Source organism: Papaver somniferum, chromosome 10 (assembly GCF_003573695.1).
Source record: "Papaver somniferum cultivar HN1 chromosome 10, ASM357369v1, whole genome shotgun sequence".
Taxonomy (NCBI): Eukaryota; Viridiplantae; Streptophyta; class Magnoliopsida; order Ranunculales; family Papaveraceae; genus Papaver; species Papaver somniferum.
The window spans coordinates 57715636-57787208 of record NC_039367.1 but is presented as its reverse complement, the minus strand read 5'-3'; the positions used below and the strand labels follow the sequence as shown (position 1 = coordinate 57787208).

Sequence of the window (71573 nt, the reverse complement as noted above, 5' to 3'; positions counted from 1 at the left end):
TCAATTAAGAACTCTCCCCCATAAAATGTCATTCCTGAAAGAACAACAAGAGCGGCCTTACTTTTACGAGAAAATAAGGATTTCTTTGGACATTAACAAATCACATGAACACATGAATTTTTATCCAGAAAACTCAAATAAATTAACCACAAGAGTACCTTAATGATTAATTTAATTGAAAATGCTCAACATAAGAAGACTTACGGATCCATACAGTACTTTCACATAGAAGTGGATCAGGGAAAGATCAATACTGCGGAATATTCAAAAGTTCATTATATATTTTATCAATATTTGCATAAAGACATAATAGACGTAACTTTTGACACAAATGAGATAATCATAGTTCACGGACGTAAACACACATATCCCATAATTTTTTTGCAATATTTAAAACCATAAAGATTAATACTGCAAAATCATCTTCCAAATAACTTAGAATTTTAAATAAATAAATCTGAAACATTAAAAGATGAAAATCGTTGGCAATAGCTATGTGTAATCACAATATTTGATATTCCAAACCCTAGTTATCTTTCTTAAAAACACAAGAATAAATTCTCATAAGAAGTTTCCTAGACAAAAATTAAACTAGAAGTATACTAAAATCAAAGTACACTTCCTGAACCCTAACGGGTTTTGAGACCTTTGAGCTTGTGATTGACAACATCAACTGCTTTTTCGGATAAGATATCCTCATTGAGAAGATCCTTAACATGTGTCTTCATGAGAACTAGGTCAGAGTTAACCTTTTTAAACTCAGTAGGCAACACATCGAGACCTTTCATAGTATCAACGAGCTGCAGTTTTGGTTCCTCAAAGTATTTAAGAAAATCATGAACCACTTCATCAGAAACCATTTCATCATGCTCTACATCTTGATGAGTATATGCATAATAGCATGAGACATCAGAATAATCATCAGGATTTTGAGCTTTGACATTGTCAGCATCTACTAGGCTCTTTTCTTCTTCCCTTTGGAACCGTAACCCTTTATCAAGAAACCCTTTCGTAAAATCACAAGTGCGAGAAGGAGATTACATTCTTGATATGAGAAAAATAACCTAGAGTGAGATAACTCAACATCATAGGATAGGTATATAAAGGGTTTCAGAGGGAGTAACTTTAGGGTTTCTAAAAAATTGGTTCGCAACACGGCAATGTGGGTACCCGTACGAATACCAATATGGTCCTATAGAAAACCTAAAAAACTGTAAAGTTCCTCTTTTCAATGTAAAAAGAACACATCAAAATTTTGCTATGTGAAAATTTTCTTTCACACATCTTAGCTCAATAAATTTTATATTCTCACGAGGAAAATTTAGAGCACAAGTGTAGCTCACAAACCAACAACAAACAAACTTTTTTAAGAATAAAAAGTAGACACTTGAAGTGATTTATGAAATAAAAAAAATACTTAGGCAAAGCTGTCCGTAGGAAATAGTCTAGCTAAGAACGTTAAGAAAATAGCTCAACTAATCAGACAATACTTGACTAATAAGTATACCTGATTATTAGCATATCTTACTCTACAAGATTTTTCATGAGTAAGATTTCAATCCTTGTGATTAATTAACCCAAGTATGAGCTTTATGCTCATCAAATAAAAAATATTCATGGTTAATCCTCTTTTTCCTTCTAATTTTTGGAGGAAACTCTTTTTGATGTGAAAAAGTATCATAAAACTTACTATCATCAAAGTATGAGACTAAGTTTGAATCCTTACCAGAAGAAGTTTGTTTGGAGGATTTTGACAGCATGTTAATAATATCCATGTATCTTTCAATTATCAGATTAAGATTGTCCTTCATATCTCCATTGTTGTCTTCACCTACTGGTACCTTTCTCACATATTGAATATCTTCCTTCACCTCAGGTTGAGAGGAACTTTTCTGAAATATCCTCAGGTTGAGAAGAACTTTTCAGATTGGACCGACCTTCCTGGAGGGATTCACAGGGTGAGTACTAAAACCAATTGGTTTAGACATCCGAATGTCAGTTAAACCTTTGAGTATTAAATCTAAGGTGTGTTGAAGTCGACCATAATAGTTTTTATTCAACCTCAATTTGCATTTTCGTTGAACACGTCCTTTTGAATCACAAAAGAGACATACTTTCCGATCACCAGAGTGATTAGAGTGAGTAGGATTAACAAAATCGTTAGAAGATTTCTTCCTTCCGTGAGATGTGGTGATTCCTTGTCTAGTAGAATTTACAAGCACATCTTTAGAAATATGAAGCGTATGCAATTTAGCTTCTTGAACTGGTTTTATCACATAAACATATTTACACGCAGTCACGTTTTCTAACATCATAGTTGAGTCAAAAGAAATTGGTATAGTGGCTCCTCAATATCCTTTGCCTTAAATAGATAGTTTATTCAACATGCATTCGATTTCCAAGGAATCCTCCTTGAGTTTAGCCTCGTGTAAAGTTCGAGATGAACAAACTGCGACGTTTTCCTCACGAAGAATCCTTAATTAGGAATCACGATCCTTGACCATACCAATGATCATATTGACCTTGTGTTTCAGCCTATTGATTTCAACATCCTGGATTCTAAATTACGACTTAGAATTGCTGCACTCTCTTGGGATGCTTCTATTTCTACTTCAGAGTCAGACTCTCTAGTAAGATAATCAAGGTAACACATATCAATACTTATCTGTTTCGTAGGAACAAAATGTTCATCTATATAAGAGATCGAGAAGTCATTCTCTTTAATAGATTTCACAGAAACAAAACTTTTATTTCTGGTGATGCGTTGGTCAGAGATAACACTTCTGTCCATAGAGTCATATTGCTATAAACACAGATTTATGAGGTCTTAAACGTGTTTGCCTGCTCTGATACCGATTGAAAAAGCGGGGGTTTAACAACCACACCCAATATTTCGTTCGACAATCTGTATGGACTAACTCCAATATAATTCCAAGAGAATCAACTAGACAGTCAGACTCAATCAAGAAAATATATCCAAGAGTTATATCTCAATTTCTCAATACAATCTTCAATCGAACAGATAGAAATCCGTGAGCCTGATTGATATGAGAAATAACTTGAATGGTATCAAAAACCAATGTTCAAGTGTCAATCAATTTCTATCAACAACCAAAGGTTGGATTCATCAATTGATTGAACTACGTACAACCTGTGATATTTCAATTATATAGAAAATATAATACGGAAAAGAAATAACACAGACACCAGAAGTTTTGTTAACGAGAAAATCGCAAATGCAGAAAAACCCCGGGACTTAGTCCAGTTTTGAACGCCACATTGTATTAAGCCGCTATAGAGACTAGCCTACTACAAGTTAACTTCAGACTGGAATGTAGTTGATACCTAACCAAGTTTCACACCGATTAAGGTATACTCGTGTTCCTTACGTCTCTGAATCCCAGCAGGACTCTACGCACTTGATTCCCTTAGCTGATCTCACCACAACTAAGAGTTGCTACGACCCAAAGTTGAAGACTTGATAAATAAATCTATCTCCCATAGACAAAGTATATTCTGATAGATAAATCTGTCTCCCACAGAAATACCTACGAAGTTTTTGTTTCGTCTTTTGATAAATCAAGGTGAACAGGAACCAATTGATAATCTAGTCTTATATTCCCGAAGAACAGCCTATAAATATCAATCACCTCACAATAACTTAACTATACGGTAGTAGAACAAGTTATTGTGGAATCACAATCATACTATAACAGTTTGCATACTGGTATGCATACTGTGCTATATCCAGACAATGGTTAATTGTTCTAAACTCCCATTTCAATCATTGAAACATCCTTAGAAGACGACTACAGCTGTCTCATACAAACTATTAGCTTATAAGTAATTTTCAAGCGATCAAATGATCAATACGAAACATTCTGAGTCTACATCAAATGATTGTCTCACACAAATCATGTAAGATGTTTCAAGGAAGTTTTCACATGATAATCTTTTGAATCATTATTTAGTTTCCAGCAAATAAATTTTTTCCAACTAAACTCGTCAAGAATAATGATGAACGTAGCTAAAGAAAACATCTTCCAACACATATTTCGAGAAAGATATAAGCGAGTTAAACTCAACTCGAAATATCAAATGTGTATAATCTAAAGTCTATATAGCTATACGACTTAGTCTCAATATGAGATAGAATAGAATAGACTTATGAGTGATAGATAAGTTTTAGTCTCCACATACCTTTTGTTGATGAAGTTCCTCCAAGCTCTCCTTAGTAGATCTTCGTCTTCAATCGATGAACGCCGTGAAGTCTAAATCTCAACTACACATTTTATCCTAGTCCGAGACATAGCTATAAGAAGACTAGAAATCAAGACTTATAGTTTTGATCACCTAAACTTGACAAACAAGCTTGATATAGCAACACTTGCGAGTTCGACCGAGCAGTGCTCTAACAGAAATCGCAAAGTTTCTTCGTCTCATATTTTGTGATTCCACAGGTATATTCCTCTATAACGATTCTTTGTTGAAATCGGAGTAGGAATTACACGTGAGGTGAATAATAATCTAGGCTTCTCTTCGGGAGTCGTAAGTACCGGATTTTGAGGTTTGCTAGACTTTGTCTACTGCAAACGATTTCCTATCTCACATTGATATTTGATCAAAATAGAAATCACATATAGGCTTATCCGTGGGAGGAAGATTGGTTTAAAGTCTTCAATTGAGTTGAAGCAACTCTTAGGCTGTAAAGGACGTCAGCTAAGGGAATCAATTGCACAAGGTCTTGAGAGATTCAGGAGACATAAGTAGTGCGATCATAACTGAATTACTATGACGGTGGATTCGGTCTCAACTGCATTCCAGTCCGAAGTATTGATAGTAGGATAGAGTCTGTAGCGGCTTAATACAATTTGGTGTTTAAATCTGGACAAGGTCCCGGGGTTTTTCTGCAATTGCGGTTTCCTCGTTAACAAAATTTCGAGTGTCTGTGTTATTTATTTTTCTGCATTATATTGTTTATCTTTATAACCGAAATATCACAGGTTGTACGTATATCAATCAAAGTAGATACGTCCATCGTAATTGTTGGATACGACTTGATTGATCTTGGATATTGATTTTTGGAATCGTCCAAGTACTCTCACGGTATAATCCGGTTCACGGATTGTGAAAGAAAGAGATACAAAATCTTCATATAATTCTTGGTTGAAATTCATTAAGTTGTAACTCTCGAAAGTGTATCTGAGTTTAGTCCGTACATGTTGCCTAAGAAAAAGTTGGTGGTGTATTTTGGTACCACGCATTTTCACTTCTTAGTCGGCACTCCTTCCATTTCCCGCTACCCCTATCGCTATCCCTCCTTTTCTTGGTGCTTCTCCCGGCTCTCTTTTGACGATCCTTCTTTTTCCTAATCCTCCATCTCAATCTAGGGTATCTATAACACGTAGAAAAATGAGAAAATTGGTTTGTTGCAAGAGAGGTGTGAGTTTAGAATAGAAAATATGAAAACTATAAAAAAGAAATATAAACATCAGGAATATACTCGTTAATGACATACACATTTTTGCGCAACATTGCTCTTATCGCTCGGATTCTCCCTTGCTGCTCTGAAAATGGTCAATTATTTTTAATATTTGACCACAGTGGCAAAACGTGTTTGCTCATCCACCTGGACAAATTTTGATTTTGTCAATTCCCATAAGAATTGCCCTATGGTGTTTTATATTCCTCTCTCTCTTTGAGTTTCTATTATTTGTTAGCTAATGTTAAACAATTCAATTGATTGATACTTGAATCGATTAGAATGTAGAAAAGTCTCCACTTGATCAGGGATCGGCCTACAAAGAGGCTAACCCGGGCTATAGCCCATTCTTATTTTGCAAAATAATTTTTTGTGCAGCAAATTTTAAAAGAATTTGTATCTAGTTCACCAGTACTTATGATAACTCAATGTAGTTTCAACCCAAAAATTTCCAGCCATGATCTTGTCTAAGATGTAGTAAAACTTTCTTCTATCTATCCATTTATTTTTTCGTTTTTCTTCCATAAACTATAAATTTCTTTCTCCAATAAGGTTTTGGTATTATTTCTGTGGATTTTAATCTTTTCCTTGTCGATTTATCTAGTACTTTATATGAAAATCAAAGTTAACCACTATGCAATTCGTTGTAAAAACATTTGCGGCGGTCTTCGACCACATAGATAACCGGTAATATTCTAGCCCTACTCCAGAAGATTTCTTGGTCCGTTTAATAGGGGTTATTATCAAACTCTTCATTTTGTTCTTGTTGATTCCCGGTCTGTATTGTTCGTTGGGAGCGTCTCATTCAATTAGCGGAGATGAATAGAGATTTATAAACAAATAAATAGTCTTTTATATATTTTCACTATGTTGAATGTACATAGCCAATGATCAACAGTAAAACAAAATATGCATAGCCAACAAACAGACTAGTAATAGATAATTACTCAAACTTTATTTTTCAATCTCTCACAAATAAATTGAAGAAAACAAACAATCCACCCTTTTCAAACCTCAGCCGAATCCTACAAAGTGATCAAATTTGAGGAAAGCAAAAACAATGTGGATAAAAGAAACTCAAATTCCAACTCCTCATGCAAACCCTTATTTATACGTAATAATGATATAGATTCAAGTCCTTTAGATGAGTTAAAGAACTAAGAGAAGTGATGAACCCATAACAAAAGCTCCGATAGAACTTGTCAAGCTCACAAATGACGAAGAAGCTCCATTTCGTGGTGGTGGTGGTGGAGGAGATTGATCAGATGGAAATAACTCACCAGCAGGAGCTGGAGATGGGGTAGTTGCAGCGGGAGGAGGAGGAGGAGGAGAAGAAGGTGGAGGAGGTGGTGGTGTTTTGCTTCTATCCGATAAGACTATGGCAGTCAGCTTCTCATTGTTGTGACAGTTGAGCTCTATTCCACTAATAAAGTAAAAAGGACCGGACTGAGTAAGATTAAATGATGTGTTACCATCTTCGAACTTCGCAATGGGAGATCCTGTGTTGCAATTATCATAGTCTTGCTTGTTTACTTGAAGTACCGAGTCTTGGCTCGGTTTATAGACGAACACTGCATTCATTTCAAAATGTGCATGATTAGTACTGCAAAGGTAATGAAACTGTTGAGATTATTAGTCCCACTGGACAATCTAAGATCCTGCGGCTTATAATCCCTTAGGGCCTCTCCACTCATTGCCCTGCAGCCTGCAGTATGCAAAACTATAGAGAGCAAGCAAGGTTCAAGGTGAACGCAAGACACTGTGCAACATTTGAGTAGGCAATATCTGAAAAATGGTTTGATAAACTTAATTATACCAATTCAAAGCATTACTTACATAAAATATCTCCTTTCTGAAATCTTCTTGTTTGAGCCCATTGATTATGTTCGTCAGGATTACTTGTAACCGTCCACCCATTCACACCTCCAACTTTGAATTCATACGCACCAGCATTTCGCATCATGGCCGCAAGACTAAGTAACCCGAGAGCAAGAAAAATTCTTTGGTTGTGACCATCAATTGATCTTAGTATGGAGTTTGCCATTTGAAAAGAAGAAAGCTGAAATTCTTGCACTAAAGACTGGTTTAGTTCAAGAAAGTCAGATATGAATTACTAAGCTGTGAGGGTTTGATATGTAAGGTCTTCTGGACCGGGGTATTTGTAGGCTTCTTTGAATGAGCTTTCCAGGAGGTACTAGTGAAGCTTTTTTCTACTTTTTGTTATTCTTTTCTTCTCTTAGTGACTTATCTTCTGATGCAAAGCATATTGTTCACCAGCTTATATGAAAAGCTACAGGTTTTGTTACTGTTGTTTGCATCAATTCTTTCCTTTATGAATGACTCCATATAAGTTTATATGCTTTGCTTGATCATATTTTCTACCCCGTTGCCGACATATAGAGATCTGAGAAGTATTTAATTTTATTTCTTGAATGTAGTCCTGGTTATATCTCTTGACAGGACAGAAAAATCAAATGACTCCCATTCATGAAAAGTGTATTGATTTTTGACAAAGTTAATAATCCGTTTTCCTGACTAATACAAGGCTCAGCCTTACTCCGAACCATAAATGTTTATGTAAGTACTATTCAAGATTAAAGAATCAAACATCTTTGACACTTTTCTTGGTAAATAATTAGCTGCATCTCAATATTTGCCTTGGGCCCTTAGCCTACTAGAGCTTAACTTTTTTCTTTTGATAGACTGAACTCAAATTATAATCTATATTTCCTTGTCTTAGTACCAGAATTTCTTATACGTTAGTTTCCAAAGACAGGAAAGGTCGGAATACAAATCAAGAATTAAGCTTATTTGACCTTTTTTTTTTCTTTTAGTAGCCCCATCAAGATGTTTGCTTTAGCTTCTTTGAAGTCTGTCTGATTCTTTTGAACTTAACTGATGATTAGTATTCCGAAAACCAACGATAATGCCTTGCGCCCACCAAAAAACGCAAGCAACGGAAAAATAAGAACGCCTTGGGGCCAGATTATGATTTCCTTTTCCTTTTCTCATATAAATGTAAACATAAATTTGTATGTGCCCATCAAAATTGAATTCCACAATGATTTACTCTTCCTCAAATATATCAATTTAACTGAAACCATTAAAACATGTCAAAATTTTGTTGTTGCACTGCAAACAGACTCTACAATCTTAGATTTAACAAACACTGCTATGTCACACGAGCTTCTCGTAGTTGCTTTCAACTTCAATATGTTAAATACATTTACTTTGCCTTGCAATGTAGTTACTGTGGTAAAATTCAACGATCCCCCGGCAAGATCAATGTAAAATGAAGGATTTGTAACCAACCTAGGCTATTACTTCTATGGAAGTGCTAATGTTATGTTTATCACGAGCACGAATATTATCACCCTGGATTGGACCAATGCAAATTTGATACGTAAGCGGGGTATAGTTTTGGTGTAAAATTTTGGTGTATAAGTAGCATTTTCGTTAGAAATCAGCCGTTGCACTATCATCTCCTGAATTCGTCAGACGAATTTAGTTGTTTATCTTTTTCTTTTTGCTTTATTCTTGTTTTGTTAGATTCTATTATAGTTTATAATTTAGCTTTTGAGAATCTTATTTCAGGTACTTGATTTCTGTTACCTAAACATTGGGATTAGCCAAGGTGTGGAATTGAAACTCACAAGGGAACAATACTACAAGAAGCTTAGAAACCGCAACAAAAATATTGTACAAAGAGATGGTGAACGAGAACCATCCACCTATACCTCCACCTTCAGAGAGGAAGTTGGGAGAGTTAACTTCTCCATGTTTATATTCACAATCAATGTGTATCATATAACTAACCCAGTGGAGCTGAAGTCGAGTCTAATTCATGACTTACCAAAGTTTAAGGGATATGTCGGTGAAAATACAGATAGGCATCTTCAGATGTTCCAAACCACTATGGCTTGTTTGAGACATGCCACTAAAGATAGGAATATGGATGTGATACAAGCCTTCTCATTCTCCTTACAACACTTAACCGAAGAATGTTTTGTTTTATCTACCACAAGGAGAATTACAACATGGAATGAGATAAAAAAACTATTTCTAGTGAAGTATTTTCCAGTTTCCTAGACGGCTGGTGTTCGTAAAGAGATTAGTGGTATTCTACAAATTTCAGGGGAATCACTCCATGAGTTTTGAGAGCGGTACAAGAAGTTGTTGGAAAGTTTTCCACACCACAACATAGAATTTCAATTGAATGATGCAATAAAACTACCTTTAACTAGAGAAGAAACCCTTTTACAGGCACAAAAAATTGCAATTAAAACACTTTCAAGATCAGAAAGGGAGAACGATATGAAGAAGGAGAATATAGCACGGAATGAAGTAAAATCGTGCCACTTTCTGTATAAATTTCACCCCCAATGGAAAATTTAAGTACCCAACCAAGTCAAGGTGAAACATCTACCGCGCCAAAAACTCAGTTCTCACCAACTACTATTTGTCGGATACTCAAACATATCTAAGAACATGCCTAATGGCTTTCTTTTCCTTTAACCAAGGCTTAACCACAAATAGGCATAACCTTGGTAATTAGTGTTTGCTCTACGCCGTTCATAGGTAAATTCAACTATAAATATATTAGGGAAATTCTTATGGCAATCATCTAATATATATTTTTTTTCCAAGTCAGGTGGATGGGCAAAGGCGAATTCGCACTATGGGAACAGTTGTCGGCGGAGGGTGAAGAAACGCGCATATCCACAAAAGCCGCCAATGGGTGAACAAAATATGCGGAATTTGAACGTAATCTGCTGGAGGGCGAAGAAAATCCGCACGGGGATTTAGAATATCCGCCAACAGGTAAAAACCTAAAGGATCTTTTCTCAACAGAGCTATCTTTCAAATATTGTAAAATCCTTCATTTGAAACCATTTTCATTCACACCACTCCACTCTCTTCTTTCTAATTCTTCTAAACGAAATCTTGTTACAAAATGAGAAATCTGGTCAGAGTCGTCGTCAAAAGTTTTAGGTATAAAAGAGACCAAAATATTAAAAAAAATACCGAGGCCTTCCACAGATGTGGATTATAATCAGAATTGTGATGCAGAGTTTGCTTCACTGAGTGTCGTTGTTGCTCCATAATTAATTCCAAGTCATGTATCTGGGCATCAAGAGCGTTCCGAGAATTTTTATAAAATGAGAGGTGGATTTAAATACTTAGATTATTTTTTTGTATTGGTTTACCCCCTGCATCCCGAAAAAGAGTTAATAGATGTCCCTAGCGTGCGTTTTATTTAGTGAAGCACGGAAAACACAACAACGCAATTACAAGAACATTGGTAGAAAGGTGGTGGCCAATGGCGCACACATTCTTTGAAACTGGTAAGTTTGTTTAACTAAAATTAAAATTTATATTTTGAGCAATTATTAATTAATCCGAAATAATTAATTATAAATGGTACTATTGTTGTCATAGGAGTTACCCCTTGATTAGTATTTCATTTGTGGGATTCCAAGTGGAGTGGAAGACCCTTTACCACTCAACCAACCTTGTTTTTCGAATCACATGTACGTGAAGATCATAAAGATTTGAAGGGAGATGGAATACAATGTTCAGCGTTGAAGTGTTTCCTTTGCCTCAAGGCAAAGTCAACAAATGTAGATGAATATCCTGAACTCGAGAGAGTATTTATCTTATGGTTAATGGGTCAGAAGTTCTTTCCTAACTGACTAGTATTTCTCATATTAGTTAGCTTGAATCTTTAGAAGATTTGATAAAGCACTAAATTATGATTGGGGGTCTGTAATTTTAGTAGAAATGTACAACGGGCTCGATCAAGAGTCCATAGGTATACCTAGCCTCACTGGTTTATGGGGCATCATCGAGGTAAATATCTAAATTATTATTTCTGAATTTAAATATTTTTCATGAATAAAAAACATGGTCAAAATACTAAATTATGGAGTAATTTGCAGTAGCAGTGGCATACTTACTTCCGTGTTGATAAACCATTTTTAAAGAAAATACCCATAGACTTCCGATTATGGACATGTACTACATGAATAACTGGTTGAAGGACACCGGTAACGACGACTTTGTTAGAGCACTGCTCGGTCGAACTCGCAAGCGTTGCTATCTCAAGCTTGTTTGTAAAGTTTAGTTGATCAAAACTATATACTTGATTTCTAGTATACTTATAGCTATGTATCAAATTAGGATAGAAGTGAGTAGTTGAGCATTATACTTCACGGCGTTCACCAATTGAAGAAGAAGATCTACTGAAGACCTTGGAAGAACTTCGTCGACAAAAGGTACGTGGAGACTAAAACTTATCTATCACTCAGAAGTCTATTCAATTGTATCTACTAATGAGATTAATTCGAATAGCTATATAAACTTTGTGTTATACACATTTGAAATTTCTAGTCGAGTTTATCTCGTTTATATATTTCTCGAAATACAATTTTAAAGATTATAAAGCTTCATCATCTACTTGACAAGTTTAGTTGTATACATTTCACTTGTTAGAAACTAAATATTAAGTCAAGATGATCATGTGAAAATTACCTTGAGCATCTTGTGTGAGACAGTCATTTGATGTTAACTTGGGAAATTTCGTACTGATCAATTAATCATTTGAAAATTACTTGAAGCTAGTGGTATGTGTAATACTACCATTGTTGGTTTCTAAGGATGTTTCAAATTGATTGAATGAGAGTTTTAAAACTACTACCAATGTCTGGATACACACAGTATGTGTACCCAGTATGTGAACTTTGAAGTACTAGTTCAGGTTCGGAACTCTTGTTTGCGAAATGTGTTTACGAACGAGTTTATCTGTAATAGGTCTGAAACCGTGGTTTGCGAATAGTGTTTGCGAACGGCAAGACTAGCTAGGCAAGGTCCAGAACTATTGTTCGCGTACTCAGTTTGCGAACTTGGTGGTTAGGTTCTAAAATCGGTAAGTATGACAACTCGTTCACATACTCGTATGGTAACTTTTGTCTATACTCATGAACTCATGTTCGTTTGCGAACTAAAGTCCCCGAAACTTTAATGTATTAAGGTATGCGAACTTTCTTTGCAAACCGTGGCATTATGTTCATGAATTGGTTATTGTATAAGTATTTTGTACACTTACAAACCAAACCGAATATGATTCGAATTCATCATAGATATTTCTATGAGATAGTGAACATTTGAACAATGAAACACATTTAAATTCGTTTGATTATCTATCATGATTTATTGATTATCATATTTGGTCTAGAAGTGTTAGATGAATATGACAAAGCTAAAATTGTTCTTATGGCTAACTTCAATTAACTGTTATTGAGCCAACTTGTTATACACGTTTAGGTACGGTTCACCCGTATCTAAATATTGGTATATTTCATTTGTGTGTATCAAGCTAATACCTTCTAATAGTGGAGATTCATTGCTTATTTTCTAAGCAAAATTAGCTTGAATCTTAAATCAGGTGTTCATATAACGGTGGATATTAATTGCTTTATTACTAAGTTATCTTAGCTTTGATTGTAAGCAACCCTGATTTGAAAGACAATATAAGGAGGAACTCTAGCATTTGGGAAACCTAATCCCGACACACTCGCGTATCGTAGTTGCAAACTAGAGTTGATTCTCTATTAACCTAGGTTTTCGATTCTTATGAAAACCATTACTAGGTTTAACGACTTAAAGATTTCGCTTGGGATTCGTAAAGCCAAGTCCAAATATTTTCTCTGTAGTTGCGTATCCTGATCTTATTTTTTCTATTGTATTGAGTTTAATCTTCTCTAAGATTTTCTCGAGATTTATCTTAGATATGTAAGATATAAAAAGTAATCACAACAGTTTCTTCGTCTTGGATTCTTGTGATTCCGCAATAACTTCTTCTATTAATCAGCTAGGTTATTGTCAGGTGACTAATATCTTTAGGCTGCTCTTTGGGAGTATAAGACCGGATTCTGAGCTGAGTTTCATGTTCACCTTGATCTTTAATTGTTTCTCAAGGTATGGAACGTGATTATCCTTACTAGAGTGTGGATGCCACTAATGATGAGTTGAAGGGACAACTTAACGATATGCATTGACTGATTCCACAAATGGGGTCTACACAGTTGAGTGTTTGTCAGAGATAACAGATGGACACAACGTTTATATTGAGTGCAACTGTAAATGTTGATGTACGTTCACAGTCTTCCGGTTCTACCAAGAGCAACCGACCGTGGCACGAGAATGATACAGTAGTGGGAGAAACACAAGCATCGTGTACTTCACTACAAACATTGCACATTTCTCAACCTCAAGTATTTCGACATGATCTGAGATGCATTTCATCATCATTCTCTCCCTACAACCCAAATTAACCTTATTACACTGCTACACTACCACAACAAACCGCTTATATGTTTGGAGCACCGAGTACTTTCCAACAATCACCTAGTGGTGTTCAACAATCTCCTTCCATCTTTCAACAATTCTCAAATTTGTTGGTCAGTGGGAGAATCCCGGATCTTAGAGAATGGAATCATGGCCAAGAAGATAATAATGGACGTTATTAGAGAAATTGTAACTTTTAGTTCCACTACGTTTGTAATTTTAATTTTGATTAATTAAAGGTACTACTTTGAGTTGAAATCGAATTACATATATATGTTTAAAAGTAAGTATTATATTAACTTCACTGATATGTATTAGGTGGAACAATAACTAACAAGAAAGGGTTGAAATTGTTCAACACTTTAAGGATTTTGAAACAATTATCGATTCGAAAAATCATATTTTTCCATATTTTCCATTCCTCCTTGGATCTTGTTACCAAATCGTCATCTATTTCACCCTAGAGTTTAAATCGATTGACTTGCATGGTTAAAGCTACAAATTCACTTACTTCTTTCTTAATTATATGAAAAAGATTTTTCATTTGGCATACAACATGACGACTCAGGTTATGGGTGTCGCTGTAGAACCCCTCGTGCATAACCGTTCAGAAATTCACACCCTGATAGTGTGGTAAAGCAAGTTGAGTTTGTAATAACACATAGTTTCTGCAAATAAATTCATCTTTTTCTCCAGTATACAAACTCGCCGAACTAACAAGGGTCGAGACATCTTTCGACAAATTTATTGTTGAAGTGAAGAGGTTTTTATTTTTTTAAAACAAACAAGAGTAAAGATATTTAGATGTGTAGAATGTGTGAATTTGGAGTTGAAATGAGAAGCATTTATAAGGGTAAAATTTCAGTCGTTGGATGATGAGAGTTTTTAACCGTTCAAATGTAGCCGTTGGTGCTTGAAGTTTATCCGCCGACGGGTTAACATGTACCGCCGGCAAATTATACAAATTATATACATTTGCACGGTTTTATTTTACCGCGGGCAGGTTTTATTTGTCCCTCGAGGTTTTAGTTTAGACGCGCGATTCTTATTCGTCCACAATCAACAAACCAATAAAACTATCATCTGCTCATACATTTTTCACGTTTTTTTGAGTCCATAGTATAGTTTGTTTGTTCAATCCATTGGGCAGCCCTTGGACCAGATGCACCAGAGACCAGGGTGCACAAGTGAACAGACATCGTAAACCGGTCAGATATAAATAAATAAAAATGCGAAATCTAACGGTTTAAAAGTACATCTTTAAAAGTGCGTGATGTCAAAACTCCTTTCCTTAGCCCCTCGCACTTCTAAGTACAGAGTCTACAGACTATAGAGTACTACACAGACCATCGACCAGAAAATTAACCACGTAGGATCTTATTCAAGCAAGGATTGAAACATCCAAAAATTGACATCATCATCAAGTCATCATCTCTGTCTACCCAAGAAGTGCCTTCTAGAGATTATCTGATGAACAATTAATCAATTCATCTCTATCCGGTTAAATAGTCGATCCGACTTTTGCGTTCTAGGGCATCTCCTGTGTAAAGTGTGGAGAGATCTCCTGCTCGACATTGAAGCTGGTAAATTCTGTTTCTTTGGTCTTTTGCATTTACAACTTCTTAATTTCATGGTAGTGCAGCTTTGATCTTTTGTTATTGGTTTTCACTTTTATCATTTTGTGGAGCTATGACTATAATCAAAAGTAAAATCTCGAAAAGAAATGTGTAATTTGAGTTTTGTAAGTTGCCTCGTTGCCTCGTAAAAGAAGCAAAATCTTTTTTATTTTCTTTAGAACCAGATTAAAAAAAATTACGATCTAGATTTTCTAATTTTCAACATTGCCATATACGATTAAACAATCTGCAGCTGGGATCCGATGTATCACTAATTGGGATGGCATTAACTAACGGCCGGTTGATATGATGCTATGATCCAGGGATGGACCCAGGATTTTTCCTTGGGTAGGGCTGGAATGTGACAATTTATAAGGCGGCTGAAGAGTGCGGCAATTTTTTTGGAACACATCGTATAATTAGTGGCCAAATAGTGATCCATCCATAAAATACTAGATAAAATAGTGATCCACCCATAAAACACTAGATAGATAGGCAAATAAAAGTTAAAACGAACGCAAATACAGAGTGATTACCAAAAGATATTTTTAGACAGTAGAAAAAAGTAGTAGAAATGTGTCGAGGGGAAGAAGATCATTTGCTTTAAACAAGATTTAAATTTTGATCACCTCATAGTATGGGCAAAAAATCATATACGATTATCTAACTACAACTAATTTGTGGGCTAAACATAAAATTTAGTCAAAGTTTCTATACTAAAATCTTTTTACCCCAAAATCAGGGACGGGCTATAGCCTCACTTAGCCCCTTGTTAGTCCCGTCCCTGCTATGATCAGTAAATTGCGAAGACCTGTCTGATTTAGTTGCGCTTGATGATGTGCCACTCTCTGGAATCCTTTTTAATTCTATGCTGCCATGACTAAACACTGCAGGTCGGGGCAACAAATGGGGGATGGTAGTATCATTTGCGAGCATTTGAGCAACCTTCGCCATGGTGGGTCTCTCGGTTACATCTTGAACGGATAACAACCCAACCTGTATGCACTTCTTAACTTCATTTTCTGAATAGTTCTCTCTTAATGTTTGGTCCATTAATTTTAAAGCTGCTCCTTCTTCCCAATGTCTCCATACCTGAAAAGAACACCAAATATTGTTTAGATCATTAAAACTTAAAGTTCATGGAAGTTGGTCGAATCTCCTTAAAGCCTTGGTTACATGTTAACTGATCAATAGAGGAATTAATCATTTACATAAGACTCACATAGGTTAGAAGGTACTCAGAGCTGTCTGACTCATAGAACTGAGTAATCCTCCTGCCAGTTACTATCTCGAGTAGTAAGACACCAAAACTATATACATCTGATTTTGTTGAGAACTGCCCATGCAATGCATATTCTGGTGCTATGTTTCCGCTACATATGTTATTTGGATAATTAGTTTAAAGATATATTCAATGGGTTCCAAAATTCAGCTATCGGAAATAGAGCGCAGTTTGATTGCAATTATCATTATACGTACTATGTTCCTACAGCCTTACTGCTGTTTCCTTGAGTTTGGTCCAATTCAAACAGCTTTGCCATACCAAAATCTGAAATTTTGGCGTTATTCTCTTCATCTAACAACACATTAGCAGCTTTGAGATCTCTATGAATAATTCTTAGTCGAGAATCTTCATGAAGATACAGTAGGCCTTTAGCGATCCCTCCAATAATTTTGTAGCGTGTTTCCCAATTCAAATTTGTTGCTTTCACGGGGTCTTACATAGATGCAAAATCATAAAAATCAAACACCCAAGTTAGATAGAGCTCAAGCTGAATTATCTAAATGCAATTACTTTTTTGGGTTCTGGTAGAGAATATGTTAAATTTTTGATAGCAAGCCTTCAGCTCATAAATTCCGGAGCTCAATAGAATAATAGTAGATAATAAGTTTGATAGAGACAAGTTAATGTAGAATTCAAAATGAATGGAAAGAAGATCCAAACCAAATATATAATGATCAAGGCTTCCATTGGGCACAAACTCATAAATAAGTAGCTTTTCTTCTCCCTCCAAGCAGAATCCTAGGAGTTTAACAAGATTCCGGTGTTGAAGCTTGACCAGTAAACCAACCTCAGTCTTAAATTCTTTTCTACCCTGTCCAGAGTTAATAGATAGCCTCTTTACAGCTATTTCTTGTCCATTTGATAACATACCCTGGAAACATACTAATAGATGAGACTTATATTGATGTAAGATGTACTTGCCAAGATTTTCATTAGATTTTCTAAGTTATTTTCTACCTTGTAAACAAAACCAAATCCTCCTCTCCCAAGCTTATTAGCATTAGAGAAATTTCCAGTAGCAGCTTTTATTGCGTCCAAGTCAAACCTCAACGACTCTATCCTTGTAATGTCATCCATATCTGTGACCAATGATGATGAATAATCACTTCGTTTGGACAGAGGAAGCTGGAACACCAAGTGTTGTGGACACACACCATTATTGTAATAGCATTACAAAGGAGGAACAAGATTCCTTCACCTGGGCTCGACCTGGATTAACATTTATCTTAGATACAGAGTATAGTCCAGAAATAGTACTTACCATCATCAATCGTGATGTGCGCTTTCTTCTTCTTTAGATAGAAGTATACTAATACCGTAGAGATGATTACGAGTGCAATAACTATAGAAATGGCCACAATAAGAACTATATTGTTGGGGGACTTATTGTCTTTTCCTGCAAAATAGAGGATTGCTTGTCAGCCATATATATATTTCAAGGATGGGGTTAAAAAAAAAGGTATAGGATAGCAGTTAACCTTAAGCACAGATCGGAATTGTGGCACAATCTTATGTTAGATGTGTAAACAATACATTTGGTCTGGTGAAATATAGTTTGTGGCCAAGCGAAAATCTGCTAAGTGTTTAAAGCTTCAAATTAATTCTTGTGTTAGCAAACTGCTATATCCTGGAATTGATTCTCATCACAACTTTCATGGGTCATCTTATTGCTGTTGACAGTTTCCAAATTCAATCAATTGTGACCTTGTAGGAGAGTCCTAACTAACCTACTTGTTCTAATTTAAGACCATTGAAGACATAATATTGTATTTGATCAGTTTGGAAAATTTGATAGGCATTTAATATGTCATATGGCCCCTGCTTGCACACATACAATAGTAACCATATATAAGACTGAAGAACTTAAACTTACTAGTATCTCCTGTGGTTGCAGTCATACCTGGTTTTGGAGGAGGACTTGAGGGCCCTGAATTAGTTGCTTGTTTGGATTCATAGAAAGGATACAAATCATACCTTATATTACAACTAGGTCTAAGAACTAACCCAGTTCTCTTCCCATAACAACAAATATCGATATCACTAACTGCACCCTTTAGGCAATCATTGCAGTCGCTTGTAGATATATCTGTAGTACATTGTACCAAGCCATAAACTGTATCTGTTGAAGAACCAGTGCAAAAAATGAAGTCTCATCATGGTTAGCATTTGTAGTAGCATTTCTCACCAGACCTTCCATTAACTGTATTACTATATCCTTAAATTCCATCATGTTGGTGAAATTACTTTCGGAGTTGAAAGTCAGTTCTGGCTCTGTCTCCATAACATAGAATATATTTTTGTCCGAGTATCTTAACATACAGTGATTGTACCAGGTAACATACTCTTTCTTGTTTGGACAACGTACGGCCAACTCTGAAATTGCAGTCTCCACACAACTCTTGCAGGTTTCTTGTCTTGTAATATCTCCTCTACACAGTAAGATACCATAAACTTCATCCAGGTTTTCGCTTATGCTGCTGTAGAAAAACTTTGTATTGGTTGTTGTGATGTTAGAAGAGAGAGACGAGAGAACTTTGTATAAGTTGACCTGAAATTGGCTGGGATTTGTGTAGTTATCTCCTTGACAGTAGTACTGACGTTCATATGTGGGTTGAGCAGTGACTTTGTCATTACTCATGTGTATCAGGAGAATGATTGAAAAACTGATGAATCGGAAAATGTGAGAATCCATTTTTGGTTTTGCAGGTTTTTGACGGATGAAATAAAGAAAGGGTTGTTCATCTATAGTGAATTAGTTCACAACATTTTTTGTAGTTTGGAGTCTGAACAAGTGGTTTAGAGTGATCCAAGATAAAGAGGTAGGTATTTACTGACAATTCATTTAAATGACGCATTTATTTTGGAAGTCAAAAATAATAAGAGGGAAAAGCAGCCATTAATCTGTCCTGTCCCTCTTTGTGGTGAATAATCTTGTAAAGGAGTTGGATTAGTCTACCTAGTAAGGTAGGTGTTATGGGAAGATCACTAAGTGATTTCCCAGATAACCACATGGGAAAATCATTTGCTTGTGACACTTGAAACTGAATCCATTGTTGTCCTAAGGAAACAGTCTGATTCTGACCTCAATCAACTAAATTCGATAATTATTTTCTATCTTTTGTATTTTCTTAGATTTCTTATTATTTGTCAACAATCCAATTTCTTCCTCAAGGAGTGATCACTTGGCTATTGCTTATCATATAAAGCTATGTCTGCATTACTTAATTGACTATGAAAAGTAATTATCTAATTTGAGGCAGAAAAGTCATGATTTAGTTTGAGGCACATCTTTTCACTTAGACATTATTAGAGAAGCATCTTGGAAGGCATGCTTCGAAATTTAATTTGAAATTTTCGTAGAAAGTTCGTAACCAAAAACCTCTTTGATTTCTTTCGAAGTTACACCATGTCTCATTCATTTTGTAATGTTTCATAACATTCGTGAATGATCATGACGTTTGGGGGTATGGAACAGACTTAAATTTCTAGAGTCATGATCCATGGTTTGTCCATAAGTTTCAAATAGTACTTCTTGAGGAGTAGAGGACATGTGAGCATCCCCTTGTTGGTTTCAGAGTATATTTCATAGAATAAAGTTTATGGTTCGTTTCTGATTAATGAGTTATAGGAGTCAGAAAAAGGTTCAAACACATTTTCTGATTTTCATTTCTGATTCTGAAATTTTATAAAGGAGTACCTTTATTAAATATTTGTTGATAACGTATGCTCTGATTCATCAATCATTTTGAAAGCCGGAGAAAAGCCTTAATAAAACTTTTCAGAGCACGTATTACAGACACATATATACTCTGTGTTGACTAACAGGGACACAATGACGCATCTTAATAAATTAAAGCTAATTCACATATCACTGTTTAGATAAGTTTCAGGTGTAGATTGATCTGATTGAACTGCTCGTGGCTTGTGATATCCTTTGTAGGCATGCCTGAGTACTGCATTTGATGGCACTCAAAGAAGGCAGTTGCCTGTTGCGAGTACGAGAGTAACAACTAAAGGCATGATCAGAGTAAGTAAGTTGTTAAAGGTGTTCTTCCCCTTTCCTGCACACATATAATAAGAATAATAATCAGAACAAAAATAAAATAAAATATTAGACTGTTTTTGCCAAATTTGGTTATAATTGAATTTCTGCAACTAGATTATAATGACCACTTTCACAGGCTCATCATTCAGTTACCAGTGATGCATATGATTCTACCAGATTCATAACTGCCTAGTGCTTTTGTTGAGCAAACCACAAATGTATGCACATTTACCGTTTGTTGAATTACGTGGTGGAGGAGCTAATGACTCTGGGAAAGGAGGTGTTGAGCGTGAAGCAGGGGAAGGAGCTGGTGGGTGATCATCCTCTGTTGGATTCTGTGGTGGAGGAGCTATTGAATCTGGGGCAGGAGCTGGTGAGTGATCAGCCTCTGGCGGATTCAGTGGGGGAGGAGCTATTGAATCTGGGGAAGGAGCTGTTGTAGGAGGAGATAATGAAGCAGGGGAAGGAGCTGGTGAGTTATCAGCCTCTGATTTATAGAAAGCCTAACTTTCGTATCTTACATTACAACTTGGTAAAATTACTCTTCCACCTTGTTTACCATCACAACATGTTGGTATCCCACTAGTGGCTTCCGCCAAGCATTCTTTACAACTTTTTGAAGATAAATCAGGTGTACACTGTGCTAACCCATATATCTTCTGTGTGCTGTTTAAATCTTTTGTTCCTGTTGAAAACCTTGATGAATTAACAGTAGCCCTTGTAACAAGTTCCTCCAATAGTTCGCCCACTAACGGTTTAAATCGATCAGGATCAGATGCGTTGTTCGTATTAAAAAGGGAGATACCCTGGTTCTTTTGCACCATGGAGAAGATGGATTGGTTCGAGTACCGCACCATACATTCATCGTAATATATTATAGCATCTTTCTTGTTGGGACATTGTTTCGTGATTTCTTCTGCTGCAGTTGTTACGCAAGTCTGGCAGGCATCATTTGTTTGGTCTCCTCTACATAAGAAAAGACCATGAACTCTATCTGGTTTATTTCCCCTGGTCTCGTTCGAAAATCCGTTGTTTGCTGTAAGCACGTCGGAGGATAAAGAAGAGAGCAGGTTGTTCAGATTGGCTTGAAATTTGGATCCACTTGTAAAGTTACCACCATCTTGACAGATTTGGTAGATGTAACTAGGTGCAGCACTGATGGTTATAGCGGACTGTATAATCATGAGAGTTAGAGGGAGAACACAGAGAAAATGTGATGTGCCCATTATTGTTTGTGGTTTCTAATTTGCCTTCTGAGTAGGTTGAGCTTTGATGCTGTGAAGGTGAAGATGAAGATGAAGATGATGAAGAAGAAGGTAGTAGTAAAATAGTGACTACTGAGTCGCGTTATGACAGGTTAAGTCAAGGTCAATGTACTAAATGCTGTTGCCTTTGAATGTTGAAATTGAAAGCTGTTGCGTGTCTTATCAGTCGGGGGTTTTTCACACCCTAGTTGGTTGCCACTTGGGTTGAATTGTTGGGACTGAACTTGATTTTGGCCAAACTATTGATCTTTCTCACCTTTATGACATCTGCCTAATGTACTATGGTGACCTGTATCCACTGCATAGAGATGTACTATGTGGCTGTAGAGACTTGACCAAGGTGCATCAGAGTTACTGAAAGATAAAGTGAAATCAATCGGATTGTAAATGCATGAAGAAGGTGATTGGTGAATGAATCATTTTCAATCTTAACCTTTTATCTCTGAAGGTTCAAAATCTTAGTCAACATTGTCATTTTTCTCTATTTCTCCTTTATGGCGTGGAACAGTTAAAGTCTTATAGAGATAAAGCTTATCATCAACTGCAATTTGGAATAGGTCTTCAGATTTCAAAAAACAAAAATTGTTTTCTTTGTTTCTCCTTTATGGTGGTGGACAAGTTAGTCCTCTGTGACTATGAATGATTGTGAAAGTATGAGTAAATAGTTGGTAAAAATAGAATCAATTTCATCTGAAATAGAACAATTTAAGCAAGTGGTAAACAATGCAAGCACAAGACAGCCTCTGGTTCAGGTCAGGGGATCCCATTCATGAGATCTAGGGGCCGGATAAGAGGTTCCCATTTTCTGGCCCCGCCCATGTCTTACATGTAAGAGAAGAATATAAAATGGGATGGGATCTGTTCATGTTCATTGTCTCGTACTCCCTCCGTTACTTTTTAATATGCCAGTTTCTATAAATAAATATTTCAAAAAATAGGCCAGTTTCCTAATTGGGAAAGTGAAATGTTATTTTAATTTTATGTGACCACTTTTCTTTCAACTTTTTTTGATGACAAGTGTTATGTGGACCATTTCACTTATTTATTTGGCTGACAAGTGTCATGGGGACCATTTCACTTCACTTCTTTTATTGACAAGTGTGTAGAGGACCACTTTCAATAATTAGTTCTACTAATTTCCTTAACTTTCTCAAAAAAAGAAACTGGCCTATTAAAAAGTAACTGAGGGAGTAATTAACTGAAACCATTAAAACATGTCAAAATTTTGTTGTTGCACTGCAAACAGACTCTACAATCTTAGATTTAACAAACACTGCTATGTCACACGAGCTTCTCGTAGTTGCTTTCAACTTCAATATGTTAAATACATTTACTTTGCCTTGCAATGTAGTTACTGTGGTAAAATTCAACGATCCCCCCGCAAGATCAATGTAAAATGAAGGATTTAACCAACCTATCGGCTATTACTTCTATGGAAGTGCTAATGTTATGTTTATCACGAGCACGAATATTATCACCCAGGATTGGAGCTTCTGCTACAAGCATTCCCCGATAATTAATAGAGTTGTAGTATTCCTGTATTTAAAACTTGCATAATTTCGATTGTTAATTGTAATAATGAGGCCTAAACTAATATTCAGTTTCAAATGAGGAAACATAAGGAATTCAATTTTTCGGAGAGTTACGGGTTGCGCAATAGCTTCTGGTTCTCTAGGCTTTAAGAAGGTTAAGAACAGGACTACTAAAACAACTAAGAAAATGGTTAAGAGAAGTGAAGTCACCCCACAGCAAATTGCACATCTTCGGCAAGATTTTTTACCTAGTCTCAAGGTGTTTGCCTTCGTGGTGATCTTGACATGATTAGAAAAATCTAGGAACTATGATAATGTAATGATTTAAGTTATTGTTACGTTGGAAATTGTTTGTAGGTAATTTTTTTGTTTAAATAGGGACTGCTTAAGAAAGCAGTCCTTATGTGGATGTTAATCAGCATCTCACAAAATTTCATTTTGTTTGTTTTCAATATTTTGTCCGTTTTCCTCAAATAAATGAAGGGTTGAAAGGATCTAAACCTGGTCTGTTAATTCCTTAATTTTTCTGTTTACAGGAGCAATATTCGTTATTTTGTTATGTTTTCGGCCACGGATTCAGTCGACAGAGACAATCAAGTTGTGTTTGCCGCTACCCTGATATTAACAAGCACATTTTTATCGGATGAACAAGCAGGCTGCAAAACGTAAGTGCATGCCAAAAACTATCCTGAAAAGAAGAAAAAAATTGGACAAACTTTGGCCCGTTTGAATTGTGGCAAACTATGCTGCAAATGGTCGACAGTCACAATGTAACACTCAATTTGCAGTTTGGAGTTTGGACCAAGCCGGAGGAAACCAAGCTTCTGTTCTGCCGGAGTATCAAGGCTTCGGAAAGCACGAGGCACTACCGGTTTTTTCAGATCAAAAGTGTACTAGAAATGATTACATAAATAAGTTGTCAGCTTATCCAGTTATTAACTACTTCAACTGTTTTCTGGTACGAAAGTGAAAGAACAATGGTCAAAATTGTCAACCAATGTACAGCTAAATCTTCGTAATTATACTCAATTTTGATGGGCTAAATAACAAAATATCTGAACGCATTTAACGGCCTGTTCATGAAGTTTGAGATGGTCGTGGGGTGAACGGCCACCAAGAAAGAAAGGAAAAATGACAAACAAAAACCGAGAAAAACAATAATACAGAAAATTAAAATAAATAAATTTTAGAGAGAGAAATAGGAAAAAAAAAAAAAAAAAAAAACTCTGGCAAAGAATTTTTGTGTGTTTATTGATAATCATCATAACAATAAACCAGCATCACGATCTGGATCCCCAATAAACTCTCAAAAAAACATTGTTTCTGATTCAGTTTCTTTCAAGGGGGATCCAGATCGTGTATGCTGGTTATGTTTTTGTTTTTTCTGGGTTCAGAAATTCATTTCAAAAAAAATACATAATTTAGGTCTTTTTGGAGGGAGTTTATTGTGGTAAGGAATGTGGAGAGATCCTGGAGCTCCGACAGATTCATTTTATCTAATTCGGCCTGAATGTGCCGATGATGTTCCTAAGACTAAGTTCAAGATCAAGGTTTGATTTTTATCATCTCATTTTTCTTATTTAGTATCAGAATTGATTGATGGGTTGTTTGTAATCAATTTCTGAAACAATCTAGAGTATGTCTGTATTGCTTTTTTTCAGCTCAGCTCCTGTTTTTTGGTTATGGTTGTTTATAAAGGTTTTGAATTGAAATTATTGCAAAATATCTGTGGCTGGGGGTAAATAAATGATTTTTTTCCTATGCTGTTAAACATGCATGCAATGCCAACGATTGTGTTTGAAATCAATATCTGAAACCTTTTAAAGTCAGAGAATCAAATTATTAAAGTTTATTCCTTTCCTATGTTATTGGGTTATTTCATTTTTTTCATTTCTGCCTATCATGAGCCAATGTAAACAGCAATGCTGTTTATCCAATTCAAAAGTTGTCCATGTAACCTTTAATTTCAAATTTTGGATTTTGTAAGTTGTCCATGTAAACTTTTTTTTTGGAAGTATGTATTTGGTTACCGCCGCAGGCGCTTTATCCCATCTTAATAGGGAAACTCACGGGCTTGTCATAATGTTCCGAACTTCTGTTGCAGTTCCACTATTCATTTATCATGGTATCTTTGTTAGCATGATATTTATTCTCGTCGATTTATCTTAATTGTTCAATGACATGAACCTTTGTTGGAGCTATTTTATGATGTTTACTGTGAGTTTGAGTAGATAATTGAATTTTTATCTGATTGTGGTGCAATAGTATTTTAATTTGCTCCAGATGCTAAAACATTATATTGGCATGTTCATGCAGGCAGGAAAAACTCTCAGCGAAAGACGATGGCGAGCTGCATTTAGTCCTGAAGGTTATTTGGATATAGCCAAAACACTGAGCCGAATTCATCGCGGGGTAAGGATAAAACTTACTTTAAATTTTATGTATCAAATTGTTGCATGGGCTGCAGTGCATATTAGTATTATTCTTCATGAACTGTTTTCTTATAGATGCAGTAACTCAAAAATCCTTCAACAACTGCTTTGTAATTATAAACATCAGAATGGAAATAAATGAAAATGCAATAGCTGGACTTTCTTCTAGTCTAGATTTTCTATTTTTGAATAACTGGTCTAAGTTACTAATTACAGCGTCGTGGAGTCGTACTCGCATACTTTATACATCGGTGAAGGACATTTGTATGAACTTGTAGGTGCTAACATGATAAATTTTGGTGAAATAGGGTATTCATCCATCAATTAGAGGAGAAGTGTGGGAGTTCCTACTTGGGTGCTTTGATCCTAGGAGCACCTTTGATGACCGAGAAGATATAAGAAAACGTCGAAGGTAATTTACTCCCCCTATCCAATATCAGCAAGTGTTAACTAATGAAACAATGTTGCCACAATTATAAGCAGAGAATTTTTATGGACAACCACAGGGATTTAATCTGTTTTAGTGTAAGGAAGTGCAAGAAAGAAAGCTGTTCCTGTAATTCTAGGAGAGTTTGATAGTTCCATGTGACACATTTGGAGACATTCATAGGGATCCCACACACCACACATCGTTTGAGAATGCCGCTTGTGTCCCATGAGAACCAAAATCATCAATTATTCAAATTTGCCGTTTCCTTACTTGACACTTGGCAGTGAGACCTGACAGCGTGTTACAAACTTGATGCTACAATTGTATTTAATCAGCAGATTTATCACGCAAACAAAGAAGTGATCAATAGCGCTAAAACCCTAACCATTTCCATTTGTGCAACTTCAGGGTTCAATATGCTACATGGAAAGAAGTGTGCAGGCAGATGGATTCTGTTGTTGGTAGTGGCAGGATTATCACGGCACCCTTGATTACTGAAGATGGATTCCCTATTCAAGATCCTTTAAACCTCTTGGAAGCAAACCCAAATGGTAATGCATCAGATGATCCAACTGTATCACAAAAGGAGGATTCTGAACAAATCACAGACAAAAGAATAATTCAGTGGAAGCTTACTCTTCATCAGATTGGTAGGCATCTGATTTTTAACTGTCAAGTCAATGATTAGTCTTCATTATATAATAGCGAAACTAGCATAGCAACATAAACCATGTAGTTGCCGCTTTTGTGTTACTTCTTTTTGATGGGGGGCATGGACTTGTTTTTGAACTTGAATCTTAGGTATGTTGTTCATAATGTTGTATAAATAATGGTCTATGTAACTTAATATGAAGTGCGACACCTGACCACAGTAATCTGCAAGTTTAGCTCATCTTTAGTGTTCCAGTTGCAGAAATGTTCAACTCCCTAATGGTCTATGTAAGAACTTTATGACTTTTAACACATAGACACTCATTTTGTACACTTGAGGACACTTTTAGATCCAAAAGTACTATTTTTCAACTAAACTTAACCACAATAATTGAGTTATGTGCATATACACATGCATACCCGCGTCAGCAGTTTTGGCTATTCCCAGCTCTCTTTATCCAGATACCCTGTACCGTTGTTCGGGTCCAATAAATTGACCTGCACCAGAGTTGCATGCTGATGGTTTTTTTTTTTGTCTGGGTATCCATATTGCAAAGCCTTATTAAAGAAGTTAAAAGCTTGTGATGCCAAGTTGCAACAGCTTAGTAGAATCTATCTAACTAATTTCTGAATAATTGTAACCTTTTATGGATCTATTACTGTCTAAGCAGGTCTCGATGTGGTTCGCACTGACAGGACACTAGTTTACTATGAGAAGCAAGAACATTTATCAAAGCTTTGGGATATTTTAGCAGTTTATGCCTGGATAGATAAGGATGTTGGCTACTGTCAAGGTGAGCAGTGATGATCCTTAGCTATTTACAGTTGACAATGGGTGCTTATTGAATCCTTAACCAGCCTTTCCTTGATTTTCTTTGATAAACCTCATGGTAGACATAGTATCAGGGTTAGAATAGGCAATCCTGTGTTCATGGTTCAGTCCCTTCATAATGAATAGAATAGGATTGTAGTATAATTTTGTGTAACCATGGAATCAAAATTATTGATCTGATTAACCTTAGCTGAATTCTTAAATTATCTTTGTATATGAACTGGGCATGCACTTTATGATGTATGCATACGCTTTCAAGTGTCGATAACATTATCCTGTTGTATAGATATTCATATTAGAAATGGAAGTCAAAGGTCATTACTTTAATGAGTCTTCCCTTTTCCTTGCCCAACTCAATCTTAGTTCTTCCATCAAAGGAGTTTCCTTCAACCGTGCTGCGGTTTTTGTTGTACTTATGTAACCCACTTTGGCAAGTATAATGCTTTTTAAAACTACAAGGAGCATTTGATGTCCAAAAAGTTGAACTATCTTGCTTTTACTCTTAAAAGATTTATTGGCTTTTTCTATAAACTCTTTACTGCACATAAACAGGTATGAGTGATCTCTGCTCCCCCATGATTATGATCCTTGACGATGAAGCAGATGCATTCTGGTGCTTTGAACGCTTGATGCGCAAATTGGTATATTCTCACTCAGAACCCTGTTAACCAGATACCAAAATCTATTTGGCTGCATGATCCTTACTCCGAGGTTGTGAATGTTTTTGTTATAATCTTATAGAATCTCTAGGACAGTATATTTGGTTTCTCATATAAACATGATTGGCCCTTAAATCCTTTGCTTATCCTTTTATTCATGTTTGGCACATCTGTCCCGTGATGACTTTCAGAAAGTATCTCTACCGGTTAAGGTTTTCTGGATTCTGCACATCCCTCCAATTTTGGAATGTTACTCTTTCTTATTTCTAAAATTTCTAACTTTAAAAGCTGGGTGTCCATTTCAAGGAAAATTTGCTTCGCGTAGTCCTAGTTATTGTAACACTAGCTTTTTTAGGAAAATGTCGAGGAAATCTTCGTATGAGTTTCATCAGCCTGTCTGTTTTTGAACATACCCGCACTTAAACTTTTCTGCCACTCAAACTCATGATGATATAAGAACTGAACAAAAAATTAGACCGCTGATATTTGTTTATATAGTCGTGCATTCTTTTCTTCTTTTCCCAACGGACTCCGATTTACCTTTTTTTTTTTTTGCTTTCTTTTCTATACTTCTTTCAACTTGCTTACCATGTTTCTTCTAAATCTCTATAGAGAGGCAATTTCAGATGTACAGATAGCTCTGTTGGTGTGGAGACCCAACTTACAAGTCTGGCATCAGTTATTCATATCCTTGATCCAAAGCTTCATCAACATATAGGTACTGTTCTTATGGCTGAGAGTTGCTGCTGAATTTAGTTTAGCGTTCATGCATGATTTAGCAGCTTTGATGACTTTCAGATCCCAAATTGATTTCTATACTTTAGTCAAGATAAATCTGAGTTCTGACCAGAGCATTGCTCTCTAGTTTCTCCCTTGAATTGATAATGTGACAGTGGAAAATAGACTTTAATCTATATCTTGCATTTATGTTTCTGCACTAATCTGCCTTGCTTAAATTATAACTTTGGATCACAGAGGCGCTAGGTGGAGGTGACTATCTTTTTGCATTTCGTATGCTTATGGTCTTATTCCGTCGAGAGTTCTCATTTGGCGATTCATTGTACCTTTGGGAGGTATAATTTTAACAACTCTTACTTTTCACTTGTCCTCTTAATTTTGTTGGACAAGTTATCGTGTAATCTTGGGACCATACTATTTCCTTTATATTGAAAATTTTAAGTTTGTTTACTAGTTTCTGTTGATCCACGTGGAACTGATACCCGATCAGGAAAAAGCAGTAGTATTCAACTTTGGAAAGTCCAAAACCTAAATACTATCAGTTTCGGACTTGTTAAGACTGCCTAAATTAGTAGATTCATCCACCTATCCCTCTCTCTCTCTCTCTCTCTCTCTCTCTCTCTCTCTCTCTCTCTCTCTCTCTCTCTCTCTCTCTCTCTCTCTCTTTCTTTTTGTTTTCATTGTTTTTGTTTCTTCTTTTTCTTTTATACATCTGTTTGTCATTCTTTGTGCATGTTTTGCCGAAACTGATTATTTTCTATTCTGTTCAAAATGTAATAGATGATGTGGGCCTTGGAATACGATCCTGATTTATATTGCATGTATGAAGAACCTGAATCTATGGGAAGAAGTGAAGGATCTAAAAAGCCGAAGTCATCACGCCAATTTGGGAAGTTTGAGAGAGAAAATATGAAGAATGGAGGTAATGTTGGAGACCAGGGACCAGTACCTATTTCAGTTTTCCTTGTTGCCAGCGTTTTGAAGGAGAAAAGCACAAAATTGTTGACCGAAGCAAGGGGCTTAGATGATGTCGTGAAGGTAATAAATCAGCACCATGTTCGTCGTAAGGTTGTGCTTCAGAATCATCCATCAATGAGCTCTAGAATTTCTAGAACCTGGAGGATGGAGTTCCTCGCATTTCTAAATTAGTGTAAAAGCTTAAAGGATAGACTTTATCAAAATATGAGTAGTTCAAACAGGAATACTTTTTGTTTTGTGTTTACGGTTGTTACCTCATTTCTCTTACCTTTCAGCGTTCGGTTTTGTACTGCAGATACTAAATGACATTACTGGAAATTTAGATGCCAAAAAGGCTTGCACTGGAGCAATGAAGCTTCACAAGAGGTACCTAAGAAAGGTAAGGTTTCATCTTGTTTTTCTCTTTCATAAGTTGGTGCAATGATGTTTAGTGTTCTTTTTTGGCTATAGAATTCTTTTTCTGACTTTTCTGCTTGACAAATTTACTTCAGGTCAAGACTGCTTAGAACCTTGAATTGACCCAAACACGATATGTATCAAAAATTTTGCCTCCTAAAAAATCAGAATAATGGTGGGACGTCTGATGATGCAAAGAAGCATGTGTTGGACAAAAGAATAATGGTTACTTACATATAAAAGAGTTCAGCTCAGTGGAAGCTTATAGAGAGCAGTATCCTCCCTTTGACAGCAAATATTTTCAGTGGAGGAAGTTGTATGTGAAATATGTTCATTCTTGTTCGATGTTTGTAAATCCAAAACCTTGTGTTGTGAGTTTGTATTTTTATTTATCAATATCAATTTCAATTCATTGTTGTTTGTAAACTTTGCAAGATCCACTTGAAAGAAATACAGATTACAGAGAAAGCTGTATTCATCGTTTCTTTAACATTGCTCTTTTATATTTGTGTTACAAAAAAAATCTCAAAGCTTCAAATATGAGTTCCGAGTTTCCTTATAGGCATGAGGTTGTCATCATGTTAGAATACCCTATGACCACAGCTTCCAATGTATATCCGCTAACAGAAGCATTGCAAGTTTGCAACGCTGAGCTCCATTTTGATACCATTATGCTCAATGAAAGGCAGGGACCAATTTGGCCATGTGATTAAAATAAATCACCTTGATAGAATAATCATCATAGTTATCTTGAAACATATATCTATTTGCTGTTTCCGTTCAAAGCAAGTTAGCACAGAGTATTTAACTAAATAAAAGTTCTTCCTGTTTAAAACTAGCCATAATTATACACGAGACAACAATCTGTTCAAGAAAATAAAAAACTGTTCAAGACAGAATACAAGATACAAATAAATAACAAAAATTTCCTATTGGGTTTTCAACTGGGTTAATATGTCAGAAGTATAAATATAGTTAAGCAACAGTAATCCCTTCTGCATTGTGGAGTTCCTCTTCCACAAACTGCGCTTTGGGCTCCAAATCTATGAACTGATTAGACTTGCTGGCTAAATGAGAGATGCTAACCCTCCCCTGCCGCCTGATGTAGTCAGCAACTGCTCTCATTTCTTCCTCTGCAATGTATATGTATTTCCCTCTATCATCCATAACACCAGATAATCTCCCTAATAATCAAACAGAACATTGCACATCAGACATGATACACAGAATCATAAACATGTTCGTAATCCGACATATAACAAATAGAAGATGATCAACTTATCGTCACATACCCATACTCTCCAGCGAGGCAATGCGATTGATGCAGTCCTGCATAAAACAGAGGTTTCTAAAGATTAGGGCCCATCAGCAAACGCAAATATAACCGTTATGTTTTTTCAACTGAATATATGAATTTTGGAACACTGCTTGGAAGACAAGTTTAGTAAAACAAAAGCAATAATTTAACGAGGAACCAGTCATTCAAATCCAACAATGACTCATTGCAGTAACCAGATCTATCCGCTACACGTGAAATCTTGTTAGATTGTCCTGTAACACAAATTTTAACATGCAACTGGCCTGTCTATCATTTTGTTCACGATCTTCAGAACCACTTCGTACACAAATACACTTTCCTCTTAACGGATCGTCTAGAGCCAAGAAGATGAAACCATTTATTGATCCTGTTAACAGCAGTATACACAGGTCGCACCTCATATGTGCATTTTTTAACACAGTATGCACAGGTCGCACCTCATATGTGCCTTTCTGAATTTCCTCAATACATAAACTGATTCGTTTTTGCTTCTTCAGAATAATGTAAAAAAAAAAAAGAGACTATGTACACAAGGAATACCTGAGTCCGTAGCTTGAACTCTGCAGCAAGATCTTCTAATTGGACACATTTGTGTTTCTGCATTTGTTAAATCAATACAGTTAGCAGAGAACCTCTATTTGTTCCCTTTATCACCTAGTAATCATGTATCTTTAACTTCGTAATCATTTACCCACCCATTATTTGAAGGATGTCAATGTGATTAGCAAAATCCAAGACATGACATGACAATCTAGATTGTTAAGTAGCTTACGACAGATAAAGTGTAGATAGAAAACTAAATTGTAAAGAGATATGGTATTCAAGAATGATCTGATTTGAGTTCAATTTGTCTGTATAAAACATGCAAAAGAGCTAAGAGCGGGAAGATCTGTGACATCTGTCATGGAAAATCAAGTACTTTGTAATGACTGAACTGTAATCTTGGAAATACAAGCGGGAGCTGAAGGCGTGGGGAGATGGAAAAATACCTTAATGTATTCGACAAAATCGAAAAGAAGACCCTGGCTCCCGTCTTGAACTTCACTCTCAGTTGTACCTTCAGCATCAACAGAAAATGCATCTTTCCAGTTTTCGAACTCTAGAGCAGCAGCTTCCTCTTCCTTAGCCTTCCGAGCCTTGGCCTCTTCTTCCTAAATAATCAACCACAGTTGCTTTAACAAGAAAACAACATATTCAAATATAGAAGCCAACAAATAAACTAAATATCAAAATTTACCAGCAAGCGCTCTTGTTCTTCACGCTCCTCATCCTTCTTCCTTCGCATCTCAGCATAACGATCTTGCTTTGTATTTCTTGATTCACGTGCTGCTTCATCAGCCTTGCAAAAGAATCAAGTTAACATCATTTAGATTGCAGACTCCTCCTTACCTAAAAATATGAATCAATATCTTCTAGAAAAAAATAACAAATTTATCCTCCTAGGTTTCTGTTCTTCGAGCAAACAACATACATTTCAACAGTATTTTTGTCAGTCGTTCATCACCATATCAAATATCACCATATCAAATAGAAAGTAGAAAACATTCCGCATACTATCACAAAAACTTCTTTAATCCTGACTGGAGTTATATACTTCTACCCGTGAAAACTTTACTTCGTGAAACATATATATCAGAGAGGGAAGAGAGAGAAATATATAGTCTATAGTCTATACCTGACGCTGAGCTTCACGCTCTTGTCGTTTCTTATCCTTTTTCTTTAACGCTCTGACCCCCTCGTCAACATCCTCATCACTTCCATCAATATTCTCTGTATTCAAAAGCTTTTGGCAGTTATTTACAGAATTAAAAATTCTTCTTCTGCTAAAGAATTGTCAGGCTGGTGGTAACAAAAACCTAGTGATCAGACTCAGAGTTGATAATGTTCGAGAAATGTTTTGGTATATTCACATATCTTCTTGTAAATCACTATAAAAACCCTGTGCATAAATCTAAATAACACTTCAAGTACAACATCTCACAAAGATCTCCTGTAACTTTTGTGTATAATTCGATTCCAACTAAACCCGATAAAGAAACCTCAGATGCAAGACTAAGGACGATAGAGTTTTAAAGGCCTTTTTAATGTGTTATTAAAATTAGTTAACTTTCAATTGTCTCCCACTTTCAGCACCCTAAGAGATTGTGTTGTTCCTTGTATTTACAAATTTCATAAGAATATCCAATGTACTTCAAGACATGCAAATGTTTTCTGCTAAGATATCAGGAGCACTGGCAAACTGCCAAACATGGATTCAAAGCCAAAACTTCTATCAAAACAAAAATCAGATTTACTGATTTAAAACTCATTACACAATAATACTTTTATGGTGAACAGTACATGCAAGTTGGGAAATCTTAGTCACCAACCAAAAGAACAGGAAAGGCAACCTATTTCAGCTTTGGTTGACAATCTATTATTAGAAAATTACATTGCAACAAACATCGATAGAGTTGGATTACTTTAGTGAAACTAATAATGAAGACAATAAGAATGATAGATCAGGCCAACCTTCTGCAGTGGCTGAAGTAGCCGAAGATGTACTGGCACCAGCAGCTGGACGTCGCCGCATCCTACGAGGTCCAGGTTGACGAACTGCAAATTCCCTTTGCGGAACCTGAAAACGCAAAAACCATCGAATTGAAATAATGAAACTGCAATTTTTTAAATTTTTATATCGAATGCCCCCAAAAGAACAATGATACTGCAGATATGGATACCAAAAAGAAACCCTAATTACCTGATCTTCTTCTTCGTGTTGATGTTGTTGTCCATCATCTGATTGACGACGTTTCCAAAGAAAGAGTGGGATTAAACTTGACAGAAAAACGACGGACAGAATAGCTACCAGAAGTTCGTCCATTGTTGCTTTCGTTTCGCTTCAGAATTCCCGCTAGATTTACAAATTGGGATTATGAATGGAGAACTGAAAATCCCCCTTTCTTTTTTTGATGAGAAAAGAAGCTCCTTTAACAGGTCAAACTGGAACTCTTAAAAGTGAACCAGGGATCGAACTGGAACCGGATTGAGATTTTCTTGGGCACTTTTGGGTTTTGTTTTAGGCAGCCGGGGCGCCCCTTGGTAAGATTTAAGAGCTTTGAAAATGAGTCTCCAACTCCAACCATCAGTCAAGCATTATGTTTTCTTCGAGGAAAATGATGTCGGCAGAGTACAAAAAAAAACTGTCGTTCTAACAGGAGAAACAGCCAAAAGTAATGGAAGAAGTGATGATAAGATTCATAAACAATTTTTCTTTTTTCAGCTCGTGTTATAGTGACCATTTAAGAATCAATACAGTACATTGCTTATGATTGGTACGTTATGACCCCTGCTTAAAGGTCTTAAAAAATTACTACTACCTACCGAGGAGCAATATTTGACGGCACAAAAAAAAAAGAAAACTGTTCAGCAAAGAATTTGATGCTGATGAGTTTCGAACTTAGATCAACATCGGCAAACTTCAACACTTTACTACAATGACATCGGCGACACTGCAAGTTGTTGCGAGGAATATAGGTAGAACCTAGTAGCTGTAGATTCTTTACAATCAAATTATTATAAAATGTTATGCTATATGTCATATTTATATGACTGGGGAAGACGAGAGAGCAAGTCAAGCTTCCCTGTTAGTTGATTGGACATTGTATTCTTGACACATATTCATTAGTTTATCAAGAGAAAGAAAACTGATGTATCTTTCTGCGGTAGAACAATTCTCTTCGACGGGTAACCATCTTTCACTGTCTTGGACCACAGAAAGACGAGCATTGATTTTTTCTAAATTATTCTATTTCCTCCGTTTTTTTTTAATAGGCCAGTTTTTATAAATAAAAGTTTCAAAAAAATAGGCCAGTTTCCTAATTGGGAAAGTCAAATGTTATTTTAATTTTTTGGGACCACTTTTCTCTTAACTTCTTTTAATGACAAGTGTCATGTGGACCACTTCACTTTACTTCTTTTGCTAACAAGTGTCATGGGGACCATTTCACTTCACTTCTTTTATTGACAAGTGTCACGAGGACCAAACGGAGGGAGTAATTAATTCCTCCAATGATAGTCCTAAACAGTGTACCTTCGAAACCACTAGGCGCAATAGTTTTGTGCTAATGGTGGTCCAAGCAAAGGTAATGAGGAATTGCCATTTATCTAAACATAAGTAAATTTCTGCAACTACCATAAACACCCTAAATAATCAATCTGTGTTTCCTGGGGTGCCATGAATGAGTCTTTCAGATCATCAGGTAATATTTGTTTTAGTTTTCTGTTTCGTGGCCGTTATGAGGGTTGCAATATGCTCATATTGGCTCCAACAGCAACACCTAATAATAATACTCAGTTGTCAGGCAGCACACATCATCAAGAATCTCATCTAAGCTACAGCTGGGACGGCACGTTAATTATTGGATCCTGAACACCTTTAAACCCGTACTTAGATATTCAATAAGCTAACTATAGTAATAAACTTGTAAAGATTTTCTTTCCCTAATAATTGGTAACAAAGACATTTTATTTTCATTTTTTAAATTAAGAAAGACGGAGCGAGATTTACTCGTTCAACACATAGTCACCAGCACACACCACATATTGTCGCTAACAAAATATTAAGACAACATTTTAGTTGTAATTCCATTGTCTCCTCTTTCTCTCTCAGCTCTCTCCATTTTGGAGGCCTCGTTGAATCACAGTTGTCTTTATCACTTTCTCTCTTTTTTCTTCTCTTCTTTCTTTAATTCATCAAAAAAAAAATTTCTTCTCTGTGTTCTCAAATTATTGAAGGTGTAATATATGTGTCATCTTCCAAGATGACAGTGCATGGGCGGGCTTGGTGAGAAGATTAACTCAGCTGGTTTTCTTTGAAAAGGTATTCATCGATTTCCTTGTTATCAAATTCGAAAAGGTATTCATCATATTGATATTGCCGCATCTGCTTTTTCATTTTTTCCATTCGAATCGAAGAATTTCAGTGAATTTTACTAACAGAAACCTGTTTTTTGTTGTATGAAAACCAGAAGAAAATTTTGTGTGTGAAAGAAGTATTCTCGGCCATGAGTAATAATAATGGGCATAAGATGAAAGGCTTGTGTAAAAGTTTCAAATTCATCTCCCAAATCTTCGGTACTAATTCTTCTTAATTTCTAATCCATTCATCTTTTCGATTGATTTGTGAAATAATGGACGCCTTAATTGTATTATTATTAGTTGTGACGAAGGATCGAGAGATGGAGATAGGATTCCCGACAGATGTTAAACATGTTGCACATATTGGATGGGATAATCAATCTGCTAATGCACCAAGCTGGGTACGTATATATACATGCATATGTTAATCTAATAAGCTGTTTCCATTGATGTTTCTGTTTAAGAAAGAACTTAGTTTTGTTTCTGATCAAATCATGGTATTAATATCCAGATGAACGAGTTCAGAACGGCCTCGGAATTTTCGAATACATCCCTTAGTTTAGGAGACGCCAAAGACATTAACCGAGTTAGCGGTACAACATGGGGTTCTCAAGGTATGTTCCACTTTCTCCCTGATTTGTCCTTGTTAACAACCTATACAGATAAATAATGTTGGCATTTGAAGCATTTAGGGAGGATATTTTTGGCACTTTACAGTTCAAGGGTATTTTTGGTGTGTGCTAGTTTATTTAGGGAGCAATACCAAGATTCTTTACCCCAAACACGACGTTTGTTTGGCCTGACAGAGACATGTTTAACGAGTAACTTTACAGCCTATCATGATGACATAGTCAAAAAAAAAATAAAAAAAAAAATTGTTCTTTATAGTGGAGGACTATTTAAGCATATATTCCAAGATCTAGATACTTTATTCTTCTGGCTTTCATCATGCACAGTGATCTGTTCCCGTTGTTACCAATGAGTGAGGGAATGACTCATTTGACTAATTGCTCGTAGGACCTAGCTCAACTTCATCCATGGACCATGAGCCAGTTTGGCTGCTGAGGTTAGGAGTCAGCAAAATAATAACGTGTAAATCCGTTTCTGATTTTTGTATTTTCAGAATTAGAAGTCAAAAGCAGAAGTCATAAACAAAACCATTTCTACGTGACTAGATTTTAAAAGTAAAAACCATCTTGTTAATGTATGTATATGTTTGCAATGGGTTGAAACAGATTTTGAGCAATCAATGATTCAACCAGCGTTCGTGAGAGATTCTACTAGTCCAACTCCGAGTGACATACCAAAGGCGCCATCATCAAAGAAACAGAAAAAAGTGAAAAAGAATAAATTATCATCGGCTAATTCTCCCCGATCATCTTCGAATTCTCCGTCCGCGAGATCTTCGTCGTCGTCTTCAAGACTAGCTTCTAAAACGAGGTCTGCTACATTGATGGCTACGGTACAAATGTAGCACGAATATATCGCGAAACAGGAGTGGACTTGTATGATAATACATGATCCTAGTAAAGCTACTAATATACCATGGGTAACAAAATGGAAAACTTCTTTCGACAAAAAGGGTGATGGATGGATGGATGATGATATTACTTTAGTGCAGCATGATTTTTTTTTCTCCTTTTAATATTGAAAGAAGTTTGGTCACTAATTTGTTTGTATAAATCAAAAAAATCGAATTCATTTTTTCCTTTTTTTTTTTGGTAAGTAGATAGTATCGAGTCACAAAGCAAGTGCATTTCCACAGCCACCCTAACGTGTGCCTTGTATTATTTAACAGAGATTAGTATTTGAAAAATAACATTCTTGATATATTTTTATTTCGTTTGTTGGTGGTAATCTCGTATGCATAAAATTACCCGGGATAAATATAGATGAAAGAATCATGCGGCAACTCGCTTGTATTGAAAGTTAGGCCAAATCAAGAACATTAATGGGAAATAACCGGGGAAATCAAAAATATCTGGCAAATGCTTTATCAAATTCGGTGTCCGTCATATATCATGTGCAATTTGCAGATGACACCAGTATTTTGCAGATGTGGTGTTAGTATTGCATACGTGCCATATTCTTGTGTTATTACTGCACATGTAAAATTCGTAGATGATACCAGCATTTTGATCAAAGAAGAAGTAGAAGATAGAGCATTGTTTGTGATGTTGTATTTGAAGTCTCAATAGGTCTAAAGCTAAACCTGGAAAAAATCACTATGTATTAAGGAAAGTGTAATACTTTCCAAGACCGTAGTGGTCAGTCTATGGAAAGTATTGTCCATGTAAGTCACTAATGTGAGACTGATAAGGTAAGTGATATATTAGGAAAGGATTGTCCATGTAAGTCATGATTTTGAGACTTATAAGGAAAGTCTCAAATCCATGTCTTAGGAAAGTTTTGAGTCTCCAAGTTATCGGTCATGTATAAATATCTATAGAACTACTATGAATGAAATTAAGAAAGGAATTTACCAAAGTTTTAACATGGCATCACGAGCCAGTTGAAAAACCGAAAAAAAAAAAAATCGTTGAGAATGGGTGGAGATGGAGAATCAAGCAAAGACAAGAATATAGATTATGATACGCAGAAGAAGAATCCAGTATATCACCTAGGATCCAGTGATGGTCCAGGTATAATTATCACACCGGTTGTTCTAAAAGGACATAACTATGATGAATGGGCTAGAGCCATAAGAAGATCATTAATAGCTAAGAGGAAGTTTGGTTTCATTGATGGAACAATCCAAGAACCTAAAGATAGTGAACAGTTGGAAGAATGGGTGGCAATTCAGTCAATGCTTGTCTCTTGGATCAGCAACACATTGGAGCCATCACTCAGATCGAGTTTGGGAGACTATGATGATGCCAACTTGTTATGGAATCACTTGAAGAGACGGTTTTGTGTTGTAAGTGGAACATGGACATGCCAGCTAAAGACATCTTTAAGTGATTGTAAACAAAAGCAAACAGAAAGTGTGGCTGCTTATTTTGGAAGATTGAATAAGATATGGGATGAGATGATTACATATATGAAGGTACCAACGTGTAAGTGTGGCAAGTGCGAGTGTGATATTGCAACACAGGTTAGTACTTTGAGAGAAGAAGATTTACTACATTATTTCTTAATTGGACTAGATGCTGTCTATGGTTCCTTGCGTGAACAATTGTTGGCAAGAGATCCACTACCTTCAATAGATGTAGCATATCAAACAATGATAAACTCGGAACTTCTCAGAAGAGGAGATGTAGCTGCCACACCGGAAGTTCATGACAATGTGATGGCATTCAAGGTACAATCTGATCAACGTACTCTCAATAACACTTATGATCCTAATAAATATTGCAAGCACTGTAGCAGACAAGGACACTCGGATGAAGGTTGTTTTCATCTTATTGGATACCCTGAATGGTGGGGAGATAAACCTAGAAGTGGAAGAGGATATGGTCGAGGTGGAAGAACCGGTGGTAGAGGTCGTGGTGGATTTGCGAATGGAAGAGGAGGTAGAGGACAAGGAACGGGCAATCAGGTTCGAGCACATAATCTAAATATATCAGAGACAAAGCAGTCAAATGGTCCATATTTCTCAGACGGCTCAGATTTGATGGGAGTAACCGCAACACAACTCAGACAGGTGCTTGAGTTTTTGAATGCAAAGAAAAATACGTCCCAACTTCAAGGTAAGCAAACTAAACCGAATTGGATTATTGACACGGGAGCTACAAATCATGTCACGTGTAGAAGAGATGACATGATTGATGTGAAAGATATTGTCAAGTGTACTGTTGGACTCCCAGATGGAAAATATGCACAATCTGAGAAAATAGGGACTATTATTCTGCAGGGCGGTTTGAGACTTAATAATGTGCTTTATGTGCCTCAAATAACTTGTAACCTAATTTCAGTCACACAACTTATTGATGAATTAATGTGTACGGTACAATGTACTAACAGTTTATGTCTTATACAGGACCGGTTGACGAGGAAGGTGATTGGAATGGGTGAACGACAAGGTGGACTGTATATTTTCTGTGGTGTGCCTCGAGTTGAAGTTATGGCAGTCAGTGGAGAATCATACGAGCTGTGGCATCGACGAATGGGACATCCATCAGAAAAAGTATTGCAAAGGTTGCCGGGTGTGAGTAGATTGAAGAAGCATAATGAAGTTTGTGACATTTTCCCAAGAGCGAAACAACATAGGAGTAGCTTTACTAGTAGTCTAAGTAAATCCAGTTGTATTTTTGAGTTGATTCATATAGATTTATGGGGTCCTTATAGGGCTACATCGTCTTGTGGAGCACAGTATTTTTTAACAATAGTAGATGATTTTTCAAGAGGTGTGTGGATTCATTTACTTTCAAATAAAACGGCAGTTGAACGAACGTTTCTTGATTTCATTGCTCTTGTGAAACGACAATTTGATAAAGATATCAAAATTGTTAGAAGTGATAATGGTACCGAGTTTAATTCATTGCGTGGATATTTTAAGACTAATGGGATAGTTTTTGAAACATCGTGTGTAGGCACTCCGCAACAAAATGGAAGAGTGGAGAGAAAGCATCAACATATATTGAATGTGGCAAGGGCTTTGAGATTTCAAGCCAACTTGCCAATACGGTTTTGGGGAGAATGCGCATTGACAGCTGCGTATTTGATTAATCGTACTCCTACACCTATTCTGGAAAATAAAACGCCGTATGAAATATTGTTTGGAAAGCAACCTCCGTATAATCAGTTGAAAGTGTTTGGATGCCTGTGTTATGTGCATGATCAAAGTAATAAAGGGGACAAATTTGCAAGTAGAGGAAGGAGGTGTGTTTTTCTTGGATATCCGTTTGGTAAAAAGGCATGGCAAGTATATGACTTGGATGAAAGAAAATTTCTTGTGTCAAGAGACGTCCAGTTTTGTGAGAATAGTTTCCCATATAAGAATGAAACATCTGTGTTGCAGCAGCCAACAGTTTCGACTCGCAAAGAGAGTGATCAACCTGGTCATTCTATTGAGACCGAGGTGACTGGTGTATCAGCTGAGACTGATCAGTTGAATCCAGCGTTTGACTGGAGTGATGATGAAGACATAACAGCGACAACAGGAGAAACTATGGAAGTACCAGGCGTAACTGCGATAGCAGGAGACGTTGTAGGCATTCCGGGTGTAACTGCGACAACAGGAGAAGGTGTAGCAGTTCAAGATGTGACTGTGACACAAGGAGAAGGTGTAGCAGTTCAAGATATGACTGCAACGGAAGAAGAACGTGTAGCAGTTCAAGAGAGATCTGCTGGGATTATGAGTCCGGGCAATGATGTTGCAGTAGAAGGTGATATGGGTAAAGGAAAGCGTACGAAAATTCCATCGAGTAGGCTTAAGGGATTTGTGACGCACACCACTCGAGAAAATAGTCCATCTCATTTTCATTCATCACAATCATCCTCCTCAGGTACACCGTATCCTTTGACATATTATGTTAGTTGTGATAAATTTTCTACACCGTATAAGAAATTTCTTGCAGCTATAACTGCGAGTTCTGCACCTCGCAACTTTAAAGAATCAATGAAACATCCGGGATGGCGGAAAACCATGGAAGAAGAAATACGAGCACTAGAAGAACAAGATACCTGGGTTTTGCATGAATTACCGGAGGGTAAGAGAGCACTAGGAAGTAAATGGATATATACAGAAAAGTATGATGAAAATGGGAATTTGGTTCGTTTAAAAGCAAGATTGGTGATCTTTGGAAATCATCAGGTGGAAGGTTTAGATTACAAAGAGACCTTTGCACCTGTAGCAAAAATGACAACAGTGCGCACTTTTCTAGCTGTTGCAGCTGTTAAAAATTGGGAAGTACATCAGATGGATGTGCACAATGCATTTCTACATGGAGATTTGGAGGAAGAGGTGTATATGAAAATACCACCTGGATTTGCGAGAGGTAATCCTAATATGGTATGTAGAATAAAGAAATCGTTGTATGGTTTGAAACAGGCTCCACGTTGTTGGTTTGCAAAACTATCAACAACTTTGAAGAATTATGGTTTTCGGCAATCTTATTCAGACTATTCTCTCTTCACTATGATCAAAGGAAAGATACAACTTAATGTTTTGGTGTATGTGGATGATTTGATTGTTGCAGGAGATAATATAGTGGAGCTAAATAAATTTAAAACATATTTGGGACAGTGTTTCAAGATGAAAGATTTGGGAAAATTAAAATATTTTCTGGGCTTGGAGATAGCTCGCAGTAAGCAAGGCATTTATGTTTGTCAACGGAAATATGCATTGGACATTATTATGGAGACGGGGTTATTAGGAGCAAAACCAGCAGAGTTTCCAATGGAAACTAATCATCGTCTAGCTTTGGCAACAGGGCCGTTGCTGAGTGATGCAGAAAGGTATCGACGACTGATTGGAAGATTGATTTATCTGGCTGTGACTAGACCAGATCTAGCTTATTCTGTGCATAGTTTGTCACAGTTTATGCAGCATCCAAGACAAGAACATTGGGAAGCTGCACTTCGGGTAGTTAGATATTTGAAAAAGAATCCTGGGCAAGGAATTTTGTTGCGCTCTGATAGTAGTCTAAGTTTAAAAGGCTGGTGTGATTCAGATTGGGAAAGCTGTCCTTTGACTAGACGATTGTTGACAGGATGGTCTGTGCTTCTTGGAGATTCACCAGTGTCTTGGAAGACCAAAAAGCAGTACACAGTTTCTCGGAGTTCAGCTGAAGCAGAATACAGATCTATGGCTGCAGCTACTTGTGAATTGAAGTGGTTGAAGCAATTACTAGGTGATTTGGGAGTTTGTCATACACAGGGAATGAGTCTTCTTTGTGATAGTCAGTCGGCATTGTATATTGCTCAGAATCCCGTTTTTCACGAAAGAACTAAACATATAGAAGTTGATTGTCATCTCATCAGGGATGCGATAGTACAGAAAATTATTTCTCCCTCTTATACTCCTACGGGGTTGCAGTTGGCGGATATCTTCACCAAATCATTAGGACGAGTTCAGTTTCAAGGTCTTTTGTCCAAGATGGGCATTTGTGACCTGCATGCTCCGTCTTGAGGGGGGTATTAAGGAAAGCGTAATACTTTCCAAGACCGTAGTGGTCAGTCTATGGAAAGTATTGTCCATGTAAGTCACTAATGTGAGACTGATAAGGTAAGTGATATATTAGGAAAGGATTGTCCATGTAAGTCATGATTTTGAGACTCATAAGGAAAGTCTCAAATCCGTGTCTTAGGAAAGTTTTGAGTCTCCAAGTTATCGGTCATGTATAAATATCTATAGAACTACTATGAATGAAATTAAGAAAGGAATTTACCAAAGTTTTAACACTATGACAAGAGGCAGTGTTAAAGAGTTCAGAGTACAATTTTCTCAGTCTTACATCATATGTTTCCTGGTTCAGATTCAAGTCAGAAGATGCAAAACAGAATAGATATGTTATAAACTGAGACATTACCAATTAAATACTTAGGATTTCCATTTGGAGCAACATACCTAGAAAATATTCATTTCGGAAATCGGTCATTGAGATAAAAAAACACAAATTCACTAAATGGAAGATCAGTATCTTACTAAGGAAGAGAGAGTTAATTCAATCAAGACTATGAGAAAGTTCATGTGGGAGAACAAAGGATAGGCTTTAAATGTGTTAAATTGTATGGGATAAAATCTACATGCCTGAAAGATTAGGCGGCTTAAAAATTAGGAATATTAGATGAAAATCTATTTTCCAAGTGGGTATGGAGATATGCTCATGAGAAGATAGCACTCTGGAGAAAAGTGATACAAGAAAAACAAAATCTCAAAATAAAGGCTATGGAGTGAGGGTTCTCATTCAATATGAATGAGTTTCACTAGATTTGATCAAATTATGTGTTATTATAGAGTGAGAACACTCACTCGCTCGTTCATCAATAATCATTCATACACTCATTAGAGCGAATTAGTGGGCGACGGTGGACACTGAGCGGCATACTTTCAGCGGGATGGGAAAAAACTCTCCAAGCAGCAGCTTTTCAGCCTCTCAAGCATATTTTTAGTTGTTTAATTTAGTTTGAACTCTTTCACCGGGTCCCACTGACTCAAAACCTTTATTTAATTATCAGTATGATGCAAGACATGTACGAGGCTTTAGTCATGAACAAAAAGTCATTGAAGCTCTCTAAATATTATGTTATGGGGTACCCGTGAATTTCACAGATGAGTACATTTGTATGGGTAAACCAACCGCATTTAGGTATCTCAAAATGTTTTGCGAAACAGTAGTCTAGTAATTTGGTTCAACTTTCTTACGAAAACTTACTCATTTAGATGTTGATAGAATCAATGCCGAAAACACAACTAGGGGTTTTACAGGAATGCTAGGTATTCTTGATTGCATGCATCGTACGTGGCATTATTTGCGGGTAAAAGCAATTTGCTAGTTTTTTTGTAAATGTGGTGGAGAGAGCAAGTGCTCGACGAACAAAATCGACTGAACCTTTAAACAAATATACTGCATGTGATTACTTTGAGTTCGAGAGACTAATATGTAGGACCTTGGCCTAAACCAATACAATGTCCATCCCAGGTTCAATTCGGTCACAAGAGGAGGAGAAGGATCGGTCTGTCAGGAGGGAAGATGAGAATGTGCGGAGATCGGTGGAGAAATCAGTTGATGATGTGATATGTTGAACTACTTTGAAAATGATTTCTCTGTGTAGACGAGAGAAATTTTCTGTAAGTGTTTAATTGACTGTCGTAGGTTTTGCTTACGTTGAGTCTTGTTAATATTAGTTATCAAATCCTAGGTTGAGGAACCTATTAATTACAGCACATCAATCTCTTGTAAGTGGTGAAAATTGAAGAGAAGTGAAAGAATAGGTAAGTGGGAGAACGTGCATAAACCACTTCCACTTTGCGTAGAAAATATGGTTGATTAACCATCCACTATTCCATTTACTTCTTCAACTACCAACACGAATTACCACATTTATCATCGTGGATGTATTGCACATTGCACGTGATATAGTCCGCCAGACCAAAATCCTAGTGATATCCCCCCATATGACATGAGTTGATGTCTCATGTAAAAGTTTTCTTTATGGTCAATCTTTGAGCTAGTTAGACTATGAATCTTAATTGATGAATTAAACATTCGAAGTTTATAATTATGAAGGATGAAGCATGACGTGTTTGCTGGAACAACAACATGCTTTCTGGACCATGACGTCGAATTAGGTCACGGAATATTATTATGCTAGTCGAAGCATCAATCATAGTAGGACGACTTGTGCTGATGAGCATAGGTTTAATGAGATTGCTGCATCGATCATAAATCATTATATTGGTGCATCAAGCACTTTTTTGGAAGTCGTATGAAAACAATCATTGTTGAATGATCAAAGAAGGTTCATCTCGATTCATGTGTCATGAGTCAGTCGAATGACGACGAGATGTTATAATATTAAAATAATGGTCGGCATGACGAACCAAATGTTGGTTGATGAACCAATAAAATACTGATAGTTGGATCAATATGGAATTCTCGAATATTGATGGTTGAATCAACATGAGAAAGATTGCTCAAAGATTCATAGTTTAATCAATATGAGGAATATTACTATGTAGAGCAATTAAATATTGATAGTTGAATTAATATTTCCAGTAACGGCAAGGACGGTCCCGAACCTTGTTGGCCGAGCTAACACATTGATAGTTGAAGCAATTAGGCTATTGATAGATGAAGCAATTGATAATCAAAGCAAATATTACTACTCAGAGCAGATATTGCTTGATCAATGAATTATTGCATGTGAGACAAAATTATTAATTAAAAATATTGGTAGTTGGACCGAATATTATAAAATTAATTAAAATATTGATTGCTAGATCAATATAACAATTATTGGTGTTTGGACCTCTTCAGAATTATGCTCTACGACATTAGGTTCAAAACCCTAATTTTGATCAATGGATGATTAACTAAAAATCAGCATTAGGGATCGGCTACACGAGGTGATGGACGAACCATGTAGTGCCTAGATGCTCGACTGAGCATTCACCAAAGTCCTTTGCAGAGCAGTTGGTGTATGGATGACTGATTGTTGTCTAATCATTTATTAAAAAAAGGTGCTTGACTGAGCATTAGGTAGTAAAACCTAATCACGGAAAGAAGAGGGATCGACCAAGAAGTGTAGAAACCATCCCTTGTTGGTCATGGGACCATCTGATGGTGAATGGATCATCTTCCAAGTTGTTGGAGAGAGCTTGAACCAAATATGTCATTAATCATTGAAGGGGATAGGACCGGTTTCGAAAGCCAAAGGGTCGACCATGACCGGCCATGGTGGCATGCTTGTGCTACTATGTTGTTCGCGGACCAATTCTGAGAATTTTGGTATTTTATGATGGTTCATCGAGCATTATTTAGTCCTTTTATGAAGAATCTGAGTTTAACTGAAACTCTTAATTTTGGTTGAACGATCAACCATTAAAAATATTTAAATAACATTGTTTTAATATTTCTCATGGTAGAAACACATAATGGTTGGGGGAACTTGCTTTGCTAACCATATGGTCCATGGAGCAATATTTGAAAAGATATGGAAAAAAGGAATTTTGATAGAAAAGGAAAGTCCTTGAAAGTGGAAGTCTTAAAAATAATATAATAATATAATAAAGGAAAAGAGGGGACCTACCAAACTGTGGCATCGTCGGCCGGTTGTCCATGGCGGCCCCACCCTCATGATTTCCTTTGATCTTGATTATACCATTATTATTTATATCTTCATTTGCCTTCTTTGATTAAACTTTCGTATCTTTGTTCTTCCAAGTTTCTGGATTCCTTCGAGCATTATTACTAAATACACTCGTGACTTTACTCGGGGGTGCCCCTTATGCCTAAAAAGTGAATATTCATTACCAGTCCATGGGATTCAACTGAGAAAATCCATGAATCTGAGTAAGTAAATGTTATGGTTTAGTTAGTGTATTTTTCTAGGAGTTCAACCGATGAATACTGTATTAGTTTTAATTAATTAGTCGCTTTATACTAGCAGGCAATCTGTTTAGAAGCATTTAATTGATTCGTATATGATGTGATCAGCATCATATTTATTCTTAATATTATTCTGGGGAAGTTCATCCACCAGAGATGAATTGCGAATTCAAATAAGAAATGCCGAGTCTTTCAGCTTAACTGTAAAATATATGGAATATCAAAAGTTCTACATCAGAAGCCTTAATATTGCCGTCATATATTATTATATTTGATGATGTTACAAAACTGCAATTCACTTCTATTGTGGAAGGTGAAGATGTAACTTTTCTTCCGATGCGATTTTACGAATATGATCTTCGTCAAAAGTCCAACATCAACAGGCATGCATGTCTGGTTGAATGGGGAAGTCAATATAAAGGTCACTATCCAAAACCAACTTTAATATATTGAAAGCTTCGGCTACTTATGATTGTTAGATTTGGCATGCTTTTTTTTTTTTTGGATTCTTGGGTTCACGACATGATATCGACGTTTTCCATAAATCTCCATTGTTTGAAAATCTTAAGCATGGGTTGGCGCCACACTATAATTTCACCATCAATGGGCTTCTCAACATTCAGGTGTATTATTTGGCAGATGGAAACTCTCCAGAATGGTCAACTTTGGATCCAACCTATAGTCAGACAGGCTTTTGACCAACGACTTTGAAGGATATGAAGTATTTTAACGGCCAACAAATGTCACTGAGAAAGGATGTTGAACGCACTTTTGGAATTTTGAAAAGGAAGTTCGCAATCCTTTGTAGGTCGCGACGTTTTTTTGAGTAAACCAAACGTGACCCCACCTGAACTGGTTATCTAGACAAAGATTATAGACTAGTCTTGTAGTTCTCCATGGTCGCCTGGCAACAGAATATAAACTTTGCACTGACCAAATTCAAAAATTGGTGCCTTTATGGACACTTAATGGAAAATCTAATTATGCACATTTACACTAGACTAGACGATGTAGGCGGTCGTCAAAACCGAGCCAGATAGGTGTTTTTTTATTTAAATTTTGTTTTATTCTAATTATGTTTTAAGTAGTTTATGTACTTTGAGGTAAGACGTAATGTAGTGAGACTATCTAAATTAAGTGATAAATTAAAAGCTAACATTCACTTTTGCATAAATAGTACATTTTTTTTTATAACTTGGTATAGTGGTCCCATAAATAGTACATTGGAACTAAGTTAAACTAAACCATTACATGCCAACCTGCTTAGAAAAATGCAACTTGAAAAATATCAGTAGTGCTCCTTTTGATCGCATGAGTCAACTCAGCTGAAAATATCGTCTTTGTCTTCTTCAATTTCTTCGCCTAATCTTCTTGCATGTCTTGATCGGATTATTTTTTAGAGCTTTAATAACCGGTTTTTTTTATTAAGATTCCTCCCTGTCTTTTTCTGTTCTTCTTTTAATGTGAATTTGTTTTTTTCACCATGAATATCAGGTAGTGCTTTTATCTGGTCATCTATCATCGAAAGGTTTCCCTGATTAAAGACGTTGGTCCCAATCTCCAAAGGTTGTATCTACCCAAAGTAATAACAATGTCAGAATTGAATGAAGAGATCAGAATATGCTGGATGGATTTTCAAAATTTTGAGCATAGCAAACTCCGTCAAAGGACACCAATCTCAATCTTTCTGAAACATCAACAACTTGGAACATTTTCTCTGAAGCTTTCAACACGTCTCAAATGGAAATCATGCAAGAATGCTATAAATTGGTTAGTTATCAGTTTCCTCATCATCATCATTCTCTCATTACCAAAACTCATAAGAATTTCATATCTCAAAATGTCTGACAACACCTCTTATGGGGAAGTCTCTGAATTGATTGAGAGAATCAACTCTACTAATTTGAATGAAGAAGACAATGTTAGAAGAGTCATTCGATATCCTCACATCAAACTCAACAAAGGGATCAAACAATGTGACCGAAGTCTTATTGGGAAAGTTATGTGTGAGAGTCCGATGTCTGTGGGAATAGTAGAGTATGAAGCCACTCTAGTCTGGGGACATGGGCACTTCACAATTAGAGCCAGAGGTTTCAATGTCTTTACTTTCACCTTTCAATCCTGGAGAGAATACAATGAAATTTTAATTGGAGGTCCATGGAACATAGATGGTTATCTCATGGTGCTGAAGGAATGGAATCCTACTATAAATGCCAGGAATATCGACTTCAACATTCAACAATACTGGATTGACATCAAAAAGCTGCCAATTGAGTTCCAGAATGATGAAGTAGCCAATCAAATAACAAGCATTGTGGGAAGAGTTATCAAGTTGGAACCTGGGGATGGATACCCAACAGATAGCAACATTGTAAGTGCTCTTATTGAATTTAACATAACCAATCCAATGATTAGAGGAATTTTGGCCGAGAATGCTGCTAAATACACACAATGGATACCAATATATTTTCAGAAGCAGCCAAGGAAGTTATGTCCAGCTTGTCTTATTGCTAACCATAATGAAAATGAATGTGAAGAGAAAGCAAAAAATGTTCAGATAATAGCAGGGTGTATCTTCAAATTTGGAGGAGACTTTGGAGAATTTATTGATCCAAGAATGAACAACCTAGAGTTTGCTGTAGGGGAGACAATCCATATCTCTACAAAGAATAATACCAGAAGAAGAAACAGTTCAAAGAGATCTTTTGTAATTCCAGAAGATGGTCACTTAGTCTCTACTATCTACTCTCAAGGGTCATCTAATGCACCTGAAAGCTCAAATGCAAGAAGGAGCAAAAGAACTAGAGAGTATGGCAGCACATCTCAAGCCAGCTATGTAGAACATAATGAAGATCAAGAAGCCAGCAACAACATGGAGGACAATGAAGCATACTACAACCAAATTAATGTACAACAATGAGCAGGGAGATTGGGGCATCCAGATTGCTCAAAATCAGGGAAATCAAGGATGACAAGATGATCAGGTATTCATCACTATCAAAAACTCTCTTTTAGCTCAAGTTAACTTTTTTCTCCCTAAAATAGTCAAGAAAAATTTCTCTAATTACTCTGCTCAGAAGTTCTTGTTTTGTCAAATAGATTTGCGCATTATTAGATTTATTTCAAGAAACAAAAAATGAAAGTCTTAGCTTGGAATGTCAAAGGTTTAGGAAATAAAAGAACCAGACATCATTTAAATGATTGCATCTTTAATTATAACCCTGACATTATCTTTTTATCTGAAACCAAAAATAAGCTAGAAAAAGTTATAAGATTTCTAGCTCATTTAGGTTACCCAAACATAAAATGTCAGGAGAACATAGGAAAGTCTGGAAGCATTGCTCTTTTGTGGAAATATGGTTTAGGTGTAATTATTTTACATACTTCCAAAAACATGATGCATCTAACTGTATGCTCTCAAATTCAAGACAAGAAGTGGATGTTATCTTGCATATATGGTTATCATCACAAAAAAGAAAGAGAAGATCAGTGGCATTTCATTCAATATTTGGGAGAAAATCTCTCAATACCATGGGTTATATTGGGGGATATTAACATCACATTACATTCTTCAGAAAAGCAGAGCTTCAGCACAAACCCATCACCTTCTTATAAAGTTGTTCATGACACTATAGATAAACATGGGCTTAGAGAGTTCCTTTCACAGGTTCTCCCTTCACATGGACAAATCAGAGAAACCTAGAAAAAAATGTTAAAACCATAATTGACAGAGCCCTAGCCAACAACAACTGGTTTCTCTCTTATCCCAACTCAATCATAAACAACCTGGTTCCACATGGATCTGATCATGCTCCTATACTTCTTCACACCCAAACAACAGTCAAAATAAATCCAAAAGTTCATAGATTCTACCAAGTTTGGTTATCTCATCCAAACTGTAAAGAAGTAATTGAAGAAATCTGGAATGCAGAGGAAAACAAGGATATGAATATCATAGGAAAACTTCAAGCCACTACAAAAGCTCTGGGAAAATGGAACCACAATGTTTTTGGGCATGTCAACACAAAAATTAAGAAAGCTCAGAAGAAAATCCAAGAAGAAAAAAATAAGAGTTCGCCAAATAACAACAAAATTAAGGTTTTGGAAACTGCTCTAAATTCTTGGTATGACAAAAAAGCAGCTATTCAATATCAACAGTCAAGAGAGAATCGCATCAGGAAAGAAGATAGAAACAACAAGCTCTTCCATTCCAAGGCTAACTTCAGAAGGAAAAGAAATCACATTGATACTTTACTAAATGAAGATGGTAATTGGGTATCTAATAAAGAAGAAATTGAGTCCTTACTTATTCATCACTTCAGAAACACATATTGTTCCACAAGTCGCAGTATAGACTCAGAAATTCTTCAGCTCATAAATCCTTGTGTTACAGCAGAAGAAAACAACAATCTAACTCAAGTACCAACTGAAGATGAGGTAAAAGAAGCAATGTTTAGCATCAATGCTTGGGCTGCACCAGGACCAGATGAATATCAGGCAGGATTTTATCAACACACTTGGAGCATAGTAGGAAAGGAGGTAACAGAAATGATTCAAAAAAATTTCAACCATGGTTTCTTCCCCAACACAATAAATGAAACATTTCATATCCTTATCCCAAAAAAAGAAATAGTCATAAATCCAAATGAGCTAAGACCCATAAGCCTGTGTAACATTACTTATAAAACCATCACCAAAATCCTAGCAGTCAGCTTAAAACCACTTCTTCACAAAATCATCTCACCATGGCAGACAACTTATGTACCAGGAAGGAATATCCATGATAATGTGATCATTGCACATGAGATGATGGAATACATGAAGACTACTAAAGCTAATTTGGGAGTGGTTGGAATTAAGTTGTACATGGCCAAAGCATTTGCTCGAATTGAGTGGGACTTCTTCCAAGAAATCATAAGTCATTTGGGCTTCTCTTAGAAATGGTGTCAACTGATCCACCATTGCATCAACACAGCAAAAATATCAATCCTGGTTAATGGAACTCCTATGGATTTATTCTCTCCTTCAAGGGGGCTCAGACAAGGTGATGCAATATCTCCATACCTTTTTATTCTTTGTATGGAAGGATTTAGCAGGCTTCTCACAAATGCAGCTAAAGAGAATATCATTGAACCAGTCATCCCAGCAAAAACAGGACCAGCTATCTCCCACTTATTGTTTGCAGATGACTGCATTCTGTTCACTAAAGCTACAAAAAGATTTATCAACAACTTAAAGATTTTAATTCAGAAATTTACTTCTTCTTCTGGACAAATGGTCAACTTGGATAAGTCTAGTGTGTTTTTCAGCAAAAACCTGAGCAAAGAGGAATGTTCTGACTTCATAGAAATACTGCAGATGGAGCAAATGGAAGACAAAGAAAAGTATTTGGGAACTATTTTGCACACTCCAAGAAGCAAAGACAAATTCTTTGATTCAGCTGCAGACAAAATGGGAAGTAGATTACAGACCTGGCAAGGAAAGTTAACTTCTCAAGCTGGCAGAACTACACAAATTCAAGCCTCTCTCAGTTCTACAGCTAATTATCAAATGGGTCTTTTTGAAGTACCAAACAAAACAATCAAAAGAATGGAAAGAATTCAAAGAAATTATTTCTGGAGTAAGAAGAATAACAAGGGTGGAAATAGCATCTCATGGAAGAAAATAAACAGACCAAAAAGATATGGAGGATTGGTATTAAAAACTTGAGAGCTGTGAATTTATCTCTTCTAGCTAAGTTAGCATGGAGACTACTTCATGAAAAAGATGTTATGTGGTACAAGATTTTGGAAGCAAGATACTTCAAAGGAAAGGACTTGTTATCTAATGATACTTCAAAAAAGAGAAGCTCATGGTTCTGGCAGAGTATTCAGCAAGGTCTCACAATTATAAAGGCTCATTACATATGGGAAATAGGTGATGGTAGTTCAGTTAGTGCTCACAACCACAGATGGTTTAACACAAGAGAAGATCCACATTCAGCTCAGAACTCTCAACACAATACAAACATCTTAGTGTCAAATCTCATTGACAAAGATACAAAGAGATGGAATATCAACAAGTTGCAACATCATTTCTCATATGAGCATATTCAAGAAATACTTCTTATCAGAATTCCCAGTGATGGAAAAGATAAGCTGAGGTGGCCTCTGATCAAATGTGGCATATTTACTTCAAATTCTATCTACAGAGAAATGATGAAAACTGAAAATCAAAATCAGCATCAACAAATAAACCCAATGCAAGAAGCTCAATGGTTAAAGTTATGGCACTTGGAGGTCCCTTACAATATACAACAGTTCTTATGGAAATGTTGTTATGACATTCTTCCAGTAAATATGAAAGTCAGCAAATACAAGAAGGAAGTTAGCAGTCTCTGTAGTTTCTGTAATGAGGAAGAAGAAACTAGCACACATCTACTTTGCAGTTGCAGATTCTCAGATGTTGTCTGGTTTGGCATTCTCAAGCCCTTCATCAATCTAAAAACATGCATGTCTCAACCAAGGATTGGATTATATCTTGGTTTGCTGATAATCAATCTCTGAAGGCTAATCACAATTATCTTTCTTGCATAGCTGCTTGCACTTTATGGCACCTATGGAAGGCCAGATGTGAAAAAGTGCATGAAAATAAGTCTTATCACCCTAGAAATATAGTGCATAAAATAATAACCTATATTAATAGCATAAACATGCACTTCTTTGATAATCAACATAATAACATCGATAGAACTTGCATCAGTCATCAAGAGATATGAAGCAAACCACCTGAAAATTGGATAAAAATCAATATTGATGCTTCTTTTTTATCTCATAATACTAATGTTGGGTTTGCTTTAATTGATCGTGATTCCACATGAAAGTTCTTGGCAGCAATGGCCTACTCAACAAGAGCCAGAGATGTGAATCAGGCTGAAACTTTGGTGCTGCTCAGAGCTCTTCATTGGATCAAAGAAATGCAGTTCCAAAAAGTAATCATTGAAGCGGACAATAGGTCAGTTATTAGTAGCTGTAATGGTAGTATTGAAAGCTTTATGTGGGAGGGTCAAAATATTATTCGAGAATGCAAAGAGATCCTACAGAAGCTAGAGTCATGTCAAGTTACTTTCAAGAAAAGATCTTGCAACAATGCAGCAGAAAAACTAGCAAAACAAGCTAGAACTAGTATTAAATCTCAAACTTGGCTAGAAGAGCCTCCAAATGTAATTGCTAGTATATTAGCAGCTGAAAGCAGGATCTAGTGTTTGCTCTAGGGTTTTCTTCTTGTTGTGTTTTGTCAGTCAGTTGTTCTTGGTTTGGTTGTTGTCCTGCTAGTCAGGTTGTACTTGTTTTTTCTTTCAATAAAATTCCCCTCTTTGCTAAACTAAACCATTACATTTAAAGTTATTATTATATTTAATTTTCAAATTTAAATAATCTTATTTACTATATTTAAATTAAAATTAGCTAGTATATTTTATCAAGGTGGTATTGCTCTTCATCTTCTTCCCATGCATTCTTATTCTCATCCTGGGGAGGTTGTGGGTATTGTTATTCTCTTAGTTGTTGTTCCACCTCATCTAATTACCGCTCCCCTAACATAAGTGGTTGTGAATTCATTATTGAAGTGTTCATGGCGAGTAGTTTGTTCCCGTATTCATCTAGTGTTGTTCTCGCGAAAGATGACTTTCGAAGTTTCCTTAACATCATGACCCGATTCGTTCTTCTATATTGTTCTACATGATGCTCGATTTCCTTATGCTCAGAATAGTTAAACTCGCTTGAATTTTCTTCCGGTGCTCTTTGGGTTGTGTCTCTCGCTGCTTTTCCAGCTTTCTTACTCCCTCCTCTTCTTCTTTTAACATTGGTATTAACATTGTGATTGGAATTGGGTTGATCCTGACTACTTGAAGATCGAGCATGTGAAGGTGAATTTCCTTTCGGTGAGGAAGCAGGTGTACCATTTTGAAAATCCCGTGAAATTGGATCATATGATAATCTTGTTGGCACTTGCTTACCTTCCAACACGTATGGATTAAATTTGTTAAGTACCCTCAAAATGTTGAAACAACATTCGTATTGGGAACCACCTATATGGGATCTTTGCCATGCTTTTCGGCATTGTCGTTCCACATCTAGTTCACCTTCAGTGCTTTTCTTTCGTATTGGGAACCACCTATATGGGATCTTTGCCATGCTTTTCGGCATTGTCGTTCCACATCTAGTTCACCTTCACTGCTTTTCTTACGTCGTAACATTTGCATGATCAAACTAAGTATTCACTAGCATCTTTGGAAATCTATATATCATTAGGTTCGAAGAATCATGTTTGTCATCTGGCACCAGGGCATGTTAGTGACAGCACATTCTTGAGGTTATCCCATCGATCTTAAAACTTAAAAGGTCATCTTGTGAGTGCCCCAACATTCACTCATGGATTAAATTACAAGATACTGCAATTTTAGCATGGAGGTCTACCCAGTGCTTCGATTTCAGTGCAGAGTCTATCAGTAATGACAGGAATGTAATAATATGTCAACAGAAGATCTTCATCTAAACATGCATTGTACTTAGTTCATCAACATATATCCAACATAAAAGACCCAGTACCAGCCCTACAAGGCTACAATGCAACAGGCCTATCTGAACATAAATATATAGAGATCCTTTCCAGGAGACAAAAGTCTAAAGAAAAGATGCAGACAATGAAGTCTTGCAGCATGTTTACTGATGTTGCAACATAGATAAGACAAATCACAAAATGTAAGATGAACCCACATGAAGCCCTTACAGAGGAAGCAGATCAGTTTACTTCATCAAATTCAAATACCGCTGTTGAGAGTACCTCTGTGAACCAACACAAGCATCCTCAAAAAGAATACTTTTAAGCTCCTCCCCAAAGTCAATCAGTCTTATGATCTCCTTCATCTCAGGTTTCCCTTCAGTCTTCATTTTCTTTGAAAGCTGTTTTGCCAGATGATATGCAGCTTGATTAACACATGTGCTCTCATTATTAACTTATCTCCTTAGAGCGCGTCCCTATTATCTTAGAGATTTGGACATTATCTTAGAGCGCGTCCCTATTATCTCCTTGAGAAGGGGAAACAAAATCTTTAATATCTTGCCATCGAGAGGGATGAGCCTACTCAAACACGTGTTGCAGGCACCACACTGATAAGGAGCCTGTCGAATACGGGTACGTCTAGTCTTACTCAAACCATCATCAGCTTGCTGAAAAATATGGCTAAGGCAGCCAGCAAGTGTTCTGGAGTTGCACAGCAGTTTAAGATCATATTTGTTATGTTGCAATGCAAGTGCAAGGCCGTCCTTCACCCCATCCAACACATGATAGAAATAAGATTCTCCATTTTGTTGCACAGAAGCAGAGGCAACTACTGGCTTTCCACATGGATCACGCAAAATAACACCGTAACCCCCAACTCCTGTGTCCTTCTTGTAAAAACCGTATATGTTTAGATAGTGATACCCTTTTCGATCCTCCTCAGGTTCCTTCCCATGTTCCGAAGACCAAGAATCTATCCAACTCTCCTTTCCTTGGGTGTCGACAGATGACTTGCTACACCATGGTACATACTTATATAACAAATTAGACTTGGTTTGGAATGTAGAAGGCTCGTCAGCTTCAGTCCTTCTTACGCTCCTCCTGCAAAACTTTGTTGTCATTACATCATCGCCATTTCGTATTTGGTGATACAGACACAGTTAGAATGAATAAATAATAACAAACGGTTTCATGGGTTAGTACTACTCACTGAACGGGTATTTGTTTCACCCCTCTTCCTCTTGTTTGGATAAAAGACTGACTGGGTTGTTGTTCTGTCAACGCCTTCTTCAATGTTTTCAGATTCAGAGTCACTATCAGTGGCAGCAGTGACAGCAATAGGATACTCCTCTGGGTGAGCATCAGATAAAGAGCTATCAGAGAAGTCATCATCATCTTCTTCTTCAATTTGTTGTTTAGATTTGGTCTGACACATAGAGAAATTGGCAGTTGCAGCAGGGACATGGATATCATGAATTTTCAAATCCTTGTTTGCTCTGGTTACATAACTGCAATGAATAAAAATAGTATCAACTACAACCACATTAAACTAGTGTCTGAACCAAAATCTTCAATCTAACTCTAATGTGAGTTTCGTGGGATGATGTTAATAAATTACTGAGTCAGCACCAGCTAGCTGGCAATGTATAATGGCATCAAACAAGACTACCTTGATGATGAATTTTACCGTGTTGCCATGGCTACAGTTGATCAGGTCCAAGCCCCAAAAATTCTTATCCCACCCTTTGAAACTGAACGCAATATACTAAATTCGTTAGGATATCAAAACATGAATGAAATCGAACAAAAAAACTGGAAAAAAAAAACGATACCCAAAACGGCGGTATCTATCTATCTATCTCGTCCAAGAGCACTGAGGGAGGCGGCGGGTTTAAGAATTTATATAGGGATACTAGGTATTACCGGGGCCTACTGCCCCGGTTCAACCTTTGAATGTTTTTGTTTGTTGATCGATGTTAATTTTTGGCCATCTTACGAGTTTATTCCAATACCCGATATTGGAACCGCCTCTTCTTTTCCCTGAAGCCAGAGAATAAAAGTATTAAGGAGCTAAGTGAATGTAGAAGTGCGCGCACATTCTGAGTTAACATGCTAGCTTAATTGCTGAATGCATCATCTAATCTATTTATTGAACATATGATCTATCTATCATCTAGATGTATTGAGTAATGTGTTATAAGGAAGTCTCCTCTTTGGGTGAGTCTGTAGTTACATTAGCGCACCCACATAAAAAGAAATTTCAATGTACTTTTTAAGAAGATGGGTATTCGACTGAATGCGTGTAATGACTAAAATCCAACAATCAAAAAGTGAGAGCTGAATCACATTGGCTTCTCATATACGAGATAGCTAGCTAGGAGAGACCCAATGATCAAGCTCTGCTCAATCATCACTCCCATTATTATAAGATAAAAGACCAATACAGACTTGACAAATAAGTAGGCGTAGTGCACATTTCCACCAAGGAGAGTATTTTAAAGCCCTTCAGTAAAAGCAACTCCGGTACTCTTCAACCAAACACCTCCTTGTATCAACTCAGCCACTGTAAATTTCTCTGCTTCGGCCGGGTTTTTTATGACATGGTAACCAGGCCATTTAACCCTATTAGCAGTACCGGCACCAGGTCCCCTGTTTGCATACTCACCATAAAACAACGTCTTTGTAAATGGGTTTGACGCGTTCCATTCAGCCCATCCTGCTGGATTGATAAGATCTCCAAGAAATGACTCCATGTAAACAGTTCTTGAATAGGCCTTCCATGGCCGCCCTAGAAATGTCTTGAATGAACCTTTTACAGGTTCTAAATCCGAACTCGCAATAACGTTGCAGTTCTGGATCGAAGTACCGGTATTTTGGTTCGGGTCTGTTCGCCCTTGTGCGGTACACATATTATTTTGATTTTTCATGGGCTTTCTAGCTATGACCTTAGAGTTTTGAACGACCATGGCTGCATTACCAAAAATGAAATCAACAGTTCCCATGATTGAACAATCTCTATAGAATTGACGAAGGGAATGCGCATAGAGTGTATCTTGGTAAGCGTCAAATTTGCAACGACTAAAAACCGTTTGATCTGCTCCTACTCGAATTGCCACTGCTTGATGCTTTTCTGGGCCGGCTGTGTTTTGGAAACAAATGTCTTGCGCTATGAATCCATCACCCTGAACAACTGCATTTTTTTTTCCAAAACAAAATTAGCAATATGTTAAATAAAGTAGCATCATCAAGTCTGATTTAACAGACAAACAGTAGTTGCATACTTAAAGGCTTGAGGTAATTATTAACGTCCATTTACTCTCTCCTAGAATGTCCCGACAAGCTCAGTGCTTTAGAGTTGAAACTGGAGAGTGGACTTAAGAAGCTGGGACGCGCACAACAGTGGAATATAAAGCTTATATCATGTTCGAATGCTATCTCAAAAGTTAAAGTAAATTAATTTACCAACGGTGGCGGAGTTGTAAGTAGACGTTCCATCAATGAAGTTGAGACTTCCTGTTATGACCGTTGCATCCATGCCATCACCAACAATCATCAAGTTTATCTTCTTTTTCCCTATCTCAACTTTCTCCTTATAAACACCTTTCTTAACGTGAATCACGTACCGAGTTTTAGTATTATTCGGTGCAGCTGTGACCGCTTCTTGCACCGACTTAAATCTCCCACTTCCATCTTTCGCCACCACCACATTTGCCGTCACAGCGTTTGACGGAGTTTCTAGAAGCTTTCGGTCTCTCATGGTGACCCATGATGGAAGCTGCAAGGTTTTTGACGCAAGCCAACTGGTAGTATCTTCATATGAACTTGAAGAAGCTGAAATCTCAGCAATCATGGCCAAGGAAACTCTTGCTCTAGCTATCAAGTCTTTCATTTCCATTTCCACAGGGAGTCGGACCGACAAACCGAGTTCACTCACCTCATTCAGTCCATCTAAGCAGGTTACATGGTTAGTGAGAACAGCACTTAGCCAGGTATGGGCATCATCTAGTGATTCGTGATTTGACTGGGTGTTTTCTCTAAGAGACTCAACTGAGTCATTGACTCGATCAATAGACGAATCCATTAACTCGATACAATTCCTTAGAGCTTGTTCTTTTAGATCGTTAGAAAAACGGTTAAAACCGTTAACAACTTCCATAGTATTGGAGATGCGTGGAACAGATTTGTTCAAGAAAATTTGAAGAAAATCAGAGTTGCTTGGTACACTTGATTTTCCAATTAATTCATCTCCATTAATTGACTCATTAAGCATGGCAAGACATGAAGCTTTGCTATGGAACCCGCTATCACATACGTGAAGAGGAACAACAAATGAAGACGATGAAATGTCATTTGAGTTTCTAAAGAAGTTGAAAGCAACAAGAGTTGCTGAGATTATTGCAGCAAAGGAGAGAAAAACGTATAGTATTTTTATAGAAGTAGAAGTTGCCAGATCGTCGTTTTGATCTAGTAAGGGTTGGTGATCGATTTTTGAGTAAGGGGTTTGTGTTGCCATTTTTGTACCTTGTATAAGTTGCAGTTTGATCTTACTTCTTATTTTTTTCTTCAGATGCATCTCACTGTATATATAGACAGAGGGTAAACATAGACATACAACACGAGTGAAAAAAGACGTACAATTTATCCGTAACTTCGTCAACAATTATACGTGTAACTGGTAAATGCTATAGCCTTACGAATACTACACAAAGATCATGTCTATGTGCGGCACTTAACATTCATTTTATTGGGTGTGATAGATTGTCCTGCACTTAGCATTAATTTTATCATATATCAACTTGTATTTGGTACAGTGGTAGATTAGCCTCGTAGTGGAAAAATGTGTAAATTCAAGAAAATGAACCCCAACTGCCAGGGAATTTCAAATGTAGTATACATATGAGCAGGAAATTAATGGAAATCGGTATCGGTGTCACTTCAAAAATGATGGCTTCTAGCCGATTGATCAAACACTCACTGTACATATATTATTTGCCATGGCAACCATCGTGCCAAACAGTCGGTAAAAATTTTAGACGTGGTCCTTGGTCAAAGTTCTTTTCAAATAAAGAAACTAGTATTTCTTGGGCGCGTTTTTTATTTTTTCCCGAAGAAGAGGGAGAATTACTGCAGAGTGGGTGCCCTCGTGGTAAATGCTCATCAAACCATTTCCTTATTGCCTATTACAAAATGAGAAATAAAGGATGATTAACATTGAATAAATCCACTAAAATAAAGAAAATGAAAAGGGCTACTGATTCGCACACGGATTTGAAATTCTTTCGTTTTCTTTGGGTAAAACTCTCAAACATGATACAATCACAACTTTATTAGTAGTAGAAATAATCTTAGTTCACTTAATTGGGTTTCCTACATGTTTCAAAGAAAAAATCACCTATATGTTTCCTACAAAATTTTTTTTTATTACTGCTAGTTTTAGCGTGGACTGGGTTGTTAGACCGTCTCCTATGAGCCATTATGAACTTCCATATAGGATTTATATTTCTTTTCCTAAAAATTATATCTCCAACAGGAATTTTAAGAAAGGATGTGAGGATTATGTGGCAAGCGATTAGATTCGTATCCTCTAATCTTTCCTCTTGTTTCAGAGGTTCCCTTAAAAGATGTAGAAAACCTCGCAATTGTTATCTATGACTATAATTACATGATCTAATAAGCGATTAGAGAAATAAAGGATGATTATTTTTATTTTGGTGGGGAACTTTTTAAACCACTGGATTTGAGTGGTCGGAGATGTTTTGTATTCACCTTCTTATATTAAGGAAATTTTGATCTCACATCGATAAAAAAGAACTTTTAAAATGGTTTCACAGTGAATTACCATAGGAGATGCTCTTATAAAGGATGCATGTAGTAATACAGATATGTTTGTTAGTAGTTGTACACTTGTATCAATACTTTTTAAAAAGTTTACCCAATAAAATTTTTTAAGTTATTTTCATAATTTTAAATTTCCCATGATTTTAAAGTTTTTATACTCAATACCTATAAATCCAATAAATCTCTCAACAAACATCTAAGTTCTTGAGAGGATTACCGAGTATGAAGATCTCTTTTAAGGAATTAAGCTTTTTATATGGACATACCTATAAAAACCTCGTCCTACCAGACAAAAATGAGTTCTTCCTATAATATTAATATGACTTGCATTTTCTGTAAAAAGAAGAATCCATCGAACATTTGTTCTTTGACCATGAGTATGCGAAAGAATCATGAGCCTATAACCTATGGTAGTTCGGTAAGTATTTCAAACCATTCATTTACTTTTTTAGATGAATCCAATGAAAGGGTTGCAGGGGAAATATACGCAATTTTGATGGCTCTTATTCTACTAAGTGCTGGTTTATATAGAAAGAGATGTGCTAGTATTTTCCAAAATAAAATCCAAACAGGTTGCAAGTCACGTTGGAAATAATAAGACAATTCAGCTATTAGAACTCTGAAGTAACTCATGCCATTAGATATATAGTTTTGTTAAGCCTATATCGTTCTACAACACTTGGCTGGCACCTACAATCAATACCAATAAATTGATTTGTGATGCTTCTTGGTTCTCAGTAAACTCTCTTTCAGGTTGTTGATAATCTGACGAAAAGTTGCAGGTACTTTTAACGGAGCAAAATTAGATACAATCCAAGCTACCTCTGCTGAAGATAACAAAAGTGATCTATTAGAAGTTGTTAAATAGGCTGAAGAAAGAAAAATGGAGAATCTGGTCATTAAAGGAGATTGTAGGTCTACTATTTACTATCTTAAGGAAAGAAATAAACGAGAACCATCAAGTGGTATGATGGTTCTTATGCTCCCTCCCACTACGAAGGTAGGGGTACGAACTCCGTAATTACCAAACCAGCTCCAATTTGAAGGAGTTTGGATGTATTCTAGGGACCATTGTACTATCATCAAAAAAAGAAAAAAAAATCAGATTATCGAAAAAACTACATTAAAACCTTTGTATATCGATACTTGTATATCAATACTTCATATATTAATAACCTCCATATATTAATAAAAAATCATGGTCCCAACTTGGGCCAATTATAAATAGTAATAACCTCCACATTTTAATTTTTCTCCAGTCCCGCCTTAAGAAATTTACCTCCATATATTAATAATTAACACTATATTAGAGAAATATAGATCTTGTTACGTTGAAATTTATTATGAAATAAAATACTTATCTATAGTTGTTGAGAGGTAATTTTGGGTTTTCACCTTAATTTTTGGATTGTTATAGATTGATGAATTATCTTCTAAGATACTAGTACTATCTATAATTGTAGAAAACATCGCAAATTCATGATAACCTTACAAGTTCTTAGATACATACATGTAGTTGTGTATCGGAACTATAAAGATGTACTACATTATCTAATAGCATTTAGATACACTAAACTAGAAATTTTTAACATTTCCAGACATACCTCCCTATATTAATAACCTTCATATATTAATAAATTTATGAATCCCCAAGTATATTAATATATGAAGGTTTTACTGTAAAAGTAAATAGAGTGATATATGTTTAAAAATAGAGGAAATTTTTTGTTTATTTATATTATTTACTGTAAAAATATTTAAGCGAGCCTTGACCCCAAAAGCAAAGGGGGAAAAAGTCTCACATTTTCTCACACCGCTTTAAGCCACCAGAAACTCAGAAATGGACTTGTAAGAAAAGTGCGTCCAGCATAAAACACCCTGTTAGAGCATGTCTCAGTTAAACCCTTAAAACATGTCAAAGTATAGATAATTATCAATGTCTAGATGCCAATAAATACCTTTGAGTTACTGAAGTCTATTTCTTCTGCATATAGTTATGTAGTAAAGTTATAGGTTAAGATCTCATTGACCGTCAGTTATACTCAAAATTAAAGACTCAAAGAGATGGGGATACATGATACATTTATGAAGAGTTCCTCGTAAACAGGCCATCTATCTCGGCTAGTCATCCCAATTCCACAGAGGTTTCATGCGCTCCAAGAGGTCCAAGATTTGAGTCGCGGATGGCACAATATTACATAATTTGACATGGAAGGTAGAGTTAGCTTGCAAGGTGTGGGCAGGCCGGCGTAAAAACTATATCTAACTTTCGGGAGTTAAATCTCCTACCCGACCCGGTACTTGCTACTGGAAAAGGGTTTTGGTCTTTGGTCTTGGGTCTTTGGTAGAGTTAGCTTGCCCCCATATCCGCTTCGACTCCCCTGGCTTGGTTCCTAATGAGGCTCGCTGGTAAGCTAGCACGGCAACCTGTTGAACTAATTTCTTGTGATAATACTCTTTATCAAAATATATTAGTATTATAATATTATTAAAAAAAATTAGAAAAAAAGAAAGTATATAACGTGATTTAGACTGCCTACTAATTTGGGGATTATTGTCAATCTTCTTCTTTTTTTTTTTTAATATGCCAAAGAAGACACAACCCTCCAAACCCAAATATACGGCTACAATGATACAAACCTTTAAGATGGAGATCGAATCCTTAACTTTCTCCTGATTAGAGTTGATGGGAAATCAGTACAGTTATGCATTTCATTTAGTTTGATCATTTTGGAAGAAAGCAGAAAAACTGTAAAACCAAGAAACCTGTTTTGAGGCTTACCGAATTTTTTTGAGGCATACTAAATAATGCCAAAATAGGGTCACTAAATAAAAAGTAACACTACCCCTTATCCACCTTTTTTGATAATATCATAACTACCCTTACATAATTAGTAATGATTATGATTAGATTTGATTAGTTAGAAATTTTAAGGACTGATTAAAAATTAAATTATTAGTGGTAAATTAGTAGAAAAAACAAATTTATGTGAGGGAGTTGGGATTTTTGAGAGGAAAAAGAAGAAGAAGAAGAAGAAGAAGTGAAAAAAAACTTGGGCTTTGACTTTTGAGATTTTAGTGATAAGACGTGACCAAAATGTGTGAATCGAATCAGAGGTAAACTTCTATACGAGGTTTAATTTCCTTTTTATAAGTTGAATTTATCAAAAATTGAATTTTTAAAACCTAGATCTACTGACCAGATGAACAGTTCGGCTGATAACTTTTCAACCGAACCTCTGTTTTTTGAAATTATACCTAGGTTCAGCTGACAAGTTATCAGCCGAACCTAGGTATAATTTCAAAAAACAGAGGTTCGGATGAAAAGTTATCAGCCGAACTTCACTCTGTAACTGACGAATTTAGGTTCAGCTGATTCGAACAAAATCTAGCAAAGTCACATTAGCCGAACATAATGTTTCTCTAAATCATAAACTAAGTTCGGCTCAAAATTGATACTCCAAGATCAGCCGAACTGATCTTCTGAAAACCCTAATTTCATCTTTGAAATCATATTCTACCGATCAAACAAAATAAAATCAATCAAAAACAAGATGGGCTTGTTACACATACATTCTAAAATACATCTAAGATCAATTGAGATTTGGATTTCGCACTCCAACATCGCTCACTTCGATTTGTGTTTCCTTTGTTTGATTAATTTCTTGATTGAATTGGAGTCCTAGATGTTTAGGGATATATAGGTAATTGCACTATCTTTAGACACCCCTTATAAACCCACCCTAGATGGTATAATGAATGAGTATGCCTCAAAAAAAATGAGTATGCCTCAAAAAAAAATGAGTATGCCTCAAAACAGGTTTCAAAACCAACGACTTGAAATGAGGTCACTCTCAATTCCGTTATATTTGGCCCAAGCTCATAGCAGCCCATGTGAACCAGAGACAAAACTCACTAGACATGGTGTGAAACTGAGTTGTTCATCTCAAGTCCCATTGTTGCCCTCTAGCTAGTTAGGGCAATTCCTATGGAATGAACAAACTTGGAGTTTGTTCATTTTGCTCCCACCATGGAATGAACAAACAAAGAAAATGGATGTTCAAATGAACTGATTTGTTCGTTTGAACATCGAGTCGGAACATTAGGTGCGCGTCTATTGTAAGGACGCGCGCCATCCCTACTAACGCTGGCGTCAGAAGAAATGACGTGCGTTCATGCAAAAACGCCCGCGACTCTTGGATTGACGCCCGCGACTCTTGGATTGACGCCAAGTACAATCCCTGATTATTTTACTACTTTTTAACCTTATTGTATCTCACTTCATCCTATTTTATCTCACTTAAATATTATATTTTATTTTGTGGGAATTAAGTGTTTGACCCTCCCCTCACTCTCTCTTACTCAAATGGCCTTTGGCTTAAAACTCAATTTTAAAAAAACTAACCCATTTTATTGAAATGACCCTTAAAAAAGAAGGAGGGCCATTTGGATAAACATGTTTGATGATGTTATCAAATGATAAATTATATCATTTAAGGGTATAACCGTCATACCAACTTAAACATACACATGTCTCACGAATCATACGTAAGAATTCGACAAATTTTATATATTTGGAAAGCTTTTTGAAAGAGCTACACAACGAGCGTAAATATAACTATCAAATTTTCATTTCATAAAAAAATTTATTCTCTAAATAATTTTTTAAATTTTCTTCATATTTTGTAGTGTGCAGACAATATGTACACTAATTTTATGTGCAGGAAATATACACACTGACTTTTGTACATAATTTTTTAAATTTTCTTCGTATTTGTGCAGGTAATATGCACACTGATTTTATGTGCAGGCAATATGCACACCGGTTATAATATTCCAGGGCCACCGGAATAATTTGCAAATTTTATTAAATAACCCCGGGCCAAAAGAGTAAGACCCATAATTTTCCAGGGTCATAAGAATAAATTTCTCTTTTATTTTTCATCTTTATCCTACAAAATATTTTATATTAAAAATAAATACTAGTGGGGCCCTACAAAACCAAATCTGTCCATTTTTCCCTGCTTTACCATAGTGGAGAAACACGTTTGACCATCCACGTGGTTCAACAAAATTTTGAGTTTGAACATTACCATAGGAACTGCTCTTAAAAGAAACAAAAGGTTAGGACAATTCCTATTGCAATGAACAAAAATCTTTTTTTGTTAAGCCACGTGGATGAACAAACTGTGTTTTCCACTATGGAAAACTAGAGCAAAATGAACAGATTTGGTTTTCCATGGTCCCACTAATATTTCTTTTTAATATAAAATATTTTGTAGGATAAATATAAAATATAAAATAATATATTTGGTGAGATAAAATAGGATAAAGTGAGATAAAAAAGGATAAAGGGAATCAAAAAGTAGTAAAATAATTGTTGGAAATCTGAAATTTTGGGCGAGGGAGGAGTACACGCCAACGTTTTTTCTTCCAAGCCCGCGATTTTCCTTCCAACGCCCGGTCTTCCCACGCTCGCCCGGCCTATCATCACGCGCGCGCTTGATCATCCAATTCAATGAACAAACCAACAAATTTGCTGGTTTGTACATTCGTTTTTCATGTCTGTTGAGTTCATAATGCGAGCAAAATGAACAAACTCCAAGTTTGTTTATTCCATAGGAACTGCTCTTAATTCATGAAATAGTTTTAACACGTAAAACTACTTTCCAGATTCTTGTCTATCCCACAGAGTACACAATATTAATTTTCTAGGTGCCGGTACACTTCATGCATCTCTACTAGTGTTGTCATTCAGAAGTTTGCATCCACATTTTTCTCAAGTACATTCATGATAACATTTTATCCAGACCTGATTTAATTCATGAAGAATGGCAGTTACCACATCCAAAGTCAGTGCATGCTTACCTTTTTATCACATTGTTCCGTGATACAATGCAAGTGGTAGCAAAACATCACATCTCAATGTACCATGATATCCCAAAGTGAGGGCTTATTCCAATTTTTACTTTAGTGCGGAATTTCTTTTTCACTTTTGTTTGTGAAAATGGTACAAATTAGTGACCTTTGGCACATGGTTTGCATAGGAAAGTTGTTGGGGAAAAAACCGTTCAGTCCAAAACCGCTCATAATAGTACGTTTTAGTCCAGACCTAGTTGACTAGGTACAATTTAATACAATTCTAGGTACAATTTAATACAAAAATTGTATAAAGACGCTGTTACCCTTCGCACGCTTTTAATATAGCACACGTAAAAAAACAGTGATGCACATATACATCGCAAAAAACACTACCAAGTCCTCAGCATTCCTCTCAATCTCGATATCCAACTTTGGTTTTAACTTCATTATACGCAAGATTTCATTCTCGACATCTAGTTTCCCCAACTTAGATTTTTCCTTCAGTTTCAATCGGTTTATTAGTGAACCGAATCTCTGCTCAGCTCTAGTTTTGGTACATTCTCCTTCAAAAGGTTCTGATCCCACCATTTATAATTCAAAAATGAAGAACAAATCTTCTGGCATACTCTGTACTTCCACAAACTTTTTCTCCTCGGCAGTATTGAAAACAAAGACATTTTTTCCTGAATGATCATGGCGGAACTGGTTCACAATCTTCAAGATTGATTCAGGACTCTTGAACCACAGATCTCTCTTCTTCTCGTGTTTCTTTTCTGAGTTTTCCTCCTCCTTCTTTTCAGCTTTCTTGTTAACAAAGACATCTACTACAGGCCAAAAAGGGCTCTCCTTTTGTTTCTCTAACTGAAATTCTGTGAACCATACTTTGTCACGTCTCTTTTTACGTACTTCTCCATCCTTTTCAAAGTTCTTGTTCACAAACTCGTTGATTGCATTAAAACCTGATCTATAAGGTTTGTTTGTATCTACGAAAATAGACAAATGGGAATAAGAAAAGTGAAGCATAGCACATGATATTGATACAAAAATGCTGGTGTACAAACCAGTACACTGGTACAGATAATGAAAAAACCAACTGGCCAGTGCATATATATAAATACTTAATGGATAGCATAAGGAAAAATGTTGAGGAACCACTTAAAGTTAATGGTTGTATGGTTTACCTATTGGTGAGTTTACATGTGTACATTTTTTTACACAAGTTTTAAGTTGTACCAATTTACATGCTTTTGTTCACTGTGTTTGTTGGGTCCTAACATTTCTAACTCTTTTACCTGTTTGTCAATGCAGTATTGGTTTGTTGAATACAACAACAGCATGACGCCAAGCAATGAACAAGGTTTTCCTAGGTTTCTAAGGTGGGTGGTAAGTGACATCAGCAATACAATAGAGGAAGACATTAATGAAGCTATGAAAAAGGTAACTCGATAACTTTCTTACGATAGTGATTTCTTCCTAGATGTGTACATTAGATATACACCTTGATAAGGTTTACAAAATGGTGACAAAATTTTGTCATGTGTACAACAATATACACTTGTAACATAGATGTAAAAAGATGTACACCTGTTATTCATGTTGATACTTTGTCATGTTTTCAGATGCAACCTGGATGGGTAAAACCTTGGAGTGATGAGCAGCAACAAGTTATGAAAGAGTACAGGAAGAACATGCAACAACATAGCACAGATGCACTGAAAGAAAAGTTGTACGAAGCACAACAACAAAGAGATAAAGCATTGGAAGAGCTTTCATACTTGCAGGTTAAACATCAAAAGTTTGTTAGCTTCATTGAAGAAAAAGCCAAGAAAATTTATGAAGCTGATCTGAGGAATGTGCAAAATGATAAGGATGCTGTTGATTTATTTGTTGAAACCTTGCAAGAAATCATTTCATTAAACAAAGAATTACAAAGTGAGGATGAGTGTGATGATGATGAGCAGGAGGAGGATCAAGGTGAGAAAGGTGAGACAAGCGTCAAAGCTGGTGATGTGGATGACAGTGATGATGATGATGATGATAGTGATGATGATGATGAGGAGGAGGAAGGTCAGGAAGGAAATAGAAGTGGCAAAGCTGATGATGTGGATGACACTGATAAGGATCGGGAGGAGGAGGGTGATGAGGATGAGGAGGATGGTGGTGGCAAAGGTGGTGATGAGGAGCAGGATGAGGAGGATGGTGGTGGCAAAGGTGGTGATGATCAGCAGGAGGAGGAGGAGGGTGGTGGAAAAGGTGGTGATATTCATGATGATGATCTGCAAGGTGGAAAAGGTGGTGATATGCACGGTGATGACACTGACAAAGAGGGTAGCAAAGGTGGTGATGACGAGGGTGGCAAATCTGAAAAGTGAAGGTATAAAATCACTCTTATTAAATGTGACAGTCATTTATTTTTATGTGTGTAGATAGTTGTACACCAGTATGCTATAACTCATACCCTTTCTATAAACTTGAATCTTTTAGCACTCCTCTGTCAAAGACAAATGAAGAGAAGGATGACAAAGATGGAACAAGGCAAGGTGTTGAGTCTGAAACTGCTAAGAAACCTAGGTATAAAATGATCTCATTTCTTTTCATTTTCTGTATATGTGTACCAAGGTGTAAACCTAACAAAAAATGCATTTTTTCAGAACTTCTCTGACAGAGACAACTGCATACAAGGATGCCACTGAAACAGCTGAAATTGATGAGGCTACTATAATCGCAGCTGAAGCCATATCTCAGCTGGACCCTAAAGGCATGTTGTCGGTTGAAGAAGATCTGATTTTACTCACACAGGGAGAAGATCAGCAGAATGATCCTTATGCATCAATTGAGTACCTCCTACACAACTTGTCTGAAAGTGTTTTCACAAAGCTTGAAAAAGGTTGTTACAGAATGGCAGCATCTGACGTGAAGGAAAAGATGGAAACCGTGATCCAAGAATGTCCAAGCTTTTAGTTGTTGAGCCAAGAAGATCCTCAAGAAGAGTCATCGCAAAGATCATTATCCAATGATGATGTACGAGAAAGGATCGTTGTTGAAGCAGTGCAGTTCATCCAACAACTTGAAGATGCATTTTTTAGCAGTCAAGAAGTAGAAGAGCAGAAGACACCACCAGCAAAGACAAGAGCTGGGAAGATGAAGGAATCAGAGATGTTGAATACAATAGCTGCTGGCAGGGTGTCCAAGACACCACCAAAGAGAAATGCAAAGAAAAAACTTCCTGTTGATTTCACTACCGAGGGTAAAAACAGACAAGTTAGGACGAAAGTGGATCAAAAAGGCAAGGGGGTCCAAAAAGAGTAAGAACAACAACTGTATATTGCACCTAAAAGGAGAAAGGACAATGAGTATCATCCTTATCGCCCACTTCCAGATATCCGTCAATCATCACTTTACCATGCCATGGACCCAGGACAGGACAAAAAAAG

The 71573-nt window shown here is 36.4% G+C and overlaps 6 protein-coding genes and 1 pseudogene across 7 annotated transcripts; 2 read left to right on the top strand and 5 right to left on the bottom strand.

Moving 5' to 3' along the window:
- Nucleotides 1–6311: 6311 nt before the first annotated feature.
- LOC113315007 (early nodulin-like protein 1) lies at nucleotides 6312–7612 on the bottom strand. Its single transcript, XM_026563323.1, has 2 exons — nucleotides 7319–7612; nucleotides 6312–7053 (listed from the first exon to the last, which is right to left on the bottom strand). The coding sequence occupies exons 1-2, from the start codon at nucleotides 7524–7526 to the stop codon at nucleotides 6632–6634; spliced, it is 630 nt and encodes a 209-aa protein (XP_026419108.1). The 5' UTR covers nucleotides 7527–7612; the 3' UTR covers nucleotides 6312–6631.
- An 8324-nt stretch (nucleotides 7613–15936) lies between these two features.
- Nucleotides 15937–22081, bottom strand: LOC113315676 (annotated as a pseudogene).
- Nucleotides 22082–24769: 2688 nt separating this feature from the next.
- LOC113318425 (TBC1 domain family member 15-like) lies at nucleotides 24770–31177 on the top strand. The gene is made up of 11 exons (XM_026566597.1): nucleotides 24770–25121; nucleotides 25888–25983; nucleotides 26312–26415; nucleotides 26842–27083; nucleotides 27756–27878; nucleotides 28469–28557; nucleotides 29188–29293; nucleotides 29551–29648; nucleotides 30094–30351; nucleotides 30587–30670; nucleotides 30783–31177. Exons 1-11 carry the CDS (start codon nucleotides 25029–25031, stop codon nucleotides 30795–30797), a joined length of 1308 nt encoding a protein of 435 aa, XP_026422382.1. The 5' UTR covers nucleotides 24770–25028; the 3' UTR covers nucleotides 30798–31177.
- Nucleotides 31178–31432: 255 nt separating this feature from the next.
- LOC113316075 (DDRGK domain-containing protein 1-like) lies at nucleotides 31433–34980 on the bottom strand. The gene is made up of 8 exons (XM_026564306.1): nucleotides 34746–34980; nucleotides 34517–34622; nucleotides 33681–33775; nucleotides 33243–33344; nucleotides 32995–33156; nucleotides 32546–32602; nucleotides 31980–32016; nucleotides 31433–31871 (listed from the first exon to the last, which is right to left on the bottom strand). Exons 1-8 carry the CDS (start codon nucleotides 34866–34868, stop codon nucleotides 31663–31665), a joined length of 891 nt encoding a protein of 296 aa, XP_026420091.1. The 5' UTR covers nucleotides 34869–34980; the 3' UTR covers nucleotides 31433–31662.
- Nucleotides 34981–36564: 1584 nt separating this feature from the next.
- On the top strand, nucleotides 36565–38725 carry LOC113317586 (CRIB domain-containing protein RIC10-like). Of its 2 annotated transcripts, none has more exons than XM_026565746.1 (5): nucleotides 36565–36902; nucleotides 37015–37120; nucleotides 37205–37305; nucleotides 37416–37518; nucleotides 38140–38725. In XM_026565746.1, the coding sequence occupies exons 2-5, from the start codon at nucleotides 37051–37053 to the stop codon at nucleotides 38376–38378; spliced, it is 513 nt and encodes a 170-aa protein (XP_026421531.1). In that variant the 5' UTR covers nucleotides 36565–36902; nucleotides 37015–37050; the 3' UTR covers nucleotides 38379–38725. The 2 variants fall into 2 exon arrangements, with proteins under 2 accessions (XP_026421531.1, XP_026421530.1); XM_026565745.1 differs by having other exon boundaries at nucleotides 36568–36866.
- Nucleotides 38726–56918: 18193 nt separating this feature from the next.
- On the bottom strand, nucleotides 56919–57903 carry LOC113315674. Its single transcript, XM_026563935.1, has 2 exons — nucleotides 57650–57903; nucleotides 56919–57540 (listed from the first exon to the last, which is right to left on the bottom strand). Exons 1-2 carry the CDS (start codon nucleotides 57901–57903, stop codon nucleotides 56919–56921), a joined length of 876 nt encoding a protein of 291 aa, XP_026419720.1.
- Nucleotides 57904–58687: 784 nt separating this feature from the next.
- On the bottom strand, nucleotides 58688–61004 carry LOC113319681 (pectinesterase-like). The gene is made up of 2 exons (XM_026567923.1): nucleotides 59902–61004; nucleotides 58688–59629 (listed from the first exon to the last, which is right to left on the bottom strand). Exons 1-2 carry the CDS (start codon nucleotides 60950–60952, stop codon nucleotides 58935–58937), a joined length of 1746 nt encoding a protein of 581 aa, XP_026423708.1. The 5' UTR covers nucleotides 60953–61004; the 3' UTR covers nucleotides 58688–58934.
- Between the last annotated feature and the right edge of the window lie 10569 nt (nucleotides 61005–71573).

Bases quoted from the DNA above. Each gene is read 5' to 3' on its own strand.
- LOC113318425 (XM_026566597.1), top strand. From the start codon at position 25,029: ATGTGGAGAGATCCTGGAGCTCCGACAGATTCATTTTATCTAATTCGG. The intron at 25,984-26,311 runs GTAAGGATAAAA...TTGGTGAAATAG, and splicing joins TGAGCCGAATTCATCGCGGG to GGTATTCATCCATCAATTAG. The intron at 27,879-28,468 runs GTGAGCAGTGAT...GCACATAAACAG, and splicing joins GGATGTTGGCTACTGTCAAG to GTATGAGTGATCTCTGCTCC.
- LOC113316075 (XM_026564306.1), bottom strand. From the start codon at position 34,868: ATGGACGAACTTCTGGTAGCTATTCTGTCCGTCGTTTTTCTGTCAAGT. The intron at 33,157-33,242 runs GTAAATTTTGAT...TTGATTATTTAG, and splicing joins AAGAACAAGAGCGCTTGCTG to GAAGAAGAGGCCAAGGCTCG. The intron at 32,603-32,994 runs GTATTTTTCCAT...TAACAAATGCAG, and splicing joins ATTTTGTCGAATACATTAAG to AAACACAAATGTGTCCAATT.
- LOC113319681 (XM_026567923.1), bottom strand. From the start codon at position 60,952: ATGGCAACACAAACCCCTTACTCAAAAATCGATCACCAACCCTTACTA. The intron at 59,630-59,901 runs GTAAATTAATTT...AAAAAAATGCAG, and splicing joins TTACAACTCCGCCACCGTTG to TTGTTCAGGGTGATGGATTC.
- LOC113315674 (XM_026563935.1), bottom strand. From the start codon at position 57,903: ATGTCCCTGCTGCAACTGCCAATTTCTCTATGTGTCAGACCAAATCTA. The intron at 57,541-57,649 runs GTGAGTAGTACT...AAAGTTTTGCAG, and splicing joins GTGAAACAAATACCCGTTCA to GAGGAGCGTAAGAAGGACTG.
- LOC113317586 (XM_026565746.1), top strand. From the start codon at position 37,051: ATGAGTAATAATAATGGGCATAAGATGAAAGGCTTGTGTAAAAGTTTC. The intron at 37,306-37,415 runs GTACGTATATAT...ATTAATATCCAG, and splicing joins CTGCTAATGCACCAAGCTGG to ATGAACGAGTTCAGAACGGC. The intron at 37,519-38,139 runs GTATGTTCCACT...GGGTTGAAACAG, and splicing joins TACAACATGGGGTTCTCAAG to ATTTTGAGCAATCAATGATT.
- LOC113315007 (XM_026563323.1), bottom strand. From the start codon at position 7,526: ATGGCAAACTCCATACTAAGATCAATTGATGGTCACAACCAAAGAATT. The intron at 7,054-7,318 runs GTAAGTAATGCT...AAATGAATGCAG, and splicing joins TCAGAAAGGAGATATTTTAT to TGTTCGTCTATAAACCGAGC.